This window comes from Schistocerca gregaria, chromosome X (assembly GCF_023897955.1).
Source record: "Schistocerca gregaria isolate iqSchGreg1 chromosome X, iqSchGreg1.2, whole genome shotgun sequence".
NCBI classification, from domain to species: Eukaryota; Metazoa; Arthropoda; class Insecta; order Orthoptera; family Acrididae; genus Schistocerca; species Schistocerca gregaria.
The window spans coordinates 270,213,555-270,285,643 of record NC_064931.1 but is presented as its reverse complement, the minus strand read 5'-3'; positions in this window follow the sequence as shown (position 1 = coordinate 270,285,643).

Here is a 72,089-nt window from a genome sequence, read left to right as displayed (position 1 = left end):
GGAGAGAGGCCACCACAACACAGTGTGTTTTCACCATATTTGTTTGTTTGTTACTTGATGATGTACAAAAGGGAGGAAGGAAGATAGATTAGGGTTTAACGTCTGGTCGAGATTTAAATTATGAAAGACAGGGCACTAGCTTTGACTGTGTCAAGGATGGGTAAGGGTATCGGCCGTTCCTTGTCAGAGGAATCTTCCCGATATTTGCTGCAGCAATTTAGGGGAATCACGAAAAAACTATATCTGGATGGCGTATTTGAACCGTTGTCCTCCCGAAATGCGAGTCTAGTGTGCTAACCATTGCGCCACCTCTCTCGCTGATGGTGTACGAGTCTCTCCCCGAGTTATTTTTACCGGGCAAGGTGCCGTAGGTGTTAGCGCACTGGACTCGCATTCGGGAGGACGGCGGTTCAAGCCCGCATTCCGTCATCCACATTTTGGTTTTCCGTGATTTCACTAAATCACTCCAGGTAAATACTGTGATGGTTCCCTTGAGACGGCACTGCCGATTTCCTTTCACGTCCCTCCCTAAAGTACTGCAAAGAGTAGCTGTGCCACCCAAAGTGTGCTGCGTCAGAGCGAATGCGGACCAGGTCATGGCAGATAGGTTTTAACAGGTGTAAGCAGTGGGTATTTACAACGAGTGTTCTGAACTGGTACCTATGTCTCTGCTATCACTCCATCACTTGCCCCGGTTGCTGCCTCACACACAGCTGCCGACATTTCGTTCTAGAATAAACTTCAGGCTTGTTTGTATCGATTTTCTCGTAGCCATTCGAAATCGCTGCACTAATAATTTACGGATATGGAAGAATGATGTTAAACAATGGACTCGTATTCGGTCGGATGACAGTTCAAATATCTGTTCAGCCACACTGATTTATTCTTTCGTGGTTTCTCTAAACAGCTTAAGGCAAACGTCGGGATGTTTTCTCTGAAAGGGCACGGACGATTTCCTCCTCCATCCTTCTGTAATTCGAGTTTGTGACTCATTTCTAATGACCTCGTTGTCAATATCATTTGAACCCTAATCGTCTTGTTCCTTTCTTCGTAAATAAATATTTGGCGTATTCCTTACTTTCGCTGACAATATCTGACACAAGTACTGTGAATAAATTTCACGAAATGTTTCAGTGAAAATTCTGTATTTAATTATTCTATATTTGTTATTCTGTAATTCTATAATTATTCTATATTTCTAATAATTCTATATATTTAATTATTCAAAGCTTGAAACCCGTAACTCATTTTATGACATTTACAAATACCGTGACCACATCAGTATATAACGTTTTACTTGGATGAGCGTTCTTCGCTGTAGACCAAAATATCAGCGGTCATTACTTACTTAATACGTTCCAGGTAAGCACTTAATACATCCATGTTTCAGTTTGTTGCAAGAATGCTTTCACCAAAGGAACACTCATGTACGTTCTCCAGTGTATTATTCTTTAGCGTCATCATAACTTTTCCTTGGATCACCATAGGCCAGAGTTACTAAAATAGAAATAAAAATTGACTCACGAGCTAAAGAGTTGTGTTAAGTACTTGTAGTTAGTATAAGAATGTCGAAAATAGCTGAAAAATCTCATCAATCTTTGTAGTATGCAAATGAAGCTCCATTCTCTCTTTGAAGTTGGAAGGGCAGCATCGGAAAAGAGTGCGGGAATATGTTCTATAAACAACAGTTCAATAAACAAAATGTATCACTATACCATAATAAACTCTGAATGGATCCGAAATCCACAAGGAAAGTGATTAATTTAGTGATAATAGTAACATGTCATGAGGTCGTTAGGGACTAGTGTTGTACATAGTTGGCAGGAATAATCGAAAAACCAGAGTTTTGCCGTTCACAGCGAGGCCTTGAGCACTTCCAGGGGGTTAGCTGGGAATCGTTCCCTTGAAACGAATTGTAAGAACAATTGACGTCCGCCGGAAAACGATTGTCTCGGGAGAGACGCGGCGTCGGCAGTGGGCAACCGCAAGAAGCGTGCCCCGAGCAACAGTTCCGAGAGAAGCAATGTTTCTCGGAAAAGGCCAGAAATACAGTTTCAGAGCATCCTGCACAATTTCATCGCACCCGTTCAGAGTTCTGTGCTCTACCAGTGAGGAAACTTCGAGTGGCAAAGGAACTTTTATAATATCGGATGATACCTAAATAAATTGTTAGGACTATAGTTATGCATCTGTACAAAAACTTGAAAAAGAGTAACGTTAATGATATGAGTTGATTATAAACAATTAAAAAGAACTAAATTAGAGCTTTCAAGCCTTTGAAGATGCTACCAATAGCATTTTAGGTTTTTGTAGCATTGCGTCTTGATTTCACACGAAGAAGTTGTCCCTCAAAACAAAAGATGAAGGTGCAGATACGAGACTACAGAGACAAGCAAGTTTACTCGATAGAGTCTGTTTCCATCAGAAATTAATACATTCTGAATTGCGCCACCAACTGCCTCCTAATATTCTCGACGGTAACCCAATACATTATGAAACAATTGCGAAGATCTTGGGTGTAACTTTGGATGAGAATCTGAAGTGGGCAGAAATAAAACCACCTCATGTAGTAAGATACCCTCTTGCCTCTATGCCTTAAAAAGTAACGATGCAGATTTCCAAATGATGTAAAATGTTTACTTGTGCGATCACTCGTTCTACCATACCTCCATTATTGTTACATAATTAAACACGGAACGAACGGTGAGAATACTAGCTGGCCAGAACCAGTAATGGGTGTTTGTCTGCATTACGTCTACAGCCTCCGTCCATTTATCCATGTTAGTTCTTCATAGACCCAGTTATCTCATCGGCGACCAGACAAGTTACTTGACTACCGTACGCTATCACCTCCTCAGCGCTCGTAGACCACAGTACATTGCATCAGAAGTTGACACTTATCCAGAAACCAAGATGTGTTATCCTTTATTGTTGATGTGGTCTTCAGTGCGAAGACTGGTGTGATGCTGCCCTCCTCGCTACCCTACCCTGAGGAAGCTTCTTCATCTCAGAGTAACTACTGTAATCTACATCCTTTTGAAACTTCCTGGTAGATTAAAACTGTGTGCCGGACCGAGACTCGAACTAGGGACCTTTGTCGTTCGGGGACAAGTGCTCTACCATCTGAGCTACCCAAACATGACTCACGCCCCGTCCTCACAGCTTCACTTCTGCAAGGTTCGCAGGAGAGCTTCTGTTTAGTTCAGAAGGTAGAAGACGAGGTACTGGCAGAAGTGAAGATGTGAGGACGGGGCGTGAGTCGTGCTTGGTTAGCTCAGATGGTAGAGCACGTGCCCGCGAAAGGCAAAGTTCCCGAGTTCGAGTCTCGGTCCGGCCTACAGTTTTATCCTGCTAGGAAGTTTCATATCAGCGCACACTCCACTGCAGACTGAAATTCTCATTCTGGATACATACTTTTGAACCTACTTACGGTATTCATCTCTTGGTGGCCTCTTGGTGATCCCTTGAGACTTCAGAATGTGTTCTATAAAACGATCCATTATTTTGATCAAGTTATGCCACAGATTTCTTTTCTCTTCAGCTCTTTTCTGTAACTCCTAAATCGTTACGTGATCAATCCATCTAATTTTCAGAATTATTCTGTAGCATTTCATTTTTAAGACTTCTAATCTCTTCTTGTCTGATGTGTTTATAGTACGTTTCAGTTCCATATAAAACCACACTCCTGACAAATACCTTCAGAAAAGGCTTCCCAACACATAAATCTATATTCGATGATAATAAATTTCTCATCTTCTGAAATGCTCTTCTTGTCATTGCTAGTCTGCACTTCATGTCCTCTCTACTTCTATAGTTACTTTACTTCCAAAACAACAGACATCAGTTACTACTTTCAGTTTATCGTTTCCATATCTATTTCATTCAGCATCGCCTGATTTAATTCAGCTACATTCCATTACCGTTGTTTTGCTTTTGTTGATGTTCATCTTATATCCTCATTTCAAGACACCGCCTACTCCGTTCAACTTCTATTCCAAGACTTTTACTGTCTCTGACATAGTTACAGTGACAAAGGTAAACCTCAAAATTTTTATTTCTTCCCCATTAACCTTAATTCCATGCCCATATTTTTCTTTAGTTTTCTTTACTGCTTGCTCAATGTACAGATTGCAAAATACCGAGGATAAGCTACAACCCTGTCTCTCTCCCTTCTCAATCATTGCTTCCCTTTCATACCTCACGAGTTTTATAAGTGCCGTCTGGTTTATAGACAAGTTGTATATAACTTTCCGCTCTCTGTGTTTTACCCCTGCTAGCGTCAGAATTTCAAAGAGTTTACTCCAGCCGACATTGTCGAATGCTTTCTCCACCTCTACAAAAGCTATAAACCTTTCTTCACATTATCTTCTAAGACAAATCGCATGGTCAGTATCGCCCCACGTGTTCCTACCTTTCAGCGGAATCCGAACTGATCTTCCCTGTGGTCGCCTTCTACCAGTTTTTCAATTCTTCTGTAAATAATTCTTATTAGTATTTTGCTAACATGACTTGTTAAACTGATAGTCCCGTAACATTTAACGTGGTAACACTTGCTTTCTTTGAAATCGGAATAATTACAGTCTTCTTGAAGTCTGAGGGTATTTAATCAGTCTCATACACTTGAATACCACGTGGAATAGTCACGTTGTGTCTAGCTCTACCAAGGATATCAGTAGATCTGAAGGAATGTCGTCTGTACCGGTGACCTTCGTCTCGACTCAAGTGTTTCAGTGCTGTATCAAATTCACCTTACTGTATCTCCTATCTCATCTTCAATTACGTTCTCTTCTCTTTCTATAAAACTGCCTTCAAGTATATTTCTCCTGTATAGCCCTTCTGTATACTCTTTTCATCTTTCGGCTTTCCCTTCTTTGTGTAGTACTGAGTTTCCATCTGAGCTCTTAATATTCATACAGCTGCTCTTCATTTCTCCAAACGTTTCCTTTATTTTTCTGTAGATGATATCTATCTTCTCCGTAGAAATATATGCTTCTAGATCCTCACATTTGTGCCCTAGATATTCCTGATTAGCTATTTTGCATTTCCTGTCACTTTATTTTTAGACTTTTGTATTCCCTTTCGCCTGTTTCATTCGCTGCATTTTTATATATTTTTTTCTTTCGTTAACTATATTCAATAACTCCTGCGTTACCCATGGATTTCTGCTAAGTATAGTCTTTTTACCATCCTCGCCTCTTCCAAGATGTTCGTACGAGGCGCCGAAGCATTACGATGCATCTCGTCTGAACAGGCCTCGGAAGGCCCAACGGTACCCTCAGACCGCTGCGTCATCCTCAGCTTATAGGCGTCACAGGTTGTGAGTACGGAGGGGCATGTGATCAGTATAACATTCACCCAGCCGTTGTCAGCTTTCGTGACCGGAGCTTCTACTTCTCAATCACGAAGCTCCTCATTTGGCCCCACAAGGGCTGAGTGCACCCAGCTTTCCAACAGCGCTCGGCAGACCCGGATGGACATCCAACCAACTGCCAACCAAGCCCGATAGCGCTTAACTTCTGTAATCTGACGGAAATCGGTGTTACCACTGCGGCAAAGCCGTTGGCTCATAGCGATAGGCTCTTTAGCAAAGTCACTTAGAGTGGTGGATTTCCCAGCTGGCGGCCCGTATCGTTCCTAGATGATTCCCATTCGGCTCTGCGTCGCTTATATTCTTTCCATGCTGCGACACGTGTCCACAACGTCAGTAGCGGTTTGGCTCGTCAGCGTATGTTCATACGAGGGCTACCCGGAAAGTAATGCATTTTTTCCACGTAATCTCCGTCCCGTTCTATGGTCTTCCTCCAGAGCGAAACAAGGGCGTGTATGCCCCGTCGGCACCATTCCTTGTCCTGGTGGCGGAGCCAGTACTTTACTGTGTGAATCAACTCCTCATCGTCTCAGAAATGTCTTATCGAGTCGTAACGTGCCTGTCCTCGTGAATGACATCAACTCACAGCAACATGTCAGATGTGACAACCGTGAATGGTCTCCCCGACCGGTGCAAATCGTAGAACTCCGCCGAACCGCTTTCACATATCTTCACCGTCGTGCCCAGCGACTAACTGTACTTCTTTCAACAGCAGGTGCTCCGTAAACTTTGCACAAGCGTTTCTAATTTTCCCCACAGTTTCTTTCTTTGCAGTGAGAAATTAGGCACAGTGCTTGTAACGTAGGCCATTTTGAAACTATCCTGCAGCTACGTTATCTGTCGGAAGCGACGGAAACTTGGCGCACTCACTCAAGAGACTTCAGATAATACATACGCAACGTTTTGCTTTGCTAACCTTGTTTTCGCCTTAGAAAAAGTGCGGTGCATTACTTTTTGGGTCCGCAGCTCGTGGTCGTGCGGTAGCGTTCTCGCTTCCCGCGCCAGGGTTCCCGGGTTCGATTCCCGGCGGGGTCAGGGATTTTCTCTGCCTCGTGATGACTGGGTGTTGTGTGATGTCCTTAGGTTAGTGCGGTTTAATTAGTTCTAAGTTCTAGGGGACTGATGACCATAGATGTTAATCCCATAGTGCTCAGAGCCATTTGAACCATTTTTTTTTTTTTTTTTACTTTTTGGGTAACCCTTGTAAATTGACGGCCAAGTGATACGTCATATACGTTGCAGAATCAAAAATCGGAAAATGGGATAGTCATCCCAAGTCTGAATAAATGGAAGTATTATTTGGTGTGAACGGCGTGCCTGCTTTAAAAATTCCATACAATGTCGTGAGTTCAAATTATGTTTTCGTTATTGAAACCCCTTTTATGTCCTTTGTACTCGATTAGTGATGTTTCAAATGAGGAAAATGTTTCTGGCTTTGTTAGTTCTAATAAAGCAGTGAACATGTTTATTAACTGCAAGGGTTAAGCAAGGCCCGCCCGGTTGGCCGTGCGGTCTAACGCACGGCTTTCCGGCGGAGTCGTGTCGAGGTCCGGTGAACCGGCCAGTCTGTGGATGGTTTTTAGGCGGTTTTACATTTGTCTCAGCGAATGCGGGCTGGCTCCCCTTATTCCGCCTCAGTTACACTATGTTGGCGATTGCTCCGCAAACAAGTTCTCCACGTACGCTTACACCACCATTACTCTACCACGCAAACATAGGGACTACACTCACCTGGTGTGAGACGTTCCCTGGGGGGTCCACCGGGGGCCGAACAGCAAAATAACCATGGGTTCGGTGTGGGGCGGCGGAGGAGTGAAGTGGACTGCGGTAGTCTTCGTGGGGTTGTGGACCACTGCGGCCGCGGCTGGGAAGGAGCCTCTCCGTCGTTTATAGGTCCCCGGTTAACAGGCAATACAATACAAAAGGGGTAAGCAAAACGTTTTAAGGGCGTTGCTGCAGAGTTTGTGCAACATTGGCGACTCCAATAGCGGTATATGAGCACCAACATGTACACAAGGGATTGGTGTGGCATTCGTGCCTTTTCAATGTGCGTGCGGTAAATGTGGAAACCCGAACTATGGCGACGTTATTACCAAATGCGACCAAACAGGATCAACGTGCTGTTACTCTTTTCTTGGCTATCGAAGTACAGACACCGGTAGACATCCATCGGAGTATGGCGACTGTATATGGGGCAGCAAATCTGTCGAAACCCACCGTTGTGGAATGGAAACTGCGACAACAGGCACTTCTGCTTCATGACAACGCTCTTTGGTGTAAGGGGAAATTCCACCTGAAGAAAGAAATGTAGACGTTGTGGACAATTTAACGTTATAGGGATTTCTTTTTAAAACGGACAGGTACATCTGCACATGTACAGGGGCATATTCAGTTGAAACGGCAAACGGTCTCGGAAACGGCTTTAAAACGGATATAAGATTGATAGTATTCTCAAAACGTTTAGGAAACTGTCCTCGTAATTCTTTGAAGGACACAATGAATTCTTCCAATTTCGCGCGTTCTTTAACGCCAGTGAGTGTCAGGGATTGGTCTGTGCTTCTCAGTATGGGTCCCTTCTACAATAAGATCTTCTTTTTAAATGGACCCTCATCAAATCACAAAGAAGAAGTTCCTCACCTTACAATGACTTACTGTGGCCAGTGAACAGCCAGGTTCACTTACGATTCGAGGTCAGCAATCCATTCCGGATATTCTAATTTTTGTTCCTGGACTCCTTTTCCCTTCATAAATTCTACAATAGCGAGTTTTAAATTAGTAAGTCATTCCAGGCCTCCCCCTTGACTTAACCAACCATCTTTGTGGTAATGTATGAAGTCTCCATGCTCTTCTTTCAGGTCCATCGAAAACTGTTCCAAATGACAGTGGAGAAATGCGATCGACTTCAGAAATTTTACTATCATACCATCAATTTCTTCCCATGCTGCGCGCCGGAAAATTTAACATGAAGTTCTTGATGTACAGAACAATGAATCCCGTCTTTCGATGGTTGCGATCTTTTGAACTTCCATTGTCAACAAAATCTTAAAATTCTGTCTGCGTGGCATTGCAATGTCGTTTCATAACAAATTTGCAGAACCCGCCGCTTATGTGACTGCGTAATATGTACTGAGAATTCTCATCACTCTCTTCCGTCATTCCTATTCATGTTTAAAGGCTTGTGACGACAGATCGCTAGACTTCCTCTTTTTGTTTGAACAGCCACTGGACATGTGAACGTGCTTCATTCCGCGAATAAATAGCGAAGGGTAAACAGAGCTGACATCATTATACTGCCGAAATGAACATAGCTGTGCTGACCGAAAAATGTCACACAACAATACGAAATGAAACGTCGCGCTGTAGCTAGTACTTCCGGGAAGGAACGAGCAAAGCCGAGACAAGCCGAACCTTGAACCTCAAGCAACCCACACAGTACACGTGTGAAGTTTGGCACCCCGTAGCCGGCCCTGCACTAGAGCATCAATCTGGAAACCCTGAGATACAGAAAGTACTCCATTAGTGTGTGTATAGCTACAACCATAGTCCGAAAAAGACTGTGAAGCGCATCGAGAGGGTCTCCAGTTAGGTCAGACAGACTGCTTAAATATCTCTGAGTCCGCTGACTCTAGCCTAATCTTGTCTCCATTTGAATTCTGGTGGTGGAAGAAATTTTTACCCCCGGTATTTACCGCCAAAGGGAGAATAAGTAGAGATGGAATGTTCCTGATTAAAAAAACTTTGTTACAATGACCTAGATTAAATTTCAAACCTGTCTGTAATATCTGATGGAGACAGGGAATATGACATCGCCGAACTGCGATGTTTACCCCGGCGGCCCCTTTGGTGCTGTTCGAGAGGTATAAGCTATGTGCCGGCAAACTGTTTCACCTTCTCCCTTCTCTCATCATCATAAAACACAAGCATGACAAACTAAGCATAAATCCACTGCAGACACGCTCAAAAAGCTTACTTAGGATACAGGTCTCATACCCAGCACGGTGAACTGAAGACAAAAATTATTTCCGATGAGGCTGTTGAACTTACCCCTCGTGGTTTAATATTGTACGACTCTCTGATTCTCTTCACAGTTCCTATGGAAATGATAAACATGTAGCTGTAGTATATTCCTGGATTCCTCACTAAATAGAGTTTCCTGAAAGTTTACAATTAGGGTTTCGCGGAATAATTAGCCTCTGTTTCCTAAGTGCAAGCCAGTTAAGGTTTCTCAGCATTTCTGTGACGTTCTCCCGTGAGTCACACAAACCGGTGTACATTCGTGCTGTCCTGCTTTGTATATCTTCAATATACCTTGTCATTCCTATTTGATTTGTGTTCATACACTTAAGTGATATTATAGTACGGATGGCACAATTACTTTGTAAATAATCAACTTTGTAGACAGAGTACATTTTTCCAGTATGCTACTAATGAAACCGAAGACATCCACATGTTTACCTACCTATCACTGAACCTACATGCTAAGTGCACTCCATTTTTACCCTCAGTTATTTGTGTGAGTTGACTGATTATGAGGGGTATTTTCGTTTCATACTTCATTCGGTCGCAGAATGGGAACAAAAGTGAAAGTTAGAAAACGTTCTGTTTGCAACATTTACCTACATCTTCCAGCTACTACTCTATATAGTCGCCGTTCCGATTTAGACGTTTGTTGTACCATGGTACCAACTTTCCCAATAGTCGGGCCTGCATGAAATCAGGAGAAACCCTTTAACAGGAACTTCACATTTGTCAGGAGACACTATTGTTGTAGGCGCTGTGATCTCAGAACTGAGAAGTGCAACGTGACATGATAGACGGGCATTCTAGGGACACTGTGCAAGGAATTTTTACTTTGGTTTTAACTTTAGAAAAATATTAGCCTTCTTACAGTTATCGATAATCGATGTTACATCTTAGGATACTAGATTTCTGCCGTCCACAGTTATAGACTTTAGAATATTTAAAACAAGTTTCCAATCTTCGTACCACTTTGGAGTCTTATCTAGATCTGCCTACATGTTCGTGCAACTTTCTGCAGGCCGTACTTCGTTGTACGTAATTTAATCATCCAAAACAAGTCAGAGGTTTTATTAATACCATCTCCCAGGTCGTTAACATACAGTATGAACAGCAAGCGTGCAAACCTTTCAAATTCAAGCAGGAGCTAACCGAAAATTTGTACAGTTTGTTTCAAATAGTACTTCGCTATACATAACTAAGTCATCCTCAAAAAGTCTGAGGTTAGTATTGATATTGCCTGCCAGTCATCAATATACAGACGAACAGTAAGCGTTCCAACACACTTTTCTGGAGTACGACTGAAGTTGCTTCTACATCTACCGACGAACTTACATAAAAAAAACTTGCTGCTTTATCCGTAGCAAGTAATCCTTAGAACCTTCGCCAGATTCTTTTCATGCCCCGTCTGATCGTTATATCGTTAACAAATATTCGTGTGGTATTGATATAAATGCTTTTCAGAAAGCAAGAAGTACCGCATCCATCTGGTTGCAGACATCCATAGGTTTCAGAATGATAAGTAAGGACGGTACGATTTGGGTTTCGCGTGATCGATGTTTGTGGAATATATGGTAGTTGGCGTGGAAGAGGTGTTTCTGTTACTATGTTCGAACTCGGATTATGTTACATGATTCTACAACAGATTTATATCACTAATATTGGACGGTAGGTTTGTGGCTCACTTGTGCTATCTTCCTTGTAGAGTGATATGACCAATGCTTTCTTCCAGCTACGGTGCACGGTTTTTTTTCTTCAGTGAATGTACGGTATACTACGGAATAATTCAGATGCAAATTCTGTATTGAATCTGACAGGTACTAGGTCAGCCCGAGTGACCCGCTTTAAATTTAATGATTTCACCTCCTATTTTAAACGCAAAATTGCTCATTTTTGCAGCAATGGGAGAGTTGAACTGAGGCAGTATTCGTAGATCTTCCTCTGTAATGTAACATTTGAAAATGTACTAAAGCATTTCTATATCTGCTTTACTACCCTCAATTTCGATTTCTGTGTCATTCATAAGTGCCTGGACGTTAATTATGATGCCACTAACAGACTTAACGAATGTCAGATCATCTCTAAAATACTACCACGGTACCCAATTGAAGTCTCCACTCTTTTGACAGCCCAACGGATTTCATTCAGCATTTTTTAACTAGAGCCCTATGCTTTGTTTCACTCCTATTCTGCAATAGTCTCTGATGATTTAGAAGTTTCCTTACAGAAACTGATTGGATGGTCCTTTCCGTCATGAGCTGTTCTAACGGGTACGAGTTATCAACTACTTGGTCGACTAATCTCCTGAACTTGAGGCACAGTTCCTCTACTTGCTGCTTCCCAGAAAGAAATGTTTCAGCTGCCTTCTTAAGACTGAGCATTTTTCTATTTTACTGAATGTGTACTTGTACATTTTTAAACTTAATTTGGTCGCCCTCTGTAGTTGGTAAACGTTTTTGGTGGAGCTGTCTCATGATCACTGATACCAGTTTCAATACCAACATCTTCAAAGAGGTCTGGTTTACTGGTTACCATTAGATATAACACACTTTCATCATGGCTTTCGAACAATCTGTTCCTAGTAGTTTACAGAAAAAGCCTGTAATATGATTTCTCAGGAAGTCTTGCCACGAACTCCACTAGTGAAACTCTAATATTCCTACCCGATTGTTGGATGACTGAAGCCCATTTTAATAAAGTCAGTATCGCTGGGGAACATGTAAGGGGCAATCAAATGAATGCCGAACACCCTCCGTAACACACGGTCGGCGCAACAGATAATTCAACTGTTGTTACGTTTCGATACTGTCATCGTTATGGTAGGGGATCGGCGTAGTGCTACATCCCATCCCCATCGACTGCCCTTCAGACAGCTCTGTATAACAGATGCGGCCTATATTCCTCGTCTGCTCGTTACACGGACTCTGGCGATCACATGGAAAAAGTTCCTCGGGCGTGGAACTACAAACGGACGAAGCTTACGCACCACCGATTTGGTTGGGAAACATTGCAACATCCTCCGTACAGCCTGGATCTTTCACCTTGTGATTTTCACATCTTTGGGCTACCCGAAAAGAGACGTGCGTGGATGTCGGTTTCTGTCGGATGAGGAAGTGCAAGAGTGGGAGCATTTGTGGATGTGTCAGCGACCGACCGCTTTCTACGGAACAGGAACTGATCGTCTCGTCTCTCAGTGGGATAAATATCTTAACGCATGTAGGGATTACTTCTGAATGGAACCAGCCCATGGTCCATTTGCGCCGGGTGACGGTTTTCATTTGACTGACCTTCATATTTGTTGGTGACTGAGGTTTTCTCTGAAGTTTCGGCTGTATTTGGAGGTGAGTCTGGTGGTCGATAGCAGGAAGAGTTAAGAGTTTACGCTTGCTCTTGGTACTGTCTTGCACAAAATATCTCTCACGCAGTTTCATTTTCTATCACCACGAATCTGTATTTCTTGTCTACTGGAACGAATACATCAACTTCATTTCGTATTAGCTTACTCACTCGATACTGATTTCTATTGAAACCTTCCCGTCTAATATTGGATGAACGTTTGCTTGCTGACTGAACGCTGCGTCTCTTAAAATCTTTTAACTGCTGCTCTGTCAAGACTACCTGCTGATTATTACGACGAAACATAAAATGTGTTGTCGCCGTGGCCCTCAGTCGTTACCTGAAATTATTAAGACTGATTCTTACCTTTAATTATTTATACTGGATCGCCATCTGACTGCTACAGCAAACTGTGGAATGAATATACTTACTTCTCTTTAACATAATTATAAGCTGCTGGTGGAGTTTCATAATACTTTGTGACTGGAATTCTTTAAGTTGAAGTTAATTTAGATTTGATAAAAGCTGAAGCTCAGTTTAGACTTTTCTTTTAAGATAACAATAAATTCCGTAAAGCATTTACGTGAATTATTTTGGGATAGAAAATTCTTAATGCATTTAATCTGGTAGAAGTTAACTATATTCTGAGAACGATCTTGACAAACAATTACAAGGGGTGTAGTTCTTTACAAAAATTCTTAAAAAGTAGCGTTGCGCTACATACCTAATTTTCCATCAAAATTACATAACTATATTCTGAGAACGATCTTGACAAACAATTACAAGGGGCATAGTTCTTTACAAAAATTCTTAAAAACTAGCATTGCGCTACATATAGCGAGTGGCTGGCGAGCACACCGCTTCTTTCAAAGTGTTAATTCATACCTCGCTTACAGCGACCTCCTCTCATGTCTCGCTAGCTACGACTGCCTCGTCTCACATCTTACTCGCAACTGCTGGCTTCCAACGCTCAATGCTACAAAAGTGCGGTCTCGCCGCCAACAATGGTTTTTGGTGCAGACAATCCCTGCTACCATTACAGATGTATTACTGCGCGCTGTTTCCCGCTCTTTCTCAAAATGTATCTATGCGCGGTTTCCCGCTCTTTCTCAATAATACACAATGCAATTTAATTAACAAAACAATTTAAATAAGAAACAGTTCAGATAATTACATGCTAAAACAGTTTAAATACGCCTATTACATAATTACATATGCCGCTACTCGGCTTTCTTAAAATTTTACTACGTTGTTGAGTCATATGGACTCAACATAAGTATAAAATTTGATTATAGAAAATAGTTTGAACAAAGTGTATACACAAATGCTGTCATACGAAATGATTTGTCTATCTCTAATAAAGAGAATATGTAAATAGAAAGGGTTTTAGTAGGAATTGTACATCAAGTAAAATTTGGTTCCCTTAAATTTAACAACAAGAATAAGAGTAAATATGAAAATCAATATACAGATCATATGAAGCAATTGAAAGTTTACATTATGAAACATTTAATTCAAATTGGCATCTCTTAGTACCACAATTAAGGAAGGTACAAAAGGAATTGGATAGCATGGTCAAAGCACTGGCAACTGTCTGTGAATGCACTCAAAAGTCTGTTCCTTTCCCTCACATAGCACAACACCAGGTTTCGCCATGTGGTTCCATCATCGCCTTGCTCCATAGTTTTAGTGTACCCAAACACTAAGTACGTCGTCGAATAGCCTGAGTTGCCGCAGCCACATCAGGATTAAGTTCCATCTCCAATGGTCCATTAAGGTTGGTGGTGTGCATCTTGGTATGCAAACACCTATTGTCGTACATCATACTGTGGTGTGTATCTAGGTATGCAGGCACCAATTGACATACATCGGGCTGTGGTGTGCATCTAGGTATGCAAACACCTCGTCGAGAACATCATTGGTTGAAGTCACGTGTTTCACAATTCACTGATTCTGTGCTCAATAACCATGGGGATGCACAGGAATTAAGGTACGGGTAAAATTGTTTTGGCAATGGGTTCACGGACATTGTTGGTACCATAATTTGACTACCAAATAATTTTCCCTATGACAAAATATGTTGTGTCGTAATTTGTAACAATATGTAGTTTTAATTTAAGAATTCTTCCAGAAAATTATTCCCATATATAAAAGACATAAAAGTTCCTACTTATTCAGTATTTGATAGTATACAGATTTGTTATAGACAAGTACATTATTACTTATTCTGTATTTACATATCTTAGTTTCTTACATCATTAATTATAAATTTTGTTGACAATGCATTTCTTGACTTACTGTCCTAAAATTTTATCTTCCATTCAGGGGTGTAGTCGTCAGTTATGAGTCGTCAAATGTCAGGTCATAATATACAATAAAATTACTGTCATAAAATTATTTAAAGTATTCTTTTGCAGCTGAAAATTAAGGTAAACATTATTCTGGTTAGACATTGTAATGTGTGGTCCCCATCCATAGTGTTGCAATGTGTCACATGCTAGCAAAATTATTTCTTAACATTATACATTTCTTATATACTAACATAACATACACATTCTTCTTCTGCATCTGTGTCAACTCTCTGCATAACCTGTTATAAACATTCAGCATTAATTAACGTCAGCGCACGGCATGACTTATTATAAAACATTCAGTATTAATTATCGTCAGTGCACGGCATGACTTCAATAAACATCTTCTGGTACTTCTCGTCCGCTCCTGGCATGACCTATAAAACACTTTATCATAATATTAACTGCTGCAAAATCACGTCAGCTCCCGGCATGACCTATAAAATTTCTGTAATGACAATTAGCGTCAGCTATCTGCGTGACCTAAAGATTCACATCCTTATTCTAACTAAAACTACGTTTCATTTTGATGACGTGTGACAACAATGCTGCATTCTGGAATAAAGAGTACATGTTAATGTTACCACTAAAATAATTGATTAATGAACGATCTATATTATCAGTTTAGCTATTGCAAAAATCGACATTTTCTTAAGTAATTATGTCACGTTATAAAAAAAATTTCTTTCATTTATGAGCTCTCAGTGCACAAATTCATACGTCGTGTCGTTGTCTGCATGTTCTCTTTAAGTTAGGAAATGTTTCTCGTGTTTTTATTTGTCTTGGCTGGCGTAGCATCATTAAGTACTGCTGTGTTCTTTAAGGTACGGTGAAATATTAGCGGCCCGCTGCGTGTCGCGGCTTTGTTTGTTACTGAAGCGCGCTGAAACTACCATTGTTGCATACTTACGTGTCACTCCGTCCTTTAGTCAGCTGAAATGCAAAAATTTAAGTCAAGAAATGTTTCACGTTGGATACATGATGATTCCCTAATGATTTCTTCTTACGTTGCGTTTCCACATGCACTACATTAGCGTGTGGAATATTACGAACTCTGTAAGGGCCTGCATACAGAAGTTCGAATTTACGGCATCTGTGCTTACCTTTGTTGGAAAGAAAATGAGTGCGAATCAGTACTTTGTCGCCAATCTCGTACTTCTGTAGTCGACTTCCTGCTTCTGTTGTTTCTTCCGCCGATCTGCAGCTCTTTTAGTGTTTGCTAATGCTGTGTCTATTATTTCACAATGTCGAAGCCTACGCGTCTTAGGAAAAGTAATTAGTTCGGTAATTTTGTTCGGTGGGTCTTTATTTGTCAGTATTACGGTTGGTGATAGCATCGTAGATTCATTGGGTATTGCATTTATCACTTCTAGAAACTGTAAAATATATTTATCCCATGTTGTATGTCTTTTATGACAATAAATTCTGCATAACTTCCCGATCTCTTTCATTATTCTTTCTGATGGGTTGGAAGAACTGTGATATCTTGATATGTAAATAGGTGTTATGTTCTTACTTTCTAACATTTTCTTCCATACGTCTGACCTAAACTGCGGACCGTTATCCGAAATAACCTTCTGTACACGTCCTACTACTGATAGAAAATCTCTTACAAACGCTCTTGATACTGTTCTTGCTGTTGCTTTCCTTAGTGGAGAAAATGTTACAAATTTGGATGTTAGTTCTACAGCTACAAAAATATAACTATAACCATTATTTGTTCTGGGGATTGGACCGAAAAGATCCACTGCTGCCATGTGTCTTAACTTAACCGGTATGATGGGATACAATGGTGGAATGTGTGACACTGTTGATGATTTAGCTTTTTGACATATCTTGCATGATGCTATTACTTTTCTTATGTGTTTTTCCATGTTATTAAAGTGGCAATTTTGTCGCAGAATCAGAAAGCATTTCCTCGCTCCGTAGTGTCCATAACTTAGATGTGTATACCATATCAGTTTATTTACGATCCCTTCCGGAATGCATAAAAGCCAATTATTACCGTCTCGGTATGATCGAATAAAGAGTATATTTTGATGTACAGTGTAATGAAGTCTGACTTTAGCGTTACTTCTGTCTTTCAAAAGCGTTACAATCTCTTTCAGTGTTTCATCTTTCTGCTGTTCTCTCTCTATATCCTGTAATGCTGCTGATATAAAGTTTTCGAAAGCTACTTGTTGAATATACATAATACTATGGTTGTTGTAGCAAAAGGTATTTTCTTTCTCCATGCGTTTATTGTGAATGGACCTCGACAATGCGTCGGCAACAGTATTCTGCGTGCCTGGAATGTGTATAATGGTAAAATCAAACTCTTGTAAGTATAATTTCCAGCGGCTTAATCTATCGTGCGTAAGTTTTTCTGACAATAAAAACTGGATTGCTCGGTGATCGGTATATATTGTTGTATGGCGGCCATATAGAAAATGACGGAATCGCTTAAAAGCGTAAATTACACATAGTGTCTCTAATTCTGTTACAGAATAATTGCGCTCTGCTGGAGAAAGTATCCTGCTTGCAAAAGCAATGTGTTTCACGACTGTCTTATCTTCTTCCTTTATTTCTTGGAAAATATGTACTCCTAGTGCTGTGGTTGAACTATCTGTTGCAACGGAAAAGTTTTGTGTTGGGTCAGGGTGTGATAACAAAGGTGCTTTTAATAATGCTTCTTTCAAGTTCTCGAATTCAGCTTCAACGTCTTCATTCCATGACCAAAGTGTGTTTTTACTTGTAAGCTGGTATAGCAAGGGCGTGTCTAATGCTTTGTAGTGGATAAATTTTCTAAAATAATTGATAAGACCTAAAAAGCTCCGAAGTTCCTTTTTGTTTGTTGGCACGTCGATGTCTTTCAGTGCTTGCAATTTGTCAGGGTCTGGTGCGATACCTGTTTGTGAGATAATGTGCCCTAGAAATTTTATTGACGCTTTACCAAATTCAGATTTACGCAAGTTTATAGTTATACCATTCTGCTCGAATGTATTCAGTAATTGTTGAAGAGTATGATTGTGTTGTTCCCAGTTTTCTGCTGCAATTAAAATGTCATCGACATATGTAGTAATTGTGTTTTTCAGATCTTGTGGTAGAATAGTATTCATGCCTCGTATAAAGGCGGCAGACGAAATCGTTAGTCCAAACGGAAGTTTACAAAATTGATAGCATTCCCCAAAGCAAAGGAATGCCGTATATTTTCGGCAATTTGGGTGTAGTTGGATTTGCCAAAACCCTGATTTGAGGTCGAGTGTAGTATAAATGGAGGTGCCATGAAATTTTTGCAGTAAGTCTTCTAACGTCTGTGGTCGGTCGGTTTATGTAATGATTATTTTATTAACTTGACGTGAATCTAAAACTAAACGTAGTGATCCATCCTTCTTTTCAACAATGTGTAGTGGATTTATATATTGGCTGGCTGCTGGTTCTATTATTCCTTGATCGATCATTGCTCGTAATTCTTTCTTAACTGCTTCTGTGTGTATGTGTGGGATTGGATAATGCTTTGCTTTGAAAGTCTCGTGTGGTTTCACCTGAAATTCGTACATAAATCCTGTCATTGTTCCTGGAACATTGGCAAAAACTGCTTTGTGTTGTACCAGAATATTTTCAAGTTCTGTGCGTTCTGCGTCGCATTTTGCTACACTATTGTCTACCTTGCGTGTAATTGTCTCGAACATATTGTACTCCTGTTCCTCTACCAAGTCATTATTAAGTGTGTTCGTGTATAGTGCGATATAACAATCGTTATCTTGAGAATCAGTAATAATCTCGATCCTGTGCATATTTTGTTCTTCGGAGGATACTGTGTTTTGAAATCTTACGATCACTTCCCTGTTTTCCTTTTGTAGTGTGAGGTATGACGATTTGAAGTCAATCTTCGCATCGTACTGAACAAGAAAATTTATTCCTAATATCATGTCTGTTGTTAAATTCGGAACTATCCAACAATCACTGTGGAACGTTTCCCCTGCAAAAACAAATGTTAATTGTGTCTGTCTATTAACTTCAATGCCTTTTCCTGCAAAAGCTCCCTTGACCTTCGTTCTGTTTAAAGGAAATACTGGGTAATCATTATTGCTATTGCATCTGTTAAATGTGTCTTCGTTAATTACGCACATAGGTGAACCTGAATCAATTATCGCTAAAATATTGTGCGACTGTAAATTTATCTCTATTATTGGGTGATATATTGTTTTCTGTAGGATTGGTTTTTCCTGTAACAATGTGTCTCTCACGTCGTCAAATGTAATGGCATTTTCGGTCGTTATGTTTTCTCTGTGTGATTTCATAGTATCGACATTAAGAGATTCATTGCAGGTTTTCTCTAGTCATAATTCTTCCGATATGTGATTTTCAGCTTGGGAGTTTGGTATGTGTTCTATCAACTGTACAGTTCTGCCGTTTTGATTATTAGCAGTGTCTGGTGGATGAAATCTGGTGTCTGGTACATTCATACGGTAACGCAGCTGTTGGGCCCTGTTGTAGTTTCCGTTAAAATTGTCATTGTGGAACGTCCTCGGCGGTCTGTGTTCGTTTTCTTTTCTCCTGTCGTTATAACTGTGACTGTAAGGCAGCCCACCTGCACCCCGTAGAAACGTTTGTTTTTGTTCATTTTGCGGTCGACCCGCGTAATGGCCTTCCCGGGTCGCATTAGCTGAGCGATGATTCATATGGAAATTTGACCTATTCGGCTGCGTGTTAAGTCTCGGATTCTGTTGCTGTCCTGAATATAAATTTACCGTGTCAGTATAATGTTTTTCATTACTCCTGTTTTCGTTGTCATTTTCGCTGCGAAAGCGTTTACTCGGATTGTTATTACCAAATCGTGTTTGTTCAAAAGTAGCTGAGTTTGTTTGTTTTCCGTTCTGTCGTGAAAAATTTTTGTTAACAAATGCGTAGTCTGCCTGGTGTGCTTCTAATAGTTGTAAGATGTCTCTAAAAGCGGATACATTGTCCTTTTGTTGCCCTGTCAGTAATGACACTTTCAAAGCTCTGGGCAGTTTTGAAATGCAAAGCTGTATTAATGCCGATTGACTGTATGGCTCGTTGAGGTACTGGTTCTGTTCCACCATGTACTCGAAAAATTGTGTGATTGTTGGAAAGGTAGAATTTTCAAAGTTTGGCAAACTAAGTAGCCGATCTTTGATGCTGTTTTGTGTAGTGTCAGACCAATATGCTGATAAAAATGCTTCCTCAAATGCTTCTACGGAAAAACATTGTCTAGCAATTGGTCGCATTCGTCGTGCTGGTTCTCCTTCAAGAAAACTGACAATAAATTCTAACTTATGTTGTACTGGCCATGATGGTGGAAGTGCTCCCCTGAACTGTTGGATAAAATCCAACGGATGTATTTGCGCCCTGTCGTTTTTAAATGTTTTAAACTTTCTAACTGAAAGAAAATGTTTGTGATCAAAACTGTCATGTCTGTGTGTATAAGTGTTGTCGTATTGTCTTGAATATGGATTCGGGTGTCTTTCTTCCTGGGTAAAATCTCTTACTCTCTGAAGTCTACCAACATTATATGTATTATGGATCTGAGGCATTTCGTAACGGTGTGTGTTCTGTTGAAAATGATTATGTGCGGCGGTTTCTTGTGCGTCCGCTATCTCTTGCTGTAGAGAATTTATTTGCTGATGCAATGAATCATTACGCGATTTTAGATCTGTGATAGTTTGTTGTATATTTGTCAATGGCGTGTTATTACTATTAGAGTTCTGTTGCACTGGGACTGGTGCAGTGTCGTCTGATCTCTCGTCATTGTTAGTATCTAAAAGATCTATTCTTGTAGTGAGTTCATTGATCTTTTCTGTCAGTTCGTTTCGTAATTTACGGTTGCTTTTGGTGACTTTCTTAAAATCTGCCTTTAAATTTTCTGTGTCATGGTTAATTTCTATGTGTTCTATTTTGTCAGTTAGTGTCTGAACGTCCTCTGTTAATTTATCTTTAACACTCTGGATTTCAGTGTCTGTAGAAGTTTTCACATCGATTGTCTGTGTTTGGATTTCTGTAAGCCTGTCTTGTATTTGATTATTTGTTTCTTTGACCGTTTCGATTTCTTCCAAGATCGACTGTATGTGATTGTCTACATATGTTTTGCCCTGGGCAAACACTTTCTTTTTGTCGTCCTGACGCTGTTTAGTGATTGTTTGTAGTAATTCTTTTCGTTCTTTATCCTGCGATCGCACCAGTTTACGGTGACGTATCAAACAGTTTTCTGTGTGATTGTTAAAACGTTCATCAATCTGAGCGTTTTGTTTAGCAAAGTTTTCTGTCATTGTTTCCCGTATACTAACTGCAAATGTTGCTTGGTTATCGGATATTTCTTGAATTTTGTCGCGTAATTCTTGTGTTGATTGTGCACATTTTTCAGCGACTGTTTGAATTTCTACTTTGATTTCGTGTTTTAGATTTTGGTACATGTTGTCTAATTTCTGATCTGTGTGTGCGTGTTCTGCCTTAATTTCGTTTTTTTAGATCTTGTGACCTTTTTTCTAATTCTTGTGACCCTCTGTTAAAGTTTTGATTCATGTCTTGTCTCATTTGTAGCAAAAATGCCATTATTGGATCCGTTTCGGATTGACTTCTGTGTGTATTTGTATTCGTTGTTAAAGGCTGTAGATCTGTGTTCATTTGAACATCCTCAGATGATTGTGACTGCGTCACGTTTTCCGTAATTTCGGAATTTTGGTCATGAGAACTGTTGGATCTGCTACGCAGGTTGTGTAGCTGTGTACCGTTTGAATCTAAATCAGTGCTTAATGGAGTCTCTCTGTCTGACTGCATTGTAGTGGTTTCGTTACTGAAACTGTTATGTCTACTATGCGGAATTTGTGACTGAGTACCGTCTGTTGCATTTAATGCCAAATTATTTTGCACTACCGTTTCATTGTCTGTGGGCATTTCTGAAGTTACTTGTTCGTTAAACGCTTCCATATTGTTACAGTTATTAAATGTCTGTTCACCTAACGTTTCAGAATCAGGGTTTTCACACGTATTATTACTGCCTATTCCAGAAAAGAATCTCTCGTCAGTATTTTGTACAGTTTTATCAGTTTGAGAACGAGTAATTATTCTGCGGGACATTGTCTATAATCATCACACGCAACAAAATATATCACTGTTCAAAGCGGATTCAACACTGAACAAACACTTTTCAACGCCGAATCAATAAAGCAAACAGAATTGCCGATGACCTGTGAATAAAAGTTATACACTTTAGTATATGCGTTGCGCCACTTAACAGTAACTTATTCACACTATTATCAAAGTCAGTATATTCATATCCACAGTAGATTCACTAAAATGTCGTACTGAATGGATATCGCCAAGTGAAACCTTCCCGTCTAATATTGGATGAACGTTTGCTTGCTGACTGAACGCTGCGTCTCTTAAAATCTTTTAACTGCTGCTCTGTCAAGACTACCTGCTGATCATTACGACGAAACATAAAGTGTGTTGTCGCCGTGGCCCTCAGTCGTTACCTGAAATTATTAAGACTGATTCTTACCTTTAATTATTTATACTGGATCGCCATCTGACTGCTACAGCAAACTGTGGAATGAATATACTTACTTCTCTTTAACATAATTATAAGCTGCTGGTGGAGTTTCATAATACTTTGTGACTGGAATTCTTTAAGTTGAAGTTAATTTAGATTTGATAAAAGCTGAAGCTCAGTTTAGACTTTTCTTTTAAGATAACAATAAATTCCGTAAAGCATTTACGTGAATTATTTTGGGATAGAAAATTCTTAATGCATTTAATCTGGTAGAAGTTAACTATATTCTGAGAACGATCTTGACAAACAATTACAAGGGGTATAGTTCTTTACAAAAATTCTTAAAAAGTAGCGTTGCGCTACATACCTAATTTTCCATCAAAATTACATAACTATATTCTGAGAACGATCTTGACAAACAATTACAAGGGGCATAGTTCTTTACAAAAATTCTTAAAAACTAGCATTGCGCTACATATAGCGAGTGGCTGGCGAGCACACCGCTTCTTTCAAAGTGTTAATTCATACCTCGCTTACAGCGACCTCCTCTCATGTCTCGCTAGCTACGACTGCCTCGTCTCACATCTTACTCGCAACTGCTGGCTTCCAACGCTCAATGCTACAAAAGTGCGGTCTCGCCGCCAACAATGGTTTTTGGTGCAGACAATCCCTGCTACCATTACAGATGTATTACTGCGCGCTGTTTCCCGCTCTTTCTCAAAATGTATCTATGCGCGGTTTCCCGCTCTTTCTCAATAATACACAATGCAATTTAATTAACAAAACAATTTAAATAAGAAACAGTTCAGATAATTACATGCTAAAACAGTTTAAATACGCCTATTACATAATTACACTATTTACTACAAAAATCTTTCAGTTCCGCGTTTTAGCCAGCCTTTCAACCTAGTGTTGAGAATACTTCGACAATTAATCAATACGATTTTTATAGCCTCATCATTGGGGGAGGCTTTTCATTGTATCTTACGCTAATATTTCTGGATCTTTTGGAGCTATCATTATCTGGACGGGATGTCACCTTGTGACGCTACAACGCAGTCCTTGCTATGAATTTTTTCGCTTACTTAACACATGAAACTGTTTCTATACGATGTATTGTCTAGTGTAAATATGTATAGTAAATACTATGTTTAAATTATGCAACATTTAACACTGGCACGTCAGGGCATATTTAGTTAACGTTGAAGTCAGAGAGATTGTTTTGTCGTGCTTCTGGGCGCGTGGGCACGTCAGCGGGCAGCAGTAGCGGTGACGTCGTGCTCGGAGTAAGACGTACAGTCGGGTGCTGCTATTCCTAGCTGTGTTACATCTAACGGCTAGTGTGTGGATCTAGGTACGACGGCAAACTAATGGCTGGCATATTTGGAAGCATGGTCGGGCAAGTTATTATGTATTAATGGGCACAGTGCTGAAGAAACGAGCGCTTAATGTGAAGCGCACTGTGGGCCCAAGTCGCAACAGTAAAAGCCCGCTGCCACATTGTGTCGCCGCCGTGGACTTCCGTCGATCCACCGACAACGAGGGAAGTAAGATCTACGTAATTTTCGTAGGATAAAATTGTAGAAGGCTAGCCAGTGACTGTTGTTTTCTCTGAAGTTGAACAATTAATAACAAGCACTTTGTAATCGAAGTGTTGCAGTTACATTCCACCCGACAGTAACACCAGGTAGGTTCCTTCCGATCCTTTCCTTATTGAACCGAGTGTGTCACGCCATTATCAAGAGAAAATATGTTAATTATCAAATTATTTACAGAGACGTTGAAGAGTAAATTTCAGACTGTTTTGAACGATTGGTTATCGTAGTTAACTGTTGCACTTAATAAGCTTACGTCAACCGTAGTAACTTAATAATAGACTGAAGTAATAAATTTGATTATTAAGATTTATTTCAATGCATATTCAGCTGAAGTTCGTTCAAGGATATTTCATGAAACTATAAAGCTTATTCCACCTGACAATCGCCCAATTAAATGAATTATTATCATTCAAAACATAGTTAATCAATTATTGGCAATATATTTCATTATCAGTAGATTAAACTGTGCAAAGTACGTAATTTTTAAGCCAGAATGACAGTCCATTATTCAAAATCTCGATAGATAATTATCTGTGTTGTCAGCATTGCACTTAGTTGACAAATTATGAACAAAATAACTATCAAAATACTTATTGAAAGTTAACCATTAATGTTTAAGTGTAGTTAGATTGTTATGACATTATTTTATATGACTACTGAGACTGACACAACACTTACGTAAAAGTTCCCGTTCAACCTGCTGCGCTACAAACAGGTAAACTTTACTTTTGACACAATTATTCACGTACTTAGCATTACTGTCGCTCATCAGTTGAGCTGGAGACAGATTTTTTAATTGCTTTTACAACTTAATCATTTCTTTCAGCAAAATTTCCAGTAGCAAAATTTATTTCCAAATTATTTCCATTATTGCACTTACCGATCGTTATTGAATGAAATTACTCATTCAATACCGATCAAGTTGTAACGTCTCTTATTTCCCGCGGAATAATCATTATTTACTTCGGATTAGGATGCATTATCCGACACTGGTCATAATTCATAATTCACGGTCATTGTTAACTTGTAATTTCGCAAATCCCGGGAAGCAGGGGGGAGTTATAACCTAACGGAAAGAAGAGTTGTGAACGTCCCACCCAGAGTCAGGTACCACTGTAAGCAGATGTTTCAGTGTGCTCCCAGTCATATGTCGTAAGTCTGGAAATTCACTGTCAAACTTTTCATATAATTTTCCTTTGTTCAAGCCAAATAGTCTACCCAGACTCAACGGGACAATGCCAGTACTGAGAAAATGCTACAGATTGTTAGCCTAATGGGTAACACTATTCGCCGTACGTTCGAGCTGCTGAAAATTAACACTGTACGCGGAGCACAGCAGTCTTCCAAACAGATGAAGTTTATCGTACTGGCTCAATTTTTGTTTCAGTAGGATACAGCAGATGTTAGAGGGATGGGAAGTAATACCCTGAGTCCTCCCAGATGCCTGCCTCCACTGCACAAGGGGCAAAGATTTACAAATGAAATGCAACGCACAGTACCAACGACGAGTGACAGTAAGTCCTATACTTCGTGCAAATAGGATCGTACCTACCAAAGGGTGCAAACATCTTGAGCACAGCAAAGCACATCTTCTGCTTGAGGCGGCTAACTATCATGTAGTCACGATGCCATGCTTTTCCATTCATAAGGGTAGGCGAGCTGAGGTGAAATGTCACACACACAACCACTTCATCTTCAGAGAAACATGCTGCTTCGAGAGAAAGACAGAAGTTACACTATGTGATCAAAAGTATCCGGATATCCCCAAAAACATACGTTTTTCATATTAGATGCATTTTGCTGCCATCTGCTGCCAATTACTCCATATCAGTGACCTCAGTAGTCACTATACATCGTGAGAGAGAACAATTGGGCGCGCCGCGGAACTCGCGGACTTTTAACGTGGCCAGTTGATTGTCACTTGTGTCATACGTCTGTACGCGAGATTTCCACACTCTTAAACATCCCTAGGTCCACTATTTCCGATGTGATAGTGAAGTGGAAACGTCAAGGGACACGTACAGCACAAAGGCTTACAGGCCGGCCTCGTCTGTTGTGACAGAGACCGCCGATAGTTGAAGAGGGTCTTAATGTGTAATAGGCAAACTCCTATCCAGACCATCACACAGGAATTCCAAACTGCATCGCCGCGCTGAGTGGCCGCGCGGTTTGAGGCTCCATGTCACGGACTGTGCGGCCCCTCAGGCCGCAGGTTCGAGTCCTCCCTCGGGCATGGGTGTGTGCGTTGCTCTCAGCTTAAGTTAGTTTAACTAGTTTGTAAGTCTAGGGACCGATGACCTCAGCAGTTTGGTACCTTAGGAATTCACACATGTTCGAATGTTTTCCAAACTGCATCAGGATCCACTGCAAATGCTATGACAGGCGGGAGGTGACTAATTTCGGTTTCATGGTCGAGCTGCTGCACACATCACCCGGTAAATGCCAAACGACTCCTCGCTTGGTGTAAGGAACATTGTACAATTGAACAGTAGGAAAACGTTATGTGGAGTGACGAATCACGATTCACAGTGTAACGATCCGGTGGAAGGATGTGCATATGGCAAATGCCCGGTGAACGTAATCTGCCAGCGTGTGTAGTGCCGACAGTAAAATTCGGAGGTGGTGGTTGTTGTTTTGCGTCGCACTATCACAGCACGGGCTTACACTGATGTTGTAAGTACCTTCTTGCTTCCCACTGGTGAAGAGCAATTCGGAGATGGCGATTGCATTTTTCAACACGATCGAGCACCTGTTCATAATGAAAGACCTGTGGTGGAGTGGCTGCACGACAATAACATCCCTCTAATGGACTGGCCTGGACAGTGGAGTCCTGACTTGAGTCCAATAGAACACCTTTGGGATATTTTGGAACGCCGACTTCGTACCAGGCCTCGCCGACCGACGTCGGTACCTCTCATCGATGCAGCACTGTATAGAGAATGGGCTGCCATTCCCCAACAAACCTTACAGTACCTGATTGAACGTATGCCTGCGAGAGTGGAGGCTGTCATCAAGGCTAAGGGTGAGCCAACACAATATTGAATTCCAGCGTTACTGATGGAGGGCTACACGAACTTATGTCATTTTCAGCTAGGTGTCATGCTTTTGATCGCACAGTGTACGTGGTGGCGGTTCCGGGTTCTAGGGAGCTCTATCCCATTAAAAACATTGTTTATTCAGCAGCAGACAGTCGTCCATTATTGTGCAGTAAAGTAACATGTGAGTGCATGCTTTCCATTTACATCGATCTGTGTAGCCTCTGTATTCTTTCAGAGTATGTAGCCGCGTTGATTGTACTACCTGGCGCTGTGGCTACCTACGGCATTCTTAAATAAGAAACCCAAGGTGTCTGACGACATGGATCGACCGACAGTAGCAAGCTTTTTACAGAGTGGATAGGAAAACTGGTACACAGTAGCAACAATTATCTCAACCACGATTATGGTTAATTAAAAAACAGTCAGTACATGTGTATAATTTACGTACATATACCCTTCTTGATATTAGCTTAACATGTAGGATGTATGGCGCTCTTCAGCCTAGCACATGCACTGTCGAGTCACATCCATGAGCACCTGTCAAAAGCCTCAAGAACCACATTTCTCCGCGCGGATCGCTGCGAGACGTACAGAAAGAGAGTGAATGAGGTTCTGGAAAATACTGACAGCGGTGGGGAACCATGCCGACTACAGTGCCGTGGGCAACTGCGCTAGGTTTCTCGGTTGAGGTCCGTGGCGCGAACATACTCATGGAGGTGGTCCCGCAGGTTCTCGATTGGGTTTAAATACGTGGAGTTTGCTTGCCAGGGGAGTACGGTAAACTCATCCCTGTGCTCTTCGAATCACGCACCTACATTGCGAGCTCTGTGACATGTCGCGTTGTTCAGCAGCTAAATACCATCGTTCCGACTTAAAATAGTTGCCGGTAGGGTTTCATGCCCTTTTGAGCATCAAGTAAATCGCCCCGTTTCCGCATTACGACAACTTCATTATTTTTCATGCAACACGCTTAATACGTCGTCTACTACTAGTGCTACCCCATACCGTCTGTGAGTTGTTGTTGCACGTTTATATCGATGGTAGGCGACAGAAACATTAATGTGGCTGGACCTTGTACTTGATAAAGGACTTGAAAAAGAAAGAAAGAAATCGCGTGTAAGCTGTTTATAGTTTACTTATTATTCGAGCGCTGTTCAGAACTAGCCTACCACAAGGCACTTACAAGCCGTCGCTCGCTTTTTATCATAAATTTATGTCTGAGTGGCGCTACAGGTTATTATCTTTACATAAATAGAAGTATTATATTCCCAATAATAATCGTGAACAACATCCTTAATTTTTATATATGGAATTAGGGAATTTACTCATGACACTGCGGTTGTCTATGCCTGCGGTCACTTTAAGAACTCAAATTAATAATCAGATTAATTAATTTAATAAGATTGAAGCTTGAATTGCTAGTGTACCGATGTACCACCACAATAAAATTTAAAGAAAACACTTGATACTGAAGGATTAGGAATGATAACAGTGGCATACTTAATTTTCCTAAAATAATGACAAGTTTTATTAATCCTTTTGCAACTATAACGCGCTAATGAACTTTAGACAAAAAAAATTAGAAACACAAATCAGAGAAGGGATAGAGCTTGATGGGCAAAGCATTCATTGGGGTGGAAGATACACAAATTCCCCCCAGAATCTGACTTCGTTTGCATGTATCCACTGTGAGGCCCAACTCTATTCAAATGGAATCAACTACGACCAAGTATACCACAAACTACAGTTCAACAGAGAACAATCTCATTCAACAACCCTACGTCGGTGCAGCAGCAATTTACTCTTTCTCCTTGATTCCGGTGGCAGCAGTAAACGACACGCTGCTGGCGAGGACAGGCTCGCTGCGGCAGCTGTAATGTTCTGACATGTACACGAAAATTTTCAAACTAAACGGCTTGGCGTTCTGATTATCAGAACGCGAGAAACTTTTCTATCAGAGCCCTGAAATCCCGGCCGATATCAGTGTGAGGTGCACCCGTTCGCAGGTCTGGCCAAACCGATTTGACTCACAGGCACAACGATGCGTGCTGGAATTGCCAAACAACAGACCGCCGATTCAGGACGAGTAAGTTCACCTTTGCGACACTTAATATGTTCAAGATGATATGCAGTTCCACTGTCGGTAGAGTTCAACACTGCCAATGGCTGTTAGTCCACCACAAGATACAGACCACAAGTCTCACCGACTAGGGAAAAACCTGAAGTTCCCCACCAGGAGAGGATCAGAAGACGAAGGCGACAAAGAATCATAACCAGTTTCCACCATGCCTCGTTACGGGAGCCGAATTAGCAAAAGCAAAACTGCACCCACATTGTGCAAACCACTCGAACTATCCTCTATTTACTGAATACAGTACTAGACTCAAGAGGTAATTAAGAGGTCAGATGTGGCAGATATAGCGGGTGAGCTGGTGCTAAGACAGGGGTTACCGCTTTACTTAACATCGTCAGTGGTGACAGTGGTGTAAGGGGCAAGACCTGTCTCCCGTCTATGGAAACAACAGGTAGACATTTGGACTACTGGCAGACCAGAGATGGGGCAGCAGATGACAGACTGTTGTTCTTGTTGAAGACAGTGCTCCAGCAGCAGTTGTCAGTGTTGCGTGGCCTGTGTCAGGGAACTTCAATCGCTTGCTCTAGCACACTCTAATGCCTTCTTTCTGATCGACGGCTGCATTACATTCAGGCCATGTCCCACAACACTCTTGCGTGAAACAGCGGTGGTCCAAGGTTGTGGCACGACATCAGGGGCGAGCCTCCGTTACCTGCTGGCTGCATGTGAGGCACCCTTGCAGATGCTTTCACTCTTTCGCTCTCTAATGGCGCGAGTGAAATGGACAAGTGGGACTCCGTCTATACATCCGTCGCCCATGAACTGAGCGAGTGTCATCATGTCAGCGGCTACCTGCCCTGTCTCCTCAGGGTGCAGGGACGGGTCAGTTGTAGCTGAGAGCTGCCAGTGTGGCCAAACGGTGATGACATGTTAGCTGATGTCTCAGCCAAGGTGGTCGCCCCTGCTGTGACGTCACGCCAGCAGCAATGCCAGAGTTTGCGCAAGACAGCAGCCAGTCCCGCCAGCAGCACTGCGATGTGGGCGCATGGCCCTACGCCGTGTCACGTACAACCACAGTCTCTGCTTCTCGCTCGGCATTTAGAACTCTGTAGTCCTCTGCAGAATACTTAGCGGATATTTTAGTGCCGTTATTTTACAACAAATGTGTACATAAAAACATACATAGCAAACCATAATAACAATATGAACTGATGATAATTGAACTTCACAATATTATTAATGGAAAAAGTGCCTTACTGCTTTCTCTCATTTAAATAATGTTACTACTAATGTTCTTTTGATGAAAATCCTATCGTCGGTGATTAATCACTTATCTAAAGGACTTAAACTAATCATTTTCTAGTTGTGATGTCATGTTGCTGTTGTGTATGTCAGTGTTTTGTTAGTTTCCCTAAATCATTCATGCACCCCATTGAGCTAAGCCAGACCATCCTGCACATTCATACTTCAAGAACTCTCACATCATGCAACACTTACTTCTAATTATTCTACCCATTACTAAGTTCAGCTACTTCCCGCCGTTTTTACTTTACACTAATCTGATTCAAATGGTTCTGAGCACTATGGGACTCAACATCGGAGGTCATCAGTCCCTTAGAACTTAGAACTACTTAAACCTAACTAACCTAAGGACATCATACGGCCGGCCGGGGTGGCCGAGCGGTTAAAGGCGCTACAGTCTGGAATCGCGCGACCGCTACGGTCGCAGGTTCGAATCCTGCCTCGGGCATGGATGTCTGTGATGTCCATAGGTTAGGTAGGTTTAAGTAGTTGTAAGTTCTAGGGGACTGATGACATTAGAAGTTAAGTCCCATAGTGCTCAGAGGCATTTGAACCGTTTGACATCATACACACCCATGCCCGAGGCAAGATACGAACCTGCGACCGTAGCAGTTGCGCGGTTCCAGACAGAAGCGCCTAGAACCGCTCGGCCACCTCGGCCGGCACACTAATCTGGACTTTGATACATCTCATGATGCCGACTTATTGGAGGAGAACGCTGATGAGAATATCTGACGCAGAATCTGGGTCGAATACTGCTCACCGCCATCTGTATACTCTTCTCTGTGCTGTCAGAACAGATCAGACATAGGCACGATTCACCTTTCCCTCTGAAAACGACCAATAACTCTCAAAGATCGACGTACAGATATCATCAATTAATAGCTGCTACAATGACCTAAAATACCATGTCTTTTAATAATTTTAGCGCATAAATATCTGTATCTTGCATTTTCATCTGGTCCCATTCGCCACTTCATCTAAAAACGTGCTACTATGACACTCACTCTACGTGCTCACGCTACGTAATAGAAAAATTTGCCGACGATGCACCTCTGGCGCTGGCGACCCACAATCGAAATAACAAAAGGCAAACACCATCGCACTACTGGCGATAATCCGTAAGCGATAACCACATACGAAAAGTACCACCTGCGAAAAATATCGCACCCTAGGCGATTATGGATAAATGTAACCACAACGAGAACACATTTCCCCACTGGCAATAACCCTAATCGAACTACAGCGAGAAAAAGAAACCATACTCGAACGTCAATACGCCTCTCGTAAGATACCCCCATTGGTATCTGTAGCATGATCCAAATCACGCCAAGATCCACTCACAAATCAACTTCTATGGCACAACTACCGCCTCTTTATTTCGAATGGGTCAGCATGTCGTGTATACACCCCACCACCAATGTACACAATATGAAAGGAAGAAGACAAAACATTGCAACATTACGTAATTTTCACGATGGTACAACACACATCTTCGCTGTGGCGTGACAAGCTACTAAAACAGCAATGTTCAAGTGTTGAACCAACCAGTTTTATCAGAAACCCAAGAGGTTTCCGCCGAGAAATCGTTATATTCTTATCCACGAAATAAATTTCCATCTGTGAAACATGAGAGGATACCAGTACGTCACAAATTTGCGGTAAATTATCAATGTTAAAGTGCTGGACAGAAAACTAAAAACGCCAAACTCGTTGATCAGATGTCACAGGAGAAGATGTTATCCTCTAATTACATTTATAAATCATACCCTAAGCAACTACACAAATACATAAGAAACAAATGATTCTTAACACTAATTTAATGAGATAATGAGGCGGAATTGGCTGATTATCAGTTCCTATACGGACCTTTGCTGCGGTTTCTGTTTGAGGGGTTAGGTCGTCTGATTTCCTCTACGTCATTCTGATGATCATGTTGCTCTGAGTTTCGAACCGGCTGCGTAAAGCAGTTACAGTTTTGCATTTCCCTTCTGTTGCTACTTCTGTTTTCATGAAAGTTGCCGCCATACGTCACCCGTTAACTTCTGTCATTCCACTGAGGCTCATTATTAAATCTTTGGCCTTGATAGTGGTTTCTTGTTGCCCTGTTTCTATTTGTATTCCGCCCGTCATTATTTCCTCCAGATGCACGTTACGAATTTAATTCATTATGTCTCATTCCCTCCTCCCATGAACCATGGATCTTGCCGGTGGTGGGGAGGCTTGCGTGCCTCAACGTTACAGATAGCCGTACCGTAGGTGCAACCACAACGGAGGGGTATTTGTTGAGAGGCCAGACAAACGTGTAGATCCTGAAGAGGGGCAGCAGCCTTATCAGTAGTTGCAGGGGCAACAGTCTGGATGATTGGCTGATCTGGCCTTGTAACACTAACCAAAATGACCTTGCTGTTATGGTACTGCGAACGGCTGAAAGCAAGGGGAAACTACAGCCGTAATTTTTCCCGAGGGCATGCTGCTTTACTGTATGATTAAACGATGATGGCGTCCTCTTGGGTAAAATATTCCGGAGGTAAAATAGACCCCCATTCGGATCTCCGGGCGGGGACTACTCAAGAGGACGTTGTTATCAAGAAAAAGAAAACTGGCGTTCTATGGATCGGAGGGTGGAATGTCAGATCCCTTAATCGGGCAAGTAGGTTAGAAAATTTAAAAAGGGAAATGGGTAGGTTAAAGTTAGATATAATGGTAATTAGTGAAGTTCGGTGGCAGGAGGAACAAGACTTCTGGTCAGATGAATACAGAGTTGTAAATACAAAATCAAATAGAGGTAATGCAGGAGTAGGTTTAATAATGAATAAAAAAATAGGTGTGCGGGTAAGCTACTACAAACAGCATAGTGAACGACTTATTGTGGCCAAGATAGACACGATGCCCTCGCCTACTACAGTAGTAAAAGTTTATATGCCAACTAGCTCTGCAGATGACGAAGAAATTGAAGAAATGTATGATGAGATAAAAGAAATTATTCAGGTAGTAAAGGGAGACGAAAATTTGATAGTCATGGGTGACTGGAAATCGTCAGTAGGAAAAAGGAGAGAAGGAAAAAACATATTGGGTGAATATGGATTGGGGCTAAGAAATGAAAGAGGAAGCCGCCTGGTAGAATTTTGCGCAGAGCATAACTTAATCATAGCTAATACTTGGTTTAAGTATCATTAAAGAAGGTTGCATACATGGAAGAACCCTGGAGATACTAGAAGGTATCAGATAGATTATATAATGGTAAGACAGAGATTTAGGAACCAGGTTTTAAATTGTAAGACATTTCCAGGGGTAGATGTGGACTCTCACCACAATCTATTGGTTATGAACTGTAGATTAAAACTGAAGAAACTGCAAAAAGGTGGGAATTTAAGGAGATGTGGCCTGGATACTCTGAAAGAACCAAAGATTGTACGAAGTTTCAGGGAGAGCATAAGGGAACAATTGACAGGAATGGGGGAAAGAAATACACTAGAAGAAGAATGGGTAGCTTTGAGGGATGAAATAGTGAAGGCAGCAGAGAATCATATAGGTAAAAAGACGAGGGCTAGTAGAAACCCTTGGGTAACAGAAGAAATATTGAATTTAATTGATGAAAGGAGAAAATATAAAAACGCAGTAAATGAAGCAGGCAAAAAGGAATACAACCGTCTCAAAAATGATATTGACAGGAAGTTCAAAATGGCTAAGCAGGGATGGCAAGAGGACAAATGTAACGATGTAGAGGCTTATCTCACTAGGGGTAAGATAGATACTGCCTACAGGAAAATTAAAGAGACCTTTCGAGAAAGGAGAACCACTTGTATGAATATCAAGAGCTCAGATGGAAACCCAGTTCTAAGCAAAGAAGGGAAAGCAGAAAGGTGGAAGGAGTATATAGAGGGCCTATACAAGGGCGATGTACTTGAGGACAATATTATGGAAATGGAAGAGGATTTAGATGAACATGAAATGGGAGATATGATATTGAGTGAAGAGTTTGACAGAGCACTGAAAGACCTGAGCCGAAAGAAGAACCCAGGAGTAGACAGTATTCCATTAGAACTACTACCAACCTTGGGAGAGCCAGTCCTGACAAAACTCTACCATCTAGTGCGCAAGATGTATGAGACACGCGAAATAACCTCAGACTTCAAGAAGAATATAATAATTCCAATCCCAAAGAAAGCAGGTGTTGACAGGTGTGAAAATTACCGAACTATTAGTTTAATAAGTCACGGATGCAAAATACTACTTCGAATTCTTTACAGACGAATGGAAAAACTGATAGAAGCCGACCTCGGGGAAGATCGGTTTGGATTCCGTAGAAATGTTGGAACACGTGAGGCAATACTGACCCTACGACTTATCTTAGAAGAAAGATTAAGGAAAGGCAAACCTACGTTTCTAGCATTTGTAGACTTAGAGAAAACTTTTGACAATGTTAATTGGAATACTCTCTTTCAAATTCTGAAGGTAGCAGGGGTAAACTACAGAGAGGGAAAGGCTATTTACAATTTGTACAGAAACCAGATGGCAGTTTTAAGAGTCGAGGGTATGAAAGGGAAGCAGTGGTTGGTAAGGGAGTGAGACAGGGTTGTAGCCTATCCCCAGTGTTATTCAATCTGTATATTGAGGAAGCAATGAAGGAAACAAAAGAAAAGTTCGGAGTAGGTATTAAAATCCACGGAGAAGAAATAAAAACTTTGAGGTTCCCCGATGACATTGTAATTCTGTCACAGACAGCAAAGGACTTGGAAGAGCAGTTGAAAGGAATGGACATTGTCTTGAAAGGAGGGTATAATATGAACATCAACAAAAGCAAAACGAGGATAATGGAATGTAGTCGAATTAAGTCGGGTGGTGCTGAGGGAATTACATTAGGAAATGAGACAGATAAAGTAGTAAAGAAGTTTTGCTATTTGGGGAGCAAAATAACTGATGATGGTCGAAGTAGAGAAGATATAAAATGTAGACTAGCAATAGCAAGGAAAGCATTTCTGAAGAAGAATAATTTGTTAACATCGAGTATAGATTTAAATGTCAGGAAGCCGTTTCTGAAAGTATTTGTATGGAGTGTAGCCATGAATGGAAGTGAAACGTGGACGATAAATAGCTTAGACAAGAAGAGAATAGACGCTTTCGAAATGTGGTGCTACAGAAGAATGCTGAAGATTAAATGTGTTGATCACATAACTAATGAGGAGGTATTGAATAGAATTGGGGAGAAGAGGAGCTTGTGGCACAACTTGACTAGAAGAAGGGATCGGTTGGTAGGACATGTTCTGTGACATCCAGGGACCACCAATTTAGTACTGGAGGGCAGCGTGGAGGGTAAAAATCGTAGAGGGAGACCAAGAGATGAATACACTATGCAGATTCAGAAAGATGTAGGCTGCAGTAGGTACTGGGAGGTGAAGAAGCTTGCACAGGATAGAGTAGCATGGAGAGCTGCATCAAACCAGTCTCAGGACTGAAGACCGCAACAACAACATGACTCATTCGGTCCTTCGGGTTTTTTAGAGCACTTTTGAATGACTCTATTGTGTCATTACATTTGTCATTGAGTAGTCCCTGATACCTCAATGGCAGTTTCCTGTAGCATTGTCGCATTATCTCCGCATCACTACACGGTTCCACCAGGTAACTTGTTGACAGGCTTCGGGAAAAGCTTTACTGGACTGCGACACCCAGACGCTTCGTAATTCTTCCCTAACATGCTCTCCTGTTTACTCCTTTCTTGGGTGTCTTGTGACCAATAGGTATCCAGGAAAGCCGCTCTGAATTCGCCTAATTGCGGCAGTGTGCTGCAACGCTACGCATGTGCTTTGCTATTGAACCTTCAAGGTATCCACAGCAAATTCCAGTTTAGCCATGACTCGGGTAGTATCCTATCATACTGAGCAATCAATGACTTCGGGTGTAATGATTTGTGGTTATCTTTGTAAACCTGAAAATTTTGAATTCAGAGAAAAGTTTTAAGTCGGAATACTCATAATCCTGCGGTCATAGACATTCTCTAAATTTTGGAGCTCGTGACCAACGATGTCACGGCCGATCGACCCCCGAATGCTGCTGTACCCTCGTCTCGTGTCATCGAAGTCATGTAGTAATGTATCCGTACATCTGAGCCATGTGCAGTTGTGGTCCCGCTCAGTACTTTGTGAACTACGGGCCACTGACTCCTCACGCTCGGCCAGGCGCTCCTGCCTTATATCGGCCTATGCCGGGATGTGGCTCTAGGTTGGGTTACAAAAATCTGTCATTGACATTCCTGGTGGCCAACAAACTCACAGTGAAGTGCTGTTGCTTCTGGCTGAATTTCTAGACGAGCAACCCTGTAGCATATTTGTCTCATCTCTTCCACCATCTCATTCTGATGGGTAGTGAGACGTGTTTCCTCGACTTTGATTTTTAACATTTATTTCTGTGTCTTTTCAGCTACTCTCTGTCTCTGTTTTAAAAGCACAAATAGCCTTCTTCGATGAGCTCACTTCGACCTTTGCCAGCGAAGCCTGATCTCGTGTAGTTCCGGAATTTTTCCGCGCATCTCGTGTTACTAATCCGGCTGTCATAGCGTCACGTATGACCGCTACTTCTCACGTCTCATGTGAAATTTTGCTAATGTCTTCAACCTCTGTTTTTACACCCTTAAGTTCATTCCTGACCTGATTTACGTTTTCGACAAATTCATAAGCCGTCCTATGAATTTCCTTAATTTCTTTCATGACTTCGTCCTGTCTCTTTTACTCCAAGTCTAGTAGCGTCAGAATCCCCCTAATTTCATTTTGAGGATCTCCTGTCGTTGGTCTTCTTCCTACCGTCCCTTTTCTTCCCTTTTCTGTCATCCCTTCTCTGACTCTGCATAAATTGAATGGTGGATTCTGAATGGTATGGCTAGTGACGTCACCAGGGCTGGACGCTCGCGCCTCATCTGCTCTCTGACGCGTTGCCTGCGAAATCGGACTGTTACCTCTTTATGTTTATACAGAACCTACATGACCCTGCCACCTCGGCAACGTTTCCACGGTCGTTTCCTGAGTGAACTAAACCGTCATCATCGGGATATAGTGCATTTGACATGTGTAACCGGTTTGCAGACTAATTTAAATGAACTTCTTCTGCCGTCCTTCCTTGTTCTGTATTAATGGCTGGTTCGTGTTCCATTTTGGACTTAATCAGAGCGCAGCCTTTTTAACTACAAACAAGAGCTTTGGTTCTCGTAAGCATTCAAGTCAATTGCTACTCCCGCAAGTTTCGAATGCAATGCATCACGCATCTCCCTTCAAATAATACACACATTTACGCCTAAGCCAATGAAACAAAACCTGCTTTTAAATTTCATACACATTCCCATAAACTAATCTATTCTACAAAAGCTTGCACCGCGTTGTTAGCAACAACGAAACATCTAACAAGAAGTGACGCAGAAGCCACTGACAAGACACAATGAGAAAGAATCAAAAACATTACAGAACTCAAGTTATTAATCAGATTAATTAATTTAATAAGATTGAACCATGAATTGCTGATGTATCTATGTACCACCACAATATTATAAAACTGTGAATATTTGAGGGAGTATGAATGAGAAGAGTGGCACATTTAAGTTTCCAAAAATAATGACAATTTTTCGTAATCTTTTTATAACTATAACGAACTGATAAATCTTACACAAAAAAATTGCGAAGCACAAATCAGAAAATGGATGGTGTTTGATTGATAAAGCGTTCATTGAGGAGGAAGATACACAAATTCTTGCTTGAATTAAGCCCTTTTACAACGAAACATGAATAAACTGTGAGGCCCAACTCTATTCAAATGGAGTCGACAACGACCAAATAGATCACAAACTACGCTTTACCGGAGAACGGGCAGCTGCCGGTCTCATTTAACAACGCTACGCAAGTACAGCAGTGTTTTACCCTTTCACCATGATTCCGGCGGTGGCAGAAAATGGCGCGCTGTAGGCGAGGAGCGACGCGCAGTGGCAGCTGTGTTGTTCTGACGCGTCCACTAAAATTTGCAAATTACACAGACTGGCTCTATGATTATCAGAACGCAGGAAACTTCTCTACCAGAGCCCTGAATTTCCGACAGATATCAGTGTCGCTGGTCGGACCAAACCTATTTGACTCACAGGCGGCCGGCCGTTGTGGCCGAGGGGTTCTACGTGATTCAGTTCGGAACCGTGCTGCTGCTACGGTCGCAGGTTCGAATCCAGCCTCGAGATTGGATGTGTGTAATGTCCTTAGGTTCGTTAGGCTTAAGTAGTTCTAAGTACAGAGGACTGATGACCTCAGATGTTAAGTCCCATAGTGCTTAGAGCCATTTGAACCATTTTTGACTCACAGGAATAACGGTTCGTGCTGGAATTAAACATCAGACGATTGATTCAGGACGAATAAGTTCACCCTCGTGACACACGATATGTCCGATATGGTATACAGTTCCACTGTCGGTATAGTTGGACACTGCCGCTGGCTCTTAGTCCACAACGAGATATACAGCTCAAGTGTCACCCATCAGGGAAAGACCTGAAGCTCCCCACCAGAAGACGAAGCTGGCTAAGATTTACAATTTTCCGCCAACCCTCGTTGCGGAAGGCGACTTAGCAAGAATGAAACAGCCCCCCCCCCCCAATTGTACAAAGCAACCGAACTATCCTCTACTCATTCAATCTCCCCTCTTGACTGTCCTGTTGGCGTACTAGGCGTCCCAGACACAGCACCAGGGTTCCCACAATGGGGGGAGCAAGTCTCTACTTTGTATATCTTGAGAAGAGCCAATCAGCGACCCAAAATTTACCTTTTCCGAAAAAAGAAAATTTTAGACTAGGCAGGTGTCGTTCTCACGGTAAGCATGGCCATGTTATTGGCAAAAAGAAAAAAAATAACAAACTGACTATTTCCAATTTCCGAAAGAAGGCAGTTAGGCTTCCCATACAGTTGTGGCTGTGACATACATATGTTCTTTTCCCGCTCGGTAAAAGAACCGGGCGACTTCCTAGGGTCAGGGAATAACTCCACTGAACCTCTGCACCAGCTGCTCTGTCCGTATTGTCCCAGCTGCCAACATCAAAATGCACGGAGTTTTATGGCATTCCCACCGTTTTCACAAAGGCTCAGTTTACAGTAGTCTCCGTTAGAAAAGCTTCCTCCATCCACTTTCTGCCTACTGGTCACCTTCGTGACGGATTGCCGCCTAGCCCAGATAAAATGTTTTGCAGGCCAGCGCCCTCCTACTCCGAACCTAAGCGGAAAGAGGGGAGCGCTACAGCCAGAAATCCTTGTGCAGGTTAATCCACTGAGTGCTGCTTCTCAGAATCACTCACACAGGCTGGTCGCTGCTCTCAGCCCACAGCTCATCTCTCTCCTTGTTCTCCGTCGCTTCCACTACGGCCCCTCGGGTACAAGTACTCGACAGGCTACACATGCAGTTACACCAACATTCTGCTGACAATTTCCTCATGTAAAAAGTCATTTTCTACATGTAGCAAATGCGGTACTGGGGAACACTGAGATTATGACATATAATATGAATATTAATCTGACTGACAGTGTTGTTAAACTGAGAGACTGGCGTGTCACCTCTCATATTAACAACAACTATGGTGAGAGACTCCTGCTGTTAAACTACTACGAAACACTGGTCGAAGAAACTTAAATGTTACACAGCTACAAGTTGTTGTTTTGAAAAGTATATCACTTGTCGGTTTGATATTCTTATTTTTCTTACTGTTCTACTCTATCAGAGCAGGCTCACGTATCTCTTATTAGTTTACGAAATATTATGTTCTTGCCAGCAATACGTTCCTCTCATTTGCATAACAATGAGCTAGACATAGTCTGAGATTTATTACCAACCTTTCCGCTAAGATGCAATCTTAAATAGGAGGAATAGCATTAAACGCCATACAGGCGTGCATTTTTCGAAAGCAAAACTTATTCCCTGGTAGTTACAAAACAGTGGAGAGGAAAACAACAGCTACACACTTATGCGTTCATTTAATATAATCTGTAGCACCGCTCTGGAAATGAGCTTATTGTCACTCCACTTCAGCTACCTGTTCAACTGTCAATGTGCGGATACCCTTGAGGTACTCTTCTTCTTAGGATAATAGAGTCAAAATAATTACGTCAGGGAGAAAAAATATGGTTGTACCTTATCCCTTAAATTACTTTGACACTGGTTCCATTGTACATCTTACTATAAATATATTAACAATTCTTCTGTACGTTACACCTGACACCGGAGCAAAGAAGCCAAAGCACTCAGTAATGACACTAGCATGGTATCCCCTGTCAAATACAGTCTTACACGACGTCACTGCAGTCACTCACCACATGGTTATGAGCTTTATTGTTATCGAGCTGAGGCTCGAAGTCGGAGAACGTAGTGGTCACTCCACTAGCAGCACACTGGTGCCCCACCTCACCAAGGGCTACCAGTCAGGGCATATCTGGACATCTAGTTCCCGGAAGATGGATCCGTCGTCGATTTACACTGGAATGGTCTCCAATACTCTGGATTTAAAGACATGAGATTTCCACGTGTGGTGACGTCTGAAGGTAGTTATTTGTGTGGTGAAGATCAGAAAACTTCCACACCTCAGGGAGGGGAATGTTTATGCTTATACTAGCATTCTAGTACATGTATTGGTTTAAGTCCACGCTGAATTGATGAAGCTTATAACAACATATTTACGACGTGCTAGACAGCACTTGAAACACTTTCTGTACTCTTTACATCTTGTCACCAGCATTTGCCTTGTTCTGTACAAAATACAACATAATTTGAAAATTAATAAAACTGTTATCAAATGCAAGACACCACCATATTACGCGTGTAATTCCCTAAGTATTTTATATGACATATAACCCACACTTTATGTGAAAATTACGAGTTGCATTCTAAGTGGCGGTTTCTATAATGAACGCCGTGTTGGAAACATAGCAGTGAATTTTTTATCTCTCACTACTTGACTATAATTTTCTGTTTATCCACCAGTTTTGGCTTGTAAGGGTGGTTTTACACATATGAACCACCCTATACTACAGGGTGCTAGAGATATCCAGTAGGTTTATAAAGGGTGTATTGTCAGTAACCCGTAAGTGTAATAAAATGTACGGTGTATAAGCATTCTATTCTCGTGACATCATCACCCATATTCTCGCTGAGGTAGGGGGATGTTACACCGACATAGTGCCTATCTAGTCCAGATTTACTGTGTTACTTTTACACCGTCTCTCCGTCTTAAGAAGACATTACCACAAGAAAAAAACCTACAACATGAATGTTCGCTGAGTCGTTACATAAAAAATGAACTATAAGCAGTAATCACATACATAACCGGTGGTGTAAATAGAGCTACAACGTATATTAATTGTATTCTGCGTCGCAGGGTTAGTTATTACATGGATTAGTCACTAGAATTATACATTCAGAAATCAAACCAAACCCAAACCAGTAATGAAGTTAGACAAATACGTGGTAACCATAAAGTAAAATTACGGAATTAAAAGTATTTTCTGGTATCAAAGAATGAGACAAACAGGTTACGTTGAAGGCGCATGTAATAATTGAAATGAAATGGAAGTTATAACATAGAAAGAAAACGGCGATACTGTTATCGAATCATTTCAGCATGCTTGCCTGAAGTAACGAAGAAGAAAGGTTTTCCGAATTACATAGTAATTTTTTGTATGTATTCTCTTTCTAATATCTATGTTACAAAATTTACTTCGAAAATATCAGAGGTCAGAAGTGCACATCGACTGTGTTATATGAGCGGAGAGTTAGAGAGCATATAATGGACCGTACAAAACACAAACCATCATTCACAGTGCATCAGTACCCCCACTTCTGTAGGTTAAACTTTTGCTCCACAGAAAGATATTACTGGTATGGGCTCTCTGTGAGATATGAAACGAATGATTTGTGATAAGTTATGGTCTTTTTTGTACGGAGATGACCACACACTTTTCCCTGTCACCAAACTTTTAATCAAATTTCAATAAATGTTAAGATAAAAATAACGGAATTTGTATGTAGTGTTCAATAACACAATGACTATAAGTTCACAAAAACTAGGTTTATTTACTAACTAATTTTACAGATGTTCCTATATTAGTGAAAGCGAAACGCGCTTCGTTGTATGCAGGATGAACCAAAACGCCATCTACAAACTTTCAGAAATTACCTTCTAAGTATTTTGGTGTAAGGCACACCGTTTCCGGCTACTGATTACAGAGTAATAATCTAATTATAATTTACTCGGTCTGTTACTACAGACTCCCTTGTTTCTGTGAAAATACCTTCAGAACAGTGAAGAATCCTGTAATATACAATAACCATACACATATTAGTACCTCTGTCGCATGTGACAGCTTGTAAAATATTCACAGAAGGTACTCACGTTTACGGTTGTCAATCACTGACCTATGATTGTACGAAGTTCACGAGTTGAAGCAGCACTGTAACTTACTAATAACTGTAACTTCTGCTGGTACAGTTTAAGGCATGCAGTAACACGAAGTATGAACTGTGCTTCGTGCCTTGGAAATATACGAAGTAGAGAATTCAATGTTCCAAAAATAAGTTTAAATAAAAATGATGATAAAAATTTCAAAACCCCATCATGTAGGGCTGAAATCACGTCCTCCGCAGCTCGTGTTCTTCCGGTAGCGTTTTGCTTCCCACTCCAGGGTTCGATTCCCGGCGGGGTCAGGGATTTTCTCTGGCTCGTGATGACTGTGTGTTGCGTGATGTCCTTAGGTTAGTTAGGTTTAAGTAGTTCTAAGTTCTAGGGGACTGATGACCATAGCTCTTAAGTCCCATAGTGCTTAGGGCCATTTTTTTGAAATCACATTAAACTAACACAGATCCTGCCTAAAACTGTTCAGATGTTCTTTGACCGATGTTGTGTGTGTAGCGCAAACTTTTTTCCTACTTCACACACAGTCGAAAGCTGCTAATTACATATTTAGTACATGACTACAACGTCTCACTGCGTGGACCAATTTATATCTTTGAAATCATCTAAACATGCTAACAAGCTTATTACTATTTTGCCTCTCAATCATCTGTACCTTAATTATTAACTGAAATATTCTACATTCAAGAGTCGATTCAGTCATATGATATTACGTGTTAACTGAACAAACAGAATTTTACATGCAACGTAGCGCTACATCATGACTGAAGTGTTGTCATCGTCGCATTACTGGCTTTTCTACGGTCTTTTTTTCTAAAATTTCCTTTAAGGCATTTATTTCAGCACATAATTGCTACCTTTCTTCTTGTTCTTACGCCTTCTCCCACATCAGTGCAGATTCGGTATGGTAATCAACGCATTTGTCATGATTAACTTAAAAGGATGGCCAGATGTCTTTCCTGGCGCTACACCGTTGCATCTCGTATGGAATGTGTGTACCCTCACTGTTTGCGTGTAGTGTTATTCACCTGAGAGTGAGTGACAGTTTTTCTAAATATTTGTGACTAGTTTAGTTGAGGTAGTATCTTGATATCAGTACGGTATTCACATAGCCGTGTGTGAAACCGACTGAAAACCACATCCAGGCTGGCCGGCACATCGACCTTCGTTGTTAATCCGCCGAGCAGATTCCATCCGGTGTTAGCGCACCTCTCCGTCCCTGAAGTGGCGCTTTAACGCGGGCGACTATTGGGGTGGGTTTTTACACATTATTACTGAATTCGCTAATAAAACAGTGGCTTAAATCCGTTCTAATGTGTAAAAGTGAACTCGCTGTCTCCATAAATGTGGTTTGACAAATGAAACGTAGTGCTGTGGTTGTATATGGTGCGCTGTTAGCCCTGCACAATTACTGAATATTGTCCAGAGCGATTTTGTAGCTCTCATTTAAATTTGAGGCACAGGCGGGTTATCTATGTGCTTCGACGACTCTGTGCCTCTATTTTAGATGACACCCTGCTCTTAACTGTGTCATAAGGCATTCTGTGGTCTGGGCATCCACAACTGTGATTGTACATTTTGTAGCAAGAGCACCGTAAATAGCCGTACTTAAACTAATTTTATTCAAGCACTACCGGTGCCATGGTTTGTAGCCACATCAGCAGGTGCATATCTGAAAAAAAATACACACTGATAATGACTGAACCCCGTGCATCAAAGTAATACTGTAGCCATAAGCATCTAATTATGAAACTAAATAGGAACACAGGTGCACAAACAAACATTAAGAAATGGTATTCAAGATGGCGAAGAATGTAGAAGGGACATGTTTCTTAGCTACAACCGTAATGTCCGTAGAGCAAATAGTCGATGTATAAAGAGTTCGGCAAGACTACAAGCCACGAAACCGGCATTACACTGATAAAATTCATTTAAATACAGCTGTTTGCGGAAATCTTACTACAAAATTCTGATTTATGCCAAAATTAGTTATCTCACTTAATTAATGTCTTTAGAAGCATGGTAGTTTTCAATTACACATCACAGAAAAAGTATTTTGTTCTTCTCACTTAGATTTTTAAATTAGTGAATCTCTTTACTGTAGTGTATGCAGGATATGGGTCGTTTGACGGTTCCACATGTTCACAATGCTTCTCGCGTTCGCGTTTTGGACATCATATTTACCACCCGCTCAATGCAACTGGGGAAATCTTTGTCATTATATTGATTTCAAACCGGCCGCTAGCTGCTTCCAACCTGGTCTCGTTTAGGCCCACAGCTGCTAATACGCACTTCGATCTTATCAGCCTCTCGCGCACACGCGAATTACGTCTCACCACGCATGCCAATTTTCAGCGGAAAATGTGTTGAAACTCGAATGACTGAGTAGTTAGAGAGAAAAGTCGAGATATGATAACGAATATTCTATATATTCAAAGTCTCTGGGACCAACGTTACGGAACGGCTTCGAATAAACGTTGCGGACATGGATTGCGACAACTTTTATACATGATATTAACATCAAACCTCCTTCGTTTCCAAATGTAATTTAAAAAACTGTGAGACATGGCTACTTTTGGTTTGTGGCATCATGAAAACAACTCAAAAATTTGCATGATTTTTTTCCTTGACGATTCCTTCTGTTTTGTTTCAGGTAATAGGTATTTATCAGAAATAACTACACGTCAAAAGAGAGATCAATGCGTGGTCTGATAGAAAACGAAGTCTCGCATTGTTTTCCAAGAAATTTCGGACGTGAATTTCAAATGAGCCCACCAGACGGTAAGAGGATTGTCGCTTGCTATGAGAAGTTCTAGTCGTTGGGAGTCTAAACAGACAGTCAGGTTCTTTCAGAAAACGCACATCTAATGAAATGGTAGAGGAGATCAAGAGACTTCCCAAAGAAGCCCATCAGTGTCAATTCATCGAGCATCACGAGAGTTATAGATCCCTCACTCAACAGTTCACAAGGTGTTGCAAAAACGAATTCGGTTTCAAATGGCGGAACTCCAGCTAACTATGAATCATCGTTATCTCTGAAGAAGCAATCTTCCTCAGATGCGGGAGGATTAATCGGCACAGATTTCTCATCTGGCGTTCGGAAAACCCTCCACAGTTTTCGGCAACATTTCACAGACAGTGCAAAGGTGAATGTGTTTTTGCGCCGGTGAAAGACGTCATTGTTGTACTTTTTTTTTGTTTATAGAGCACGCAGTGATAGGAACCGTTTACCTGAACATGTCTGAGTAATCTGCTGTCTACATCTACCTGCACATACAGGGTGACAATTCTTAAACTATATGAAATAAATCGTCATAGCTTCTGAACGGTTTGCGATAGGACGTTTAAACAGCATGGTTGGCCGCGGGGCATGGAGGGAATTAGTGTTGTGTCCTGCCAACTCGTCTAATATAGGGTGCCTAGGAAACCTGCTTTCTCGGTTCGCTAGACAACAGTTCAAGGAAATAGCGTTCAAAACTGGCTCTGAGCACTATGGGACTTAACATCTGTGGTCATAAGTCCCCTAAAACTTAGACTACTTAAACCTAACTAACCTAAGGAGATCACACACATCCATCCCCGAGGCAGGATTCGAACCTGCGACCGTAGCAGCAGCGCGGTTCCCGACTGAAGCACATAGGACCGCTTGGCCACAACGGCCGGCGGCTGAGAATCCGCATTTCGCAATCTAAAAGTCTCTTCACCCTCACGGGTGACTGTGTGGTGTGCAATGTCTAGCCACTGAATAACCGGTGCGATATTCCTTTATAGCACGGTGACTACCGAATGGTATGTGAAGGTTTTGGAAGATGATTTCATCCCCATTCTCCAAAATGACCCTGATTTCGACAAGATGTGGTTCATGCAAGACGGAACTCGACCTCACCCAGGCATGAGAGTGTTTGATGTCCTGGAGGAGCACTTTGGGGACCACATTCAGGCTCTGGGGTACACAGAGGCTACTGGCATGGGCCTCGAATGGCCGCCACATTCTCCGGATCTGAACACATGAGTCTAATTTTTGTGGGTCTATATTAAAGACGAGGTGTACATCAATAACTCCATAACCAGGGCTGAGCTGAAAACAGCCTTCCAGGAGTCCCACTATGGGACTTAACATCTGAGGTCATCAGGCCCCTAGAACTTAAAACTACTTAAACCTAACTAACCTAAGGACATCACACACATCCATACCCGAAGCAGGATTCGAACCTGCGACTGCAGCAGTCGCGTGGTTCCGGACTGAAGCGCCTAGAACAGCTCAGCCACTGCGGGATGCCAGATGAATTTGTTTCAGTTGATGATGTGGGTGAAGCACCAGTTAAAGTGGATGAACAATTGTTTGGAGATGTTTCAGAGGTCAAGAGATCGCTTCAACGTAAGCGACGACAACGGATTTGACAATGAAATCAACATTGTCGTTCCTGCACACACCGCATCAGAAAACGGAACGTTATGAAAAGTATGTCAGCTCCTTAGATGCTCTTTCTCATACAGAAATTCATGGAAGAAATAAAGATAGTGCTTAATTTGTCGAAAAGCTGATGCTGAAGAAAACATAGCAATAATAGATTCTTTTTCCAAAAAGCAACTTTGGCGAAATAAATAAAAAAAAATTAATTTATTGATTTTTTTGAAAAGAGAAAAAATTATGGATACGGAACTGTAAATTTAGAATTTTTGAAAGGCTTTTTTACGGACTGTATTGACCAGCTTGAATGCGGACAAATTCAGTGCTGTGTCAAATTTTCCTGTAATATAATTTACCATTCCGATTAATTACATTTTTGAATTCTACGTCATTGTTAATTTATTCATAGTTCTCACCTTAGACGTAGAATTCGTCCTTCTGCCACAAAATTAATTCATTAGTCGCTATCGATGTTCTTCTCTTTGTTGACCGAGTGTATCTTCCTGAGTCGGCATCGGTTCACTTCACGAAGACGGTGGAAACCAAGGAATACAATGCTACGTCGCTTTAAATAATTCTCGTAAAACGTAGATACTTCTCACTATTTTTTATTCACAATAAGACTTTCTCTGCTCGTCGCACAAACCATAAATACTAACAAGATGGCTGCCTTTCCGCACACACCAAAAGTTACGCCCATCCACTATAAGGTAACAATCGAAAGTGTCTCTTAACTCTTTCTTGGAGTATGAAACAAAAGAGAATCCAATATGAACATTAGAGAGATTATATTCTACATCCCTCTCAATTTAATCTTTGGCATAGCCTTTAAGGTATTGTATGTCTCTGCGACGGAATGAGTAAATTACACAACAATACACTGTATTAACATTTACTGAACTGTGTTAGTGTTGTGTGTGGTTGGGCGGGGAGGAAGAGGGGGACTGTACCTACATTGGTAAAATTTTGCAGGAAATCGAATTACTGCACTGCAAGAACTTTTAGCGAGATCAAAATTACATTATTCTTTATCTTCCTTCGTACATCACTTGTAGCCGTCCTGTTACGTGTTTTGAAAGAATAGTCACTCTGTCTCACTGCTTAATATTTCATATATGAATTCCATGCTTCTGGAAACTGGCTAGGGAAAATGACGAATGGTATGGTCACCAAGCACAGTAAGTTTTAAGGTTTGGTGATTAAGAACGCTGTAATTGCTTCAATACCTATAATCCTTCATCAATATATAGCAAAAATTCATATTCTAAGTACCGCAAATAAAGAAATGGTTAGCGCTGTCAATTCGTCAATATCTAATAACTACAGAAACTTCGTAAGTTCTAAACGGTTGGGTTGCTGTGCTTCAGCTACACATAAGAAAAAGGAATCGTTCAGCAATGAGAAGTGGAAAAGATAATAATAGCGTTAATTTCTTCGGATGAAGATTAAGTGAAATGTAGAAATCAATACAGCAAGAGTAGCAGACTAGCGCCAAAATAATGTGTGTTTTCCGAATAATCGATCTTAAATGAAAACGAAATTGATGAAATTGGATGTCTTCAGCATAACTGAAAATATAGAGTGGGAAAGCGGGCAGTGCAAGCCACACAAAGGGGGAATTGCAAAACAAATTAATTGAGATGTAATGAATCTTTCTTCAGACTTGTTACGTCTGCAGTGCTTTAACAGAAGGAAAAGGCTACGTTTAGTGGAATTAGCATTATTACGTTAATCAGAAAACGCCGATTAGAAACTCAGGAATTTTTGCTTGTTTTGTATCGCTGCTACATTCCAAATTCAAACATCATCGCATAACATCGAATTCCGATAAACAGGCCACAGTGCTTGGCATCCAGGTCTGCAGCTGCCATACTTGCAATGCATACCGTCGACTCAGACCCCATCTAGACTGAAGAGAGATTTGTCGCTTTTGTATAAGACACCGTTCCACTGCAGTGTTAACATCACATCAGTACTTTTAGAAATCACTTGAGTGCTTTCGATGATTGTATCCGTTCTGTGCCGTCTCTGTTCATTCAAGGCACGCACAATATATTCATCTACGAGTACCCAGTAAACTTCCTACTGGGAGCCGTAACCGTAAGGAACTGATATGGTAATAACTGCTTAGTTTAGAAAAAAATGGTTCAAATGGCTTTGAGCACTATGGGACTTAACAGCTGAGGTCAACAGTCCCCTAGAACTTAGAACTACTTGAACATAACTAACCTAAGCACATCACACACATCCATGCCCGAGGCAGTATTCGAACCTGAGACCGTAGCGCTTAGTTTAGAGTGTAGTAGCTAACTTATATAGTGCCTTGACAGGTGCGCTGTTTGGCTTAGCTAGTGCTAGTTGGTTAACCTTACGTTCCAGTAAATTTTAGTTGTCCCGCGCCGACACTGTTTGCAGTAGTGAACACGTAGAATCCGGAGTGGCTCTGGAGTTAGAATAGTAGATTAGCTGAGTTAACATCTGGGCGTAGTGGACAGGTGCAACATAAAGCGGGAACTATTTGAGCAGTTACACTGAAAGGAATATTATTAGATGTATAATGATTAATGAAAGATGTGAACTGAAGCATCTACACGATAATCAGAAGTTAATTTACAGGACCAGCTGTCAACTTACGCAATCTGTATGAATGCCTATTGTTAGCGTGGTTACTGGTACACGAAATGACGGTTAACTGACTTTACTATTGCTATAATCAGATTTTTACTGAGCGAAAATGAACAACGTATGGCTTCTCTGGAAAAATTTAGGGATGTTCCGTCATTAGAAGATTAATAACACTAAGCCGATGGACATCACATTTTGGTGTACAGGATCAATGCCATCACTACTTATTGATTTCGCGTGGCACTTAATTACAGGAAGTCGCAGGCAGTAGTCGCACGGTTTTATTATTTGCCCGGCGTGATCTGTTTGTAAGTTGTATTCCTTCCAAAGATCTAATTGCCAGCTCATTAAACGAACTGTAGTATTTTAGAACACGAAAGACATATATCTTCTTGAACACTGAAACATTTTTTTAAAAAATTTGATAATATAGGTAAATAATATTTCACTTTATAACCAAAATTTAGAGATTACTTAGGCTCATTAGCCCAGAATTTCGGGAATCCCTACCATCTTTAAAACTAAATGGGACAAATATCAACTTCTTTCTTTCAGCAAAGAGTCTAGGGGTAATAGCCTGAGCACTTAATTGCACTGTGCAAGAAAGCTTCAGTGTCTGTTCATGCCCTACAAAAAATTATAATGCTTTTCCCTCTGGAAAAACTTCCATAAGCACTTCCAGTTATTGATTACAGCGATGTTATCCAGCAAGGTATTCCTCAGTAAAGCTCACAGCGTTTGGAACTGGTTATGAAAGCTATAGACACTCAAATCATTTTAATACTAACTGTCACAAAAAACTCTTATTTCTTAAGTAATTATGATGTAAAATAAGGTACAGTAAGTGTGGAAACCTGGTCCGATGTAAGAGAGCGCCTGATGGCCCTAATCAGAGAAGTTAAAAAAATAAATAAAAATGAAATCTGCCATTTATTCCTTAAGCCATGGCAGAAATTTTACATCAATAAGCTTCCGTTTCCATCTGAAGTTCAGGTAGACTTTCAGTAATTCCCTTCAGTCTCAAGATCTTAGTAAAGCAATCTTAATTTCTGTGGAAACTAATCGCACTTAGCACATGTACTGCATTACCAAATCGACAAAACAAACACTACACTGAAGCAAGACTGTCGTGGAGATCATACCTGTTCTATGGAACATAGATGGGCTTCTTTCCAACAGGATGTGTACTTTTAAAATGTCACGCCTTGGTTGCCCACATGTAAGGCAGGCAGGGTCGCAAGGGGAGGAAAAGAATTGTTCAAATGGCTCTGAGCACTATGGGACTTAGAACTTAGAACTACTTAAACCTAACAACAGCACACAACACCCAGCCATCACGAGGCAGAGAAAATCCCTGACCCCGCCGGGAATCGAACCCGGGAACCCGGACGTGGGAAGCGAGAACGCTACCGCACGACTTCGAGATGCGGGCGCAAGGGGACACGTGGTGAGTTTCCACAAACCACTACACCCCACCTCACCCGCTTTCCTGCACACACACGCATTTTGTGCTCTCCTATTCACATTTTCAATTCCATATTAAGTAGTGAAGCGAACAAGTAAATGAAAACAGTCGATTATGTCTGTTGTTGAAAAATATCGGATCATTCGATTGTATTGGTTCAATTATTTGCTCAATCATATGAGTGCAACCAGACCATGGGAGCAAGGGAATGAGAACAATCGATTCATTTGACTTGACTATTCATACATTGTTTTGTGTGACACCTGCTCGTGGGAGCAATCGAATGAACACAGCCGAAATAGCCATTTGTGGTTTTTCATATTGTTGAACTATTCATTATTTCTTTTCAATTTCATTTAGTCTGCAGACTTTCTGTCGGTTTAACCGTGCATTCACTCGTTCTTTCAAGTGAAATGAGTCTTTAGTATTTTAGTTGACTGATCTATTAATTCATTCTTATAATTGAAACTAGTCTGTAGTCCTTTCACAAGATGAATTTAACCAGGAGCATACTACTGGGGTTCACAGATCCGAAAGGGTTTATTTAATTTTGTACTGAACAGATTAATTCCTATTTTCGTCTTTGAGAGCGATCAATGAATTTCCGTTGATTAAGATGTTCCATGTACTACTAACATGTAACTAATTAAACTAATCTATCGTTGTGACTGCAAAGTTGAGCATAGAAATTCCCATTTTAGTCCACATGAAGAAGATAGCAGTCTTATCAAACTTTGGCCACTGTTTGATTCGCTTTTACTTAAAAGATGCGATTATGTCCATTAATTAAAAATCATCAGAATCAAGCCCTTGATCACTTATTGAGCCACATATTTGTGTGGAAGGTACATATTTTGTGCGGAAGAATTACGTTATCGGCTACATACATACAAATCGTACTAATGCATTCAGCAAAACTGTTAACATTTTACTGCCTTTAAAAAGGAGAAGATATAGTGTTTCAAGGGCATGAAGAAGTGCTTTTCTCATTCATATATTGGTACTTCAACTTCACAGTTAAGCCTATCCCTAGCCATTGCTATAAACAGTCGGATGACGCCACACCCCGTTCGAGCGCACCCATCTGGACTGATGGGAGTGACGTGTTAAGTGTTCTGTATTGGATCAACATCTACATCATATTCCGCAAGCCACTTAATGGTGTGTGGCGGAGGGTATTTACGGTACCACTACCTGATCCTCCAATCCTGTTCCATTCGCGAGGAGTGCGTGGGAAGAACAATTGTCGGTAAACCTCTGTACTGGCTCTATTTTCTCAAATTTTCTCCTCGTGGTCAATGCGCGGTGTATGAGGGGGGGGGGGGAATGAGTAATATGTTGTCGGACTCCGTGTTGCACAACGCCTCTGTTGTAACGTCTGCCTGTGGAGTTTGTTTAGCATCTCCGTAACGCTCTCTTGCCAGCTAAACGACCACGTGACGAAGCGCACCCCTCTTCGTTGCATTTTCTGTACCTCCTCTATCAGTCTTACCTAATAGCGATCTCAGAGAGATGCACAATACTCAAGAATCTGGCGAAAAAGCGCCTTATAAGCCACTTCTTTCGTGGATAAGTTACATTTCCTTAGGATTCTTCCTAGGAGCCTGGTGTATGCTTTCCCACTATCTGTTTTACGTGGTTGTTCTACTTAAGGTCACTCTGGATAGTTACGCCTAGATGTTTTACGGCAGACGCTGTCTCCAGCTGTTTCTCATCAATAATGTAGCTGTACAGCTTCTTTTCCTACGTATGCGCAATTTGTTACATTTATTTACGTTCAGGGTCAATTTCCAGAGCCTGCACACCATTCATTAATTCTCTTCAGGTAGTTCTGGAAATTCTTACTATCTTCTGGCGTTGCTACTTTGGTATAGACAACTGCATCATCTGTGAATAGCCTTAAGGAGCATCCGACGATTTCTACTAGGTCAAACCTCAATGTCGATAGATTTTTTTCTGGATTATGCGTGAAAGTGTTATATGGGACAACGTGTTTATAACATGTAAAAGTGCTGTTTCGAGTTTACAGCAATGTATTCTTCACAGTCTGCTTTCGCTTCGATTCTTTGAAAGCAGTAAACCTAAATACTAATAATTAATAATAATAAACAAAATAAGAAGATCAATAATAAGTATATAAAGTTCAACTAACGAACCGAAAACAGACAACAGACAACGAAAGAACACTTCTATAAACTTTGAAAAGCCCTTTTACATGTCAGGAAAAATGTTTCCCCAATACAACAGTTCTTCGCGTAAAGAGTTTAAAAAAAGTGTCGTCCTTGGAGTTTGAACACAGCACATTTTGCACCACGACGGAACTCTCTACCTTGTCATCCATGTGAGATTTGTAATCACGACGGAACTCTCTACCTTGTCATCCATGTGAGATTTGTAATATAATTATGCACATGTATGCTGTTCCTTTGTTCCGTAGATGCATCATGAGCAGCGGAGAGGGGCGGCTATCGTCCGCTGGCTGCAGCCGTCTGTTATAGTAAGTAGCAGACGCTCACTAGCCGCTATTTCCTGCGTTCGGATGCTCTACGGAACGACAAGAAGGCAGGTTTCGTCGTGTTCTGCGCAGAAGGCGCACAAATTGCCGGAGGAGGGGAAGGTGGAGGAGGAGGAGAAAGTTACATTTTATCATAAAGATAACAAAAATTCCGCCTTTTCAAATGAATATATTTCTGTGTACCAGAAATATTTCGCCTACTCATGGTAGGCATCTTCTGCATTGGTCTACAGCATAAGATTATATATTTATACATGCTTAGGTGCGAGATTTGTGGTGATTCTTTGGCACGTTTGTTTAAATCTACGAGAGCGTTCTGAAAACTAACACCTCCAAATTTTTTATGTGAAAACCCTTTAACCATTTCAAATAAAACAAACTTTATTTAACATTCTACATCCTTATCCTTCATGTCTACATATTATTTCCCACACCCAAACCTCCAGATGTCAGACCCTCAGATATGTACCAAAGTTTGTATGTCGCCAGAGTTCCAGCAAAACACAAATTTCGTTCGTGTTGTGTGCTGCTGTCCAGTAGAACATGAGTAAACGGTAATTAAAAGTATCACAAGAGCTGCGGAGGGGAGAAAAAGCATATATATGAGTCCCTGTGTTATAGATCTCACCTGGGTGACAATATAGAGCGTTCGGTGGTTTTACAAAAGGTGCTGCGTACAAACTCCACGAACGACAATTGTTTTAACTGTTTACGCGCGAAACTGTTATATGGGAGAGCATCTTCCTGACATGTAAAAGAAATTCTCTAAGTTTAGAGCAATATTCTTTTAGCAGTCTGTTTTCGCTTTGTTAGTTGAACGTTATGTCCTTATTATTTTCTTTATTATTAATTATTATTATTTAGGTTTATTACTTTAAAGAAGCGAAGCGAAACCAGACTGCGAAGAGTACATCGTTGTAAACTCCAAACAGCCCTTTACATGTCATAAACGCGTTGCCCCATAACACTTTCACACATTATACACAAAAAAAATCTATCGTCATTAATGTCTGAACCTGGGACCCGTGGTACAAAGCTCTAAGTCATGGCAACCTCCCCACGAAAGCAATACTTTGTACCCACTCATAGTTATGAATTTGCCTTACCCCGTCGTTCTGTTGTTAATGTTAATTAACGTTTCCTCCTGTTCCGCTGGATGACAGCACGTAGTACGAACTAAATCGGAGTTTTGGTTGGTTCTCTGTCGACATACAACGTTTCGTACCGATCTGAGTGTCTGTCATCTGGAGGTTTTGGTGCCAGCATAGTCTTCTTGGCGACAAACGCATTTCTGCCAACGAGAGACCATTTCGTTGATAGTGTTACTGTAGAATGTTTGACACTGTTGCTGGAGCCACACAACCTCACATTTGCTTGCACCGCTTCATCACTATCAAAGTGAAGTCATCGAATGTGTTCTTTAAGTTTTGACAATACTCCAAGCTCTGTCACACAAGTTGAGGGTAGCACCACCGTTTCCTTCATCACGAGCACAAACAGCTCAGCCACACGTTACTGATTTTGATACATTCTTCAACGTACGCAGCTTTTTTCCTTGAACTGAATTGAGTTGGAGACACGTTTTCTGCGGTTAGAAATTCGATTACAGCACTCTGTTTCTCACGCACCAACATAGGTACGTTACGCACCACCATGTTACATGCTACAATTCGGAGCCCTCCAGCAGCAGAGGGATGGAACTTGGGTCAGCGAAGCTGGGAAGTTGAATGAGTAATATGCATAACATGTAATATCTCAACCAATATTCTGAACGGACTTAAAAAGTAGGCGGCATTACTTTTCAAACACCCCCGTAGCTATTTCCATTTGTAACTACACGATTTTTCATTCCTTGTAATTATAAATAGAAGTAACGGCACTTAAACAAAACATTTCAAGATATGTGTAATTAAATTAGGAAGATGCTTAACGTGAATGGGTGAAACATGTCTGGTACACAGAAACTTTGAACTCGGTCGAATTTTCTTTGATCAAATCTAGCGCCTCGCCTTAGACTTGATGCAAGAAAGCGTTCGTCTTCAATTTACTTTATGGAGAAATGAGACCGCTTGGAGCACTAGCATCGTTACAGCTGTCTGACATCTGTTTATCAACATGGTTAGAAATTAGTTGGTGCGTGGCATCTACAACAAAACTGGTAGAAGTATACGAGGCAGATGAAGCACTGTATACGTTTCGGCATCCCGAGTACATAACAGAATAAGATGAAGCAAAAGCTATAAAAAAAGTACGGCCACGACGAACCCCCGGGATATGAATGAGAAAATCTACAACTTTTGTAGAAATAAAAAATACTTCTTAGTGGCTACAGTATGCACTAAACAGTTATTTGCTTTAGATATTCCGCTTTCAGTGTTTTTACGTGACTTCACACGGTCTGTCTGTCTTTTACGGAGAATGATCTGAGTAGAGCATTTTGCATCGTTACACGAAGAGCCACTTTCTTGACCACATATTTAAATGTACTCTCATCCATTCGCAAATAATCTTCATATGACTTTACGCCCTCGACTTGTAGCTTGCGTAACAGATTTCGTTGGTGCTTTTAGCATCTCGCCGTGAAACCCACGGCATCACCCAAATACGTTTACTTTTTCTTTTCTTCTGCTCCTCTTCTAAATGTAACTACAATGCAATTGCGGTTCGCTCAACTGCAAAGCGTAGCAATAAGTCTACGTCGGCAATTCTGAAGTAAATACATCAAATATCTTTGTTAATGAAAGTTTGATGACCGTGTAATACCGCTATTTTCGCCACGTGGAATATCTTTGCGAAAGGAAATATGATGAATGTTTGGACATATTTCTTTGTCAAAGAAAATTTCTTATCGTAATACCGGCCTGAGTGGAATAAATCATGTAACAGACGTAACCAACGGTCACAGACTTCGGTCCGTCACTTGTCTCATATTAAGTGAAACCACTCAAACACAGAGGGTTAATGATAAAGTTCATATAGCTGACGTGGCCGCAGAGACTACACTTATTCGGTTGTTTCATTCGACAGGAAAAACCGACTGAACAGGCACAAATGGATAAAGGCCAACCAAAAAGCTCCTAAGGCAAAACACACACACACACACACACACACACACCACACACACACACACACACACACACACACACTCACATTTTGCACTTTAATTTATAGCTGAGTATTCTGCTGGGCATTAAAAACGAACCACTCAATTAGTATGACTCACCCCTATAGCTACAATATAATAAAATAATGGAATAAATGATAATAAAATGTTGAAATGCCTGGCTTTTTAAAATGTATTGAATTAATGAGATTAATTTTTCAGCATGAATGACAAGCACAATAAGCTGAGCTATGCCTGGAAAAATGTTCGTATTAGTTCATATTGTTTTTCAGGGGGGAAGTAGTTTCTTTTTCCGCTGTAGATTTGTGCTTACCGTTCTTTATAGTGCTACGTTTGGTCGCCGTGTTCACCTTCGAAGAATTGACCGTGTTCCCATTGAGCTTATCGGATCTTCGTAATTTTCCAAACTACACAGGTGGTCTTACGTTCCTGTAATTATCTTACTATTTGAAATAACAGCTCACACGACCTTTTTGTTAATAAAACAATACTGTATGTTTCTAAACGCTGCACATATGAAATACATACTCCTTACTTATTCATAGCGACCCCAAAATGGCGGTCTACAATTACTCGCTTAAAAATGGCGTGCTTCTCCTTCGTTCACTAGCTGAGAGCGAATCATTCTTTAATACTACTGGTACAAGAAAAACTCCTCTGCTTTTTAACAACTGAAAATCAAAAATCAATGAAGGTAGGCATAGGCTCTATGATGGGCTACCGCTTCGTCTTTTCTCTTTGCCTTTAAAGAAGACGAAAACATAATAGAATTGCAAAAGGTTTGTCACAAATGCCCCCCTACTGTACACTGTCAGAAATAAGTCTCTTTATTTAGGAAGACAATATACAGTAGCCTTACTTACCTTGGGGCTCATAGTTTAGTCACTTGGTGCACGAGTTTTAGTACCCTTATGCTACAACAAGCATATCTAAAAAGCTCATCTCCTTGTCCATTACAAATTCGTACATATAAATATATTAACATACATTTACACCACGTAACTACATTCCCATATATTTATATTACATAATCCCACATCCATGCTAACTTCTTAGCGTGTTATTTCTCCTTACATTTGTTAAGCAGTATTAACAGGGGAAAAACGTTGCATTTCTTAAATTGTCCTTTCGCTACATATTAAAAATTGTTTTTATTACTGTCTTTTGGTTCATTGACCATTCTGAGCAGGTGTCCGTTCGGTACACGCTATCTCATCGTTCACTGCACTTCCGGCCAGCAGTAGCTCACTCTTTAACGCATCCAACGCAGTGACGCTAGCTCCACGTGAGCAGCAGCACTGCCCACACACACAGTGTAATGTCGCTACAGGCTCATGAAGTCCGTGTTGTATATGCCCTCCAGTCCGGAGACTGGATACAACGAATTCAGCTCCAACGCTCAAACCGAAGAACATCAATACACCATCTCGCGCCAGGGCGAGGTTTTCGGCCAGTGGCATTGAAGGTAAGAGCGCACTGCACGATTACGCATTATCTTCCGTCGTGCATTATAGTTCAGCGGTCCTCACACCTCAACTCGTGGTTATATGGATTTCCTCTGATATTTCCGTCGCACACGCATCACACTCACTGTATTCACTTCGCCACTTCGCTAGACTGTACCGTTTATTCTTTTCACGGCTGAGCCGTTATTTTCAATATTCTTAGGCTTTACTATTTTTGTATTGAAACGTCCCCTTAAAAAATTATACACGACTGTGCTTAAACTGACACACAATATTTTTAGCGCAACGCAATCTGACGTCCAAAAATCCCTACGAAACAATGGCCCTGACTAACATTAACCTATACGTTTCACAAATCACTTACCTCACAAAAATCTTCGTTACTCAAGCTACTGCAATACAGCGAGCGCCACTACTGCCAACTGAATGAAAGATTCAAACTACTGAGGGCACTAACTACTGATAGGCATACTTAGCAAATGAAAGATCTTAATACAGAACAAACAATGTATTTACCTTCATAGCCGTAATAAATATATATATATCAGTTCATGACACCAATTCTTACAAATTTCAAAACTCCGCCATCTCTCTCCCCACATCCACCACTGCTGGCGGCTCACCTCCAACTGCCCAAGGCTACGCGCTGTTAGCATCCAGCTGCCGCTGCCCAACACTACAATGGCAGACAACAATGCAAACTAGCCACAGACTGTGCACAGCACAGCCAGTGATTTTTCATACAGAGCGCTATGTGGCGTTACCAATAAGAAAACATAAACAGCCTACTTACATAGCATTTTCACATAAAAAAATTCACAGGTCAAGAATTTGTGTTACAAATCTGTAGAAACAAATTTTCGCCAGCATAGTGATACATTCACGCATATACACACACTTTATAACTCTTAAAGTACGATTCGCGGTTTCCAACATCCTTTTTCACAAACCAGAGTCCCTAACCACTACTCATTATTCCTTACCTTGTTACACATATGTATATTCGTCGACACTTCTTCAATATTTCATCATAACAGATACATAGCATAACCAAATAACTCATATAGCATCAGCTTAAACATACCTCAGCAGTATAATTCACATCATCGTCGTAATAATAACATCATAACACCTCAGTCAAATCTCAAAAGTGTCATAGCCTTCTGCAATAATTTCAAAGCCTATTAAAAATTTTCTGCTCATGTCAAAAGTGTCATCTACCTCAAATGTACTTTAAAAATCGTGATCTCATACCAAATACATCATTCAAAGCTCTCATAATATCACAATGGTTCAAAAAAAATATGAACAGTTCACAAAGTACAGACAAATACAATTTCGTAAGTACGAAGTTATCCACCTGTGTAATTATGTAAACGTCTGTCACTGATGTAGAAAAAAAAGGTTTGTTCCTCTGTTAAATGATCAGATAGCTATGTAATTTATGTGTTAGAGAAATATGGTACTGATGTGTAAATTTTTATAAGCAAATACCATATTAGCTAGGGCTCCTTGTGCTTGTCATACACATGGTACACAAAGTAAGTGTGTACCCCCCTGAGGATTAATGTTATTATACCCTCAGGTGTTACAGATTACAGCAATGGAATGAAATGTATCACGAAAAACTTTCTTTTTAATTCAACAAATAATAAATGGTTTAAGTACCAAATTTATCACTCAAATGCTTGCCCTGTAATGCTAAATGTGCGTTTTGCTGTAAGATAATTCTGTGGAACTGCCGTAGTTATCGTCCTCTGTAAGCAAAGTTCTGCTGAAGTCAATGTACTTACCTCATCATAAACGAAGGTGAAATGCTTTCCGTATAGATATCGTAGTTATTACGTACCTTACCTTGATCAAGAAAGTACTATAATGTAACGTATTTTTGTGCTACGATAAAGGCTGTCACATTGTAGCTACACCACAAAAGTTACTACTAAAACATGTTTTACTTTCCAGAATAATACAGAAAAACTGAGCAGATATAAAACAGATACACCGCAAAAGCAACAATGTAAATTGTGTCACATATTAGTAGCGTCGTGATATAATCGTGTAGCTATTAGAGAAACCAAATGCTAAGTCATCTTCAATCTCACCGAATGTACTTCAAATAAAGAATGTATTTTCAAGTAAACCAAAATGTTGCATTAAAATCTCATTAACAGTATTGGTAAATGTTCTAATCATGTGAGCCTTATGGTCGTTACGTATTCGTGCCACTAACAAGAAAGTATGTACACACACACAATGACACTGTGTCGTCTGTTCACTATAACAATACATTAGTAATTTATGTTTAAATAAGTTCTCTTGGTTCTTGACTGGATATTTAACTTCAAACATTGTTGCATGTTAACAATTTCTTAAGTCTGATAAAGCATACTAGTAATGTAAAGTGAAAAATTTTATAGCAAAGACTAAGTTAAAAAGCAGATTATCTCTCAATAAACGGTTTTACATGTGAAATGTGGTGCAATCTTTTACTCTTCCTAGTACGCAGAGTTTCAGTTTCAACGCAATTATCATGTAGTTACGTCGGTAAGGAACACTGGAATTTTGCTCAAGGTTAGCTTATCTTTCTCTGAGCCAGCCGGCGCAGGTGGCTGCCTGCGGTGCGAGTCATTGCTCCCTGCCGCCGTTGGATAAGCAGCCGCTGCAGCAAGTCGTATAACCCTAGCTTACTTATTTGTTAGATAGTTTAATTAATTTCTTTGCGTGTTTTTGGGTACTTGCATTGTTTAATTCATATATTTCGGGCGTATTATAGTATTTGAGGGTTGTAGCATCGCGCCTTAGTATCTGAATAGTGCAAATTCGCGTAGTCGTCTGTCTTCTGTTTTTGTTGTGAACGGCCAGTGTCGGTTGGCCAGTCAGTGTGCTCCCTGTCGCCGTTGGATAAGCAGCTGCTGCAGCAAGTCGTATAACCCTAGCTTACTTATTTGTTGGATAGTTTAATTAATTTCTTTGCGTGTTTTTGGGTACTTGCATTGTTTAATTCATATATTTCGGGCGTATTATAGTATTTGAGGGTTGTAGCATCGCGCCTTAGTACCTGAATAGTGCAAATTCGCGTAGTCGTCTGTCTTCTGTTTTTATTGTGAACGGCCAGTGTCGGTTGGCCAGTCAGTGTGCTCCCTGCCGCCGTTGGATAAGCAGCCGCTGCAGCAAGTCGTATAACCCTAGCTTACTTATTTGTTAGATAGTTTAATTAATTTCTTTGCGTGTTTTTGGGTACTTGCATTGTTTAATTCATATATTTCGGGCGTATTATAGTATTTGAGGGTTGTAGCATCGCGCTTTAGTGTTTACTTCGTAGATTCTTATTTAAATTGCGTGTGAGTTTCGTATAGGAGGTGCAATTTCGAGTTTTAGTTACTGTAATCGTAAATTCAGCAGATTGTAGCGCAGTCGTTAGGCATTTGTACAGGTTAGTTGATACATTCTTTGCGTGTTCCGCTTGCGTTATCTAGGCACGGACTCGTGTTTCAGTAACTGTTGTTAAACATCAATTAGAATGGACAGGGACTGCGATTGCTGTGTTCGGATGAGGGCTGACTTGGCATCCCTTCGCTCACAGCTGCAATCGGCGCTGACTTCGGTCGCGCAGCTTGAGGCTGTTGCCAATGGGCACCACTGTGGGGAGCTGGACTCGGGTATCACGGGGATGTCAACCTCGTCCCGTCTGTCCCCAGATCGGTCTGCCGCTGTGGTTGCCCCGGTTGCTGCCCGCAGTGGGGCTGAGCCCTCGCCTGTGGTTGATTGGGAGGTCGTTCCAAGGCGTGGCAGGCAGCGAAAGGCGTCCCCGGAGGCTGATCAGATAGCCTCCCCGGTGCGTCTGACAAACCGGTTTCAGGCACTGTCTCTGGCTGAGCCAGATGCAGCCGCCTGCCCTGTTACAGAGGATCATTCTCAGCCTTCAAGGTCCGGGCAATCGCAGAGGGTGGGCTTACTGGTAGTTGGGAGCTCCAATGTTAGGCGCGTAATGGGGCCCCTTAGGGATATGGCGGCTAAGGAGGGGAAGAAATCCAGTGTGCACTCCGTGTGCATTCCGGGAGGAGTCATTCCTGATGTGGAAAGGGTCCTTCCGGATGCCATGAAGAGCACAGGGTGCAGCCAGCTGCAGGTGGTGGCACATGTCGGCACTAATGACGTGTGTCGCTTTGGATCTGAGGAAATTCTCTCTGGATTCCAGCTGGCGGCTACACGGGTAGCGGAGGCTGTGTGGCATGGACTGGGCGGTTTTTTAGGTTAGAAGGCCTCGGGAAAGTGCGGGATGGGCTGCAATGTCAAAGGGTGCTTGGCAATTACAGGACGTGCTTGGATCAAGGAACAGTCGGAATTATAGTTGTAAACTGTTGTAGTTGCGCTGGAAAAGTCCCTGAGCTTCAAGCGCTAATAGAAAGCACAGAAGCTGATATCGTTATAGGTACAGAAAGCTGGCTAAAGCCTGAAATAAGTTCTGCAGAAATTTTTACGAAGTCTCAGACGGTGTTCAGGAAAGATAGATTAGGCAGAATTGGTGGTGGAGTGTTGGTGTCTGTCAGTAGTGGTTTATCTTGTAGTGAAGTCGAAGTAGATACTCCGTGCGAATTGGTGTGGGTGGAGGTTATACTTAACAGCCGAATTAAGTTAATAATTGGCTCCTTCTACCGACCCCCAGACTCCGATGATACAGTTGCGGAACAGTTCAGAGAAAGTTTGAGTCTCGTAACAAATAAATACCCCACTCATACGGTTGTAGTTGGTGGGGACTTCAACCTACCCTCGGTATGTTGGCAAAAATACTTGTTCAAAACCGGTGGTAGGCGGAAAACGTCTTCCGAGATTGTCCTAAATGCATTCTCCGAAAATTATTTAGAGCAGTTAGTCCACGAACCCACGCGAATTGTAAATGGTTGCGAAAACACACTTGACCTCTTGGCCACAAACAATCCAGAGCTGATAGAGAGCATCATGACTGATACAGGGATTAGTGATCACAAGGTCATTGTAGCTAGGCTCAATACCATTTCTTCCAAATCCATCAGAAACAAACGCAAAATAATTTTATTTAAAAAAGCGGATAAAGTGCCACTAGAAGCCTTCCTAAAAGACAATTTCCATTCCTTCCGAACTGACTATGCGAATGTAGACGAGATGTGGCTCAAATTCAGAGATATAGTAGCAACAGCAATTGAGATATTCATACCTCATAAATTGGTAAGAGATGGAACGGATCCCCCGTGGTACACAAAAAAGGTCCGAACGCTGTTGCAGAGGCAACGGAAAAAGCATGCGAAGTTCAGAAGAACGCGAAATCCTGAAGATGGGCTAAAATTTACAGACGCGCGAAATTTGGCACGTACTTCGATGCGAGATGCCTTTAATAGGTTCCACAACGAAACATTGTCTCGAAATTTGGTAGAAAATCCGAAGAAATTCTGGTCGTATGTAAAGTACACAAGCGGCAAGACGCAGTCAATACCTTCGCTGCGCAGTGCCGATGGTACTGTTATCGACGACTGTGCCGCTAAAGCGGAGTTATTGAACGCAGTTTTCCGAAATTCCTTCACCAGGGAAGACGAATGGAATATTCCAGAATTTGAAACACAAACATCTGCTAGCATGAGTTTCTTAGAAGTAGATACCTTAGGGGTTGCGAAGCAACTCAAATCGCTTGATACGGGCAAGTCTTCAGGTCCAGATTGTATACCGATTAGGTTCCTTTCAGATTACGCTGATACTATAGCTCCCTACTTAGCACTCATATACAACCGCTCGCTCACCGATAGATCTGTACCTACAGATTGGAAAATTGCGCAGGTCGCACCAGTGATCAAGAAGTGTAGTAGGAGTAATCCATTTAACTACAGACCTATATCATTGACGTCGGTTTGCAGTAGGGTTTTGGAGCATATACTGTATTCAAACATTATGAATCACCTCGAAGGGAACGATCTGTTGACACGTAATCAGCATGGCTTCAGAAAACATCGCTCTTGTGCAACGCAGCTAGCTCTTTATTCGCACGAAGTAATGGCCGCTATCGACAGGGGATCTCAAGTTGATTCCATATTTCTAGATTTCCGGAAAGCTTTTGACACCGTTCCTCACAAGCGACTTCTAATCAAGCTGCGGAGCTATGGGGTATCGTCTCAGTTGTGCGACTGGATTCGTGATTTCCTGTCAGGAAGGTCGCAGTTCGTAGTAATAGACGGCAAATCATCGAGTAAAACTGAAGTGATATCAGGTGTTCCCCAGGGAAGCGTCCTGGGACCTCTACTGTTCCTGATCTATATAAATGACCTGGGTGACAATCTGAGCAGTTCTCTTAGGTTGTTCGCAGATGATGCTGTAATTTACCGTCTAGTAAGGTCATCCGAAGACCAGTATCAGCTGCAAAGCGATTTAGAAAAGATTGCTGTATGGTGTGTCAGGTGGCAGTTGACGCTAAATAACGAAAAGTGTGAGATGATCCACATGAGTTCCAAAAGAAATCCGTTGGAATTCGATTACTCGATAAATAGTACAATTCTCAAGGCTGTCAATTCAACTAAGTACCTGGGTGTTAAAATTACAAACAACTTCAGTTGGAAGGACCACATAGATAATATTGTCGGGAAGGCGAGCCAAAGGTTGCGTTTCATTGGCAGGACACTTAGAAGATGCAACAAGTCCACTAAAGAGACAGCTTACACTACACTCGTTCGTCCTCTGTTAGAATATTTCTGCGCGGTGTGGGATCCTTACCAGGTGGGATTGACGGAGGACATCGAGAGGGTGCAAAGAAGGGCAGCTCGTTTTGTATTTTCGCGTTATAGGGGAGAGAGTGTGGCAGATATGATACACGAGTTGGGATGGAAGTCATTACAGCATAGACGTTTTTCGTCGGGGCGAGAGCTTTTTACGAAATTTCAGTCACCAACTTTCTCTTCCGAATGCGAAAATATTTTGTTGAGCCCAACCTACATAGGTAGGAATGATCATCAAAATAAAATAAGAGAAATCAGAGCTCGAACAGAAAGGTTTAGGTGTTCGTTTTTCCCGCTCGCTGTTCGGGAGTGGAATAGTAGAGAGATAGTATGATTGTGGTTCGATGAACCCTCTGCCAAGCACTTAAATGTGAATTGCAGAGTAGTCATGTAGATGTAGATGTAGATTGTCTGTCTCTTTGTTAGCGCGCGTCGTTATTGGGATTTGGAGACCTAACTTCCACAAATTCACCTTGACGAGAAGGCCCTGACCTGTTTGAAGCTCGCCAGTTCCGATGAAATTCAGCTCTGTCGTTTTGTCGGTAGTTTACATAGTTTCTTGTTTGTCGGTCATGTGGTGGAGAATTTCTCCCGGAATCGTAACTGCGTGGTGGACCGTTGCATCTGAAGTTATTCTGTCTCCCCTGATAATAATTATGTTGGTTCCCATATTGTCTGTTTCTATGGTTTTCTCTGTCATATTCATTATTACGAAGATGCGATCTTTCTCTGTAATTATTACTACTCTGCCAACGGTTGTCATACGGATGGTGTCTGTTTTGGTCATGATTTACCTTGTAAGAATAGCCTTGCCGTGTCCTGGTGTTATTTCTGTCATTGCTGAATTGTGACGGATGTGACCTGTAATTGTTGTGCTTCTGTTTTCGCGTTCCGCGATTGTCAGTGTCAATTTCCAATTCTTGTAACAGTCCCTGAAAAGCTTCAATGTCCTCTTTGCATCGTCCTGCCAAAGTAATATTCCTTAAATGTTCCGGCAATTTCATTAAGCAAATGCGGATGAGTTCTGAGGGGCTGTATGGGTTTGAAAGATATTAGTTCTTATACAACATGTCTTCAAAATATTTGACAAGACTGGAAAATGCAGATTGTTCGAAATGTTTCATCATTATGATGCTATGTTTTACTCGGTCTTGTGTAGCGTGAGACCAATATGCTGAGAGGAAGGCATGATAAAATTCTCCTTCACTATGACAATCGTGAATGACCGATCGCATTCTTACAGCTGGTTCATTCTCCAAGTAGCCACACATAAATTCTAATCTGTGCTCTAATGACCAGTTGGGAGGAAAACAATGAGAGAATTGGTGAAGTCACGCTTGTGGATGAATGTCGTTGCCAGAATTCTTAAATGTTTTGAATTTATGTGCAGTAATGAACAGCTTATAGTCAAAATCATCGTGTCGGCGGGTAGCATATCGGTCATTGTTACGTCGTGGCGGCGATTCCATCTCAAAATTCGGTGCACCTTACCAATTTCTTTCATAATTTCCGAAATGCCCTGTGTTATTATTTTGTGGCTTTTTCGTATTCCTAAGTCCCTCTTCCCGTGTTGGAGCGCGAGTGTCCTCTGAAATACGTAATTCTTGTATTACCTGTGTCAGCTGATCTTTCACTTCCCGGATTTCTCTTTGGTGATGTGTATTAATTTGATTCTGATTTTGTTTGAATTTCCTAATTTGTTCGCACTCTTCTGTATCATTCAGATCATCATCTATCTATGTAGATAAGTTAATGAACTGATCTGAAAGTTCGGCTACTTTCTCCGATAGTGAACACATTTCCTCAGTGTGTTTTTCTGAACCAAGTTTGAGAGTGTCCATTTGTGTTGAAATCGAATCTACTGTGTCCTTTAAGTTTTCCTGAGTTATTGCAAGTTGCGTAACCGAATCGGTGGATGCAACGGAATCCATTTTAGCTTGGAAGGTGTCGTGATTTTCACGAACAATAGTTTGCAGTTCTTTTATGGCTGCTTCATGATACTGTAATGCATTTTCAGGCTGCGAAAAAAATTTGTGTGTTTACCTCATTACAGATTTTTTGGCATTTCCATTCAATGTTATGTAATTCAGTAGTTAAATCTTCACGTGTTTGTTCAAGCATATGTTCCACTGTGTCTAACTTTTGAAGCTTTTGCTGTGTTTGTCTCTGATTTTGTTCCATTGTGTCTAACTTTTGAAGATTTTGTTCCATTGTGTCTTACTTTTGAAGATTTTGTTCCATTGTGTCTAACTGTTGCTGTGTTTGTCTCTGGTTTTGTTTCATTTGCTGCATTAATTGCAATAATAATGTATTAGTGTCTGGAATCTGTTCCTCTATGCTTTTCGGCAGTGCATTTGCACCGGCAACGTTCACAGTTTGACAAGCAGAAAATGTGTCTTGACTTATTTGAGAAAATGGTGAGGACGTAAAACCTGAATGTACAGTATTTGCAACATTGTGTCCTGTCATATCGGATTCCTGACGCAAGCTGTTGCCGACCGATCAATCGATAATGCTTCCCTGTTCATTAACTGTTTCACTGCCTGCACCATTATTTGCAGCCCGCTCCATTTCCCTATGCACTATTACCAAATTACTACTTTGAACATTAGTGAATTCACTACATGGTGGCGTTAACACACTGCTTTCGTCTTCACTGTCATTTCTCAGTTTACTTTGTAGCCTAGTATTACGTTTTTCACACGCCATTATTGTCACAATATTTCAGACGATAACACAGAAAAGCACAATTTGAAGAGCAAAAATAAGAGAACACATTAACATAGCACTGAAATAACATCTAGTTAATTGAAAGCGAAGCTGTGAAATACTTGGTGCAAATCTACATGCATGCCACAACTGTTTTACTGTACAACAATGAAAGACTGCAACTACAGAGGAGATTCTCTCTACGATTACGTGCTAGCAATAAACAAAGGTTACACTAACTACACAAACTACAAGAAAAAATCAGAAGATTCCAGTGAGGTATCCTTGGGTAAGGGTCGACATATGAAACGTCCCCTTAGAAAAATTATACACGACTGTGCTTAAACTGACACACAATATTTTTAGCGCAACGCAATCTGACGTCCAAAAATCCCTACGAAACAATGGCCCTGACTAACATTAACCTATACGTTTCACAAATCACTTACCTCACAAAAATCTTCGTTACTCAAGCTACTGCAATACAGCAAGCGCCACTACTGCCAGCTAAATAAAAGATTCAAACTACTGAAGGCACTAACTACTGATAGGCATAGTTAGCAAATGAAAGATTTTAATACAGAACAAACAATGGATTTACCTTAATAGTATATATATATATATAAAGTTCATGACACCAATTCTTACAAATTTCAAAACTCCGCCATCTCTCTCCCCACATCCACCACTGCTGGCGGCTCACCTCCAACTGCCCAAGGCTATGCGCTGTTAGCATCCAGCTGCCGCTGCCCAACACTACAATGGCAGACAACAATGCAAACTAGCCACAGACTGCGCACAGCACAGCCAGTGACTTTTCATACAGAGCGCTATGTGGCGTTACCAATAAGAAAACCTAAACAGCCTACTTACAGTATCACTTCACACGTGCGAGTATTCTACTTGTCCGTCGCGTTGCACTTCACTTACATACATAAATGGTTCTTCTTCAAGAATAAAATTTCACATAAAATTTATAATAGTACATACATAGACATAAACATTGGCAATAATAAAGTTGACATATAAATTTACAATTCACATTCACATTTCTTATATGGACTCCATGATCTTACACACTAATATGTAAATCAGAAGGAATCTTTCATTCATTCTGAATATTGGCATTTTCTGTTCTTGTCTCGCGGATCGACCTCCTGCGCGTTTTTACGTCCACAACTACAAATAGAAAAGAGGACATACATACATTTTACCTAGACATTGACGTTAACAATAATATAGTTGGCAAATAAATGTACAATTCACATTCACATTTCGATTACGGACTCTTTATGTTAAGCAGCATCTGACACACCAATAAGTAAATTAGAAGGAATCTAGCATTTGTTCTGAATGTTTGCTCTTTCTTGTTCTTTTGTTTCAAAACTGACCTGCGCGTTTTTACATCCACAACTACAATATAAAATACTGCATACATTTTTTCATAGACATCAACATTGACGATAATAATGTCACATTCACATTTCCTATATGGGCTCCATGTTAGGCATCATCTTACATACTAATAAGTAAATTAGAAGGAATCTCTCATTTGTTCTGAATATTTGCATTTCTTTTCTCTTGACTTGCAGGCCCGACCTCCTGCGCGTTTTTACCTTCAGAAATCGAAAATACGTTCCTGTATTACTCACCACATGGAAAACAGAGGATTTGCTAAGGTCTGCTCCAGAGATCAAGCTATTTCTAGGATTGCTATTTGTAGTATTCTATCCTTGGCAATTTGATAACTCTTCATACTACGTATAATATTTACAAGTGCTCGTTTGTGAGCGAGTGTTGGGATGTTTTATCCCTTGATAATCCTGACGTCATCACTGCTTGTTAATCGTCGTAATATTCCACATTCCTGAACACATATTTCAAGCCATATTTCTGCCTTATTGATGCGAGGACATGTACATGTTTACCTTTGTAACGTGTGACCGATAATTTTACCGTATTTTTGTCATGTCCAGTTCCACTCATAATTCATTACCACTAAATAATAACGTGGTTATGGTAAAGTAATGCTTTCGCTCCGGCGTGTGTCAAGATCTCAGTGTAGAAAATATTGTTTCACTGCATTTTGTGTTCATTCTTCATACGAATCGTATATCATATTTTCATTTATATATTCGCTGTAACATTTAGCCCCTAAGGAAATATTTTTCATACTAGATTGTTTTACATTCTGATGTCTGTGAAGCAAATCACTGTGCTGTGGTGTGTTTTAAATGTTTCATGTACCTTTTTTACTATCGAATTCACTGTTTCTTGTATGCTCTTCCCTGCCTCTTCGAGATGCTCGTTTTCATAATCACCTACCGTATGTGCAACATCATACATCGCCTTCCACACTCATATAACCATTCATTCTAAGACTTAAAACTATATAGTGTATTCTTTCTTACTTCGACTTCGTGGCCTTTTCCTAGGTACCCTTGTAATATTAATCTTCATATTTATAGCCGTATACCCATATAATTGTTCATTTAAAATCTTCTACGTAAATCGCCATTTATACTCATGTACTACCTACGGGGTTCTCACACTAGAACCATCGCCTTATTTATTTCTTCCCACAAATATAAATAAACTCATATTACTCTAATACACACTCATTCTCTTCCTAGATTAACTCCATGTATATGTCACCAGAAACGTAGGTTAACTAATTAATACCTCCAATCGAATCTAAAACCTTTCACACTCTCTCTACTTACAAGTATTATCCACCAGTGAAAATTCATTTATTTCTCCATATCGCTTTTTAAACATACAGTACCTACCTCAGTTATTTTGTTTTAAGTTCATGTAATTACGTTGCGTGCGTATTGGTTGGTTTTTGTATTTACTTAGCTTATCTCTCGCGTGTTGTTCAATTCACGTTCACAGTTTTATTTTGCTGCTTATGCTATAAGGTATCATGTAATTAACAGCAACTAACCTAAGTGAGTTCTGTAGTAGCAGATTTGTGGGTATGTATTATCCCTGTACATTAATCTCACTACTTTTAATGTGGTCTGTAAAGAAGTGTAGTTCTGTAAGTGCACAACTGCTCCTCTCGCTATATCTTGTACAATATGTTATTTTATAGTTTACCTCTCAGTCACACACATTTTTCTATGTGTATGTCTCATACTACCTTTAACATCGTCGCTCACGTATGTGCTGTATGTAAGTCGCCTAGTTCTTAGGTTCTGTGCTAGTTGCGTTCTTTTAAGTCTACATGTTATTACTTCTCTTTTAAACTTGTCTTAATTCTACGGTGAATGGACTGTGTTCAGTTCACAAATTTAGCGTATTCTACGCTCCTTATATTTTACTTGCGTCGATGCGCTCATTTTCTTAAAGCTACATATGCTTACGCGGGCCGGAGTGGCAGGGCGGTTCTAAGCGCTTCAGTCTGGAACTGCGCGACCGCTACGGTCGCAGGTTCGAATCCTGCTTCGGTCATGGATTTGTGTGATGTTCTTAGGTTACTTAGGTTTAAGTAGTTCTAAGTTCTAGGGACTGATGACCTCATATGTTAAGTCCCACAGTGCTTAGATCCATTTTAACTTAATGACATACTCTTAAAATTAGTGCTCTTTACAACATAGTCACCGACTTAGGAATAAATGTCTCGTTTTGTTTGTGTAGCTGATCTACGTCAGAGTAACCGACTGACAGGTACCCCATTTCGTTCGCTTCTGTTTTGTCCAGTTGGCTACGCGTTGTGGATGTCGATTCGCTTAAATTGTAGAATGGTTTCCGTCGCGGTGCGCAGTGTGTCTCTTACAGGGGACATTGAACTCATCTCTGTTTTTTACCTACTTGGCCCCTACGATCTGCTGTTAGCTGTTTCGTATATAAGTGTTAAAGTATGCTCCGCTTTAAGGGCTGCTGCGCGGCTCAGTACACTTCATGGTTCATGCTTCTCGCATAAAGATCTCGCGCTGTGAATTCTTTTCTTTTCCGTCACTCGTGTTTAATTTTTTTTCGCCTGTTGTAGTGTAACCACGTCATCTAATGGTTTTCACTCTTTCACTGTTATTTATATA